This window comes from Cydia splendana, chromosome 4 (assembly GCF_910591565.1).
Source record: "Cydia splendana chromosome 4, ilCydSple1.2, whole genome shotgun sequence".
NCBI lineage: Eukaryota > Metazoa > Arthropoda > Insecta > Lepidoptera > Tortricidae > Cydia > Cydia splendana.
Window position 1 is genome coordinate 19,897,194 of NC_085963.1, and position 72,089 is coordinate 19,969,282.

The following is a 72,089-nucleotide window of genomic DNA, read 5'->3' on the forward strand; positions in this document are numbered from 1 at the left end:
TGTTTGTTTTGTTATGTGTGTTGTTGCAAATTTTATAATTTTGCTTTTATATTTTGAAATTAGTTTCCTTAAATAATTCCGAACGGAAGCAAAACGTCTACAAGTTACTCGGACGGACAATAGATGTCGCTAACTGTGCAAACCAAACCATGAAACCCGACGTGGGCGACATGATGGCCACGTGTAACTCGAAAAATATAACAGATGGCGCTGTTAACCACGATTCAATTTTAGTTTTAAAAGTTAATCTTGTTTGCAAGCGTAACCACCAACCAATAAATTATTTTAAATATAAACCAATTCTGAACACACAAATGAAATGTTTATCATTGATGATGATGATGATGATGATGATGCTCTCCTGACCGATTTCGGCCACAGCGACCGTGTGCTCTGGTAGTAGGAGTAGGCAATTTTTAACTCGTGTTATTAGAGTGTAGCATTAGTAACTAAGTATTTCTGTCGGTAAGTTTAGCTTAGCTTCATTCATTTCAATTAAAATTTATGAAACACACCAAAATGAAGACCCTATTTTTATTATTAATAAACTTGGTACCTACTTTATTCCATTATTTTCAATACTTTAAGGACTAACCCACCGAGAAGCGTAATGGAGTTGTCTTGTAGTAATAATGTGATCTGTCAAGTTTCAAAACTACCGCTCCCCTTTGAAAAATGCTATTTCGTTTAGCGAAATTGGAGACGACAACTTCAAATTGAGTAAGTGAAGCGTTTACTTTGGACGGCACTGGGTTTTAGAGAAAATTCTAGCTACAAAATTAGTTGGGTATCTAGTTAGAAAATTCTAGCTAAACGATAACAGATCAACGGACCTACCTTTTTTCGATGAAAATACATAAGTAGGTTACCTAACTTACCTACACAGCTAGCATACAAAGCTCGTATAGGTAGGTAGAGTTAGACCAAGACAAGTCTGCAACGATTTAGATAGCACACGTAGTGCAAGTGTTATTTCATAAAGGTTGATGTTTAAAATAACACTTGCACTGCGTGTGCTATCAAAAGCAGCAGACTTGTCTCGGTCTAACTCTACATTAGGTACATAGGTTTTTCAAATGAACAATGTATTGCTTCAATCTTTGGTGTAGCTGTAAGCAATAGGTATTAAACATAGGTACAGGCAATAAAACCTACACAACGGGCATATTTTTAATGTACCCACTTTTACGTCTGAAATATCTTACGCTGCCATAAAATCAGATCAAGCTGATAATTTTCTACAACATTTGGCATTCTATCTAAAACAGCAAGACTGCAGTCAGCATAGGGGTTACCGCGAAGTTTGAAAACCGGCTATCTTCGTCTCTATCGCTCCATGATGGTGTGACATAGACACGAATTTAGAATTTCGAAGAATGGAGATGGCCCAAGGGTCATGAAATATTGCCCTGAGGCACGGATGGACATTTTATTGACGTTAGAATATTGCTTGTGTTATTTAGGGGTGGAAAGTGACTACTTTACTGACTAGTAGCGAGATGTTACTGATTATCTTGTAGTTATCTTATGACATTTGGTGAAGTTTTTCTATAGGTAGGTATGAGTAAAAGTAAGGATGACTCACACAAACTACGGGAATAGGTACCTACTGGCACTAAGTACTTGGGGCCTACCGCCAACACCAAAAAACCGCAAAGTTATCTGCCTCTCTATCGCTCTTGCATATTCGAATACGAGCGAAAGACAGTATTTTCCAACACTGACCGGAAACTACAGAAAACCATCTCAACAGCCAACATTTCACATGCAGGGCTGTTACCGCTGTTAAAACACAAATCACGTGCAGATGTATCGAGCCATGCGTCAAGCAGCGAGCACGTCCGACCTTGACGTGGATTTACGTGGCAACCCTAGTTTCCTTCCCAAAACATCCAGTTTAAGCTCTCCACTAGTATAAATTGAACGCTAGGTCTGAATGCAGTAATGTTTTGTTTTATAAATAGTTGCCCAATATTACAGTAGATGGCGTTGTTCGGTAGGCTACTTCGCGCTATTAAGATTTTTCTGCAGCCCCTTATAAGGTAAATTAGATTCCTATCCTTAGAAATTAGGGCCGGATTTGTTCGGCCGACTCTAATAACCATGTTAAAAAAAACTTAAAAATAGGGCCGGATAAGTCCGGCCTACTCTGTTAACTATGTTTAAAAAATATTATATTACTAAGACTGTGGAGTCCGTCTGTCTGTAACCAGGCTGTATCTCATGAACCGTGATAGCTAGACAGTTGAAATTTTCACAGATGATGTAGGTATTTCTGTTGCCGCTATAACAACAAATACTAAAAAGTAACCGGAACCCTCGGTGGGCGAGTCCGACTCGCACTTGTCCGGTTTTTAGGGTTCCGTACCTCAAAAGGAAAAAACGGAACCCTCATAGGATCACTCGTGCGTCTGTCTGTCTGTCCGTCTGTCACAGCCTATTTTCTCGAAAACTACTGGACCAATTAAGTTGAAATTTGGTACACATATGTAAATTAGTAACCCAAAGATGGACATGATTTTTTTTATAATTTTAAAATACATAGGTTCGAAGTTATTTAAGAAAATAGCCAGAAAATGACCTTTCCCCCCCCCCCCCCCCCTTTATCTCCGAAACTACAGGGTCTAAAATTTACAAAATAGTTCTTTACTTATAGATGACAGGAAAACCTATTAGAAATGTGCAGTCAAGCGTGAGTCGGAATTATGTACGGAACCCTAGAAACGCGAACCCGACTCGCACTTGGCCAGGTTTTTTTATATCCAATAATATACAAATTAGAGTCGGCTGGACGACAAATTTTTATGTTAAGTAAAAAAAAGAGTTAGTTCTAGTCTAGCGTGAGTCATCCTTATTCCAGGATCAGGATTTCACTGGTTTAGAGATGAGGCGTTGGGAATAAACCTAGTTTTGTGGGTGAATGGGGCATTTGATTTCCCCTTTATTGATATTGGAGATGTTATGGATTGAGGGTCTTTGTTTGAATGCTTATGTGTGTGATCTGGAAGGAATAGTAGATTTGTGAGGAAAGGACTACGAGTCAAAATGGTCCCAAAACCAACAGAGTTGAGAGTTAGGTCATTAGATAGGTATTTCTCTGTACTTCATTTTGTTCTATGGGCACCAAGCGGAATTCGATTGTAGAACTGAGATATTGGTATTTTAGTCAAAATGTCGTCACTCTTATTACCTAGGCAATAGGGTCCACCGCCGGGCGAGCGCGGCAAATCATTCGGTGTGCTCGCCCGGCGGTGCGCAAACATCTACCCTGCAGCAATTAATTTACTTACTTGGACTCTATTGCCTAGGTGACGACATTTTGGCTAAAATACCAATATCTCAGTTCTGCAATGGAATTCCGCTTGGTGCCCATAGAACAAAATGAAGTGCGTAGAAATAGCTATCTAATGATCTTACTCTCATTTCTGTTGGCGTTGGGTCCAGGCTCCATACAAAGCTGCCCATGGTCCTTTCACTGATGATGGTCATGATTGCAATTTTATCCGAAATCGGTAAAGAAGATTTTACATTTTAGTTCTTCGGAAGTCCGGACGGCATTTCCGGAGGATTGAAGTTTGTTGTATGTATGTTTGTTTTCTTATTAACGTGTCCACAGTAGCGTCAGAGCTGTTGGACCGATTTTGACCAAACCGACTTTGAAATCATAGTGGGACGAGTAGACCAGGTCCAGTCGCCATCAGATGTATCGGAGCGGCCAAGGTGCTCACAAATATCGGAACACGCCTCTATTTTCAAGGTGCTAGAGTGCGTGTTCAGATATTTTTAACCACCTCGGCAGCTCCGAAATATTTGACGGCGACTGTACATAGAGTATCTTGGTATAGTTTGTAGGTTTCTAATAGAGCCCGACGGCTAATCCTATTGTCTATTGTTAAGTAAAACCGCTCGTGCCACGTGCCACAACCACCTGCATAAAAAATACGTACTTCGGTTACTGAGTGCCGGCGAGTCGTTTTTTTTTTCGGACACATTATGAGATCATCAATGCATGATATGGAGAAGTGTATCATCTTGGGGCGAATGAATGGTAAACGCGCTCGGGGTGGGGCTCGTAAGAGATGGTCTGACGCCATGAAGAAGGCGAGTGGCGGCAGCCTGCACCGTGCAGTTCACTTGGCTTATGACCGCAATCAGTGGGGACATGTTGCATGTGGTCGCGATCCTCAGCATTGAGGGAACGAGGAAGAAGAAGAAGAAGCCGGCGAGTCGAACGCTACAGAACCTGTCTAAAATGTGTCATCGATATGTGTAACAAAGGCGCGTTATCGGAGAGCGTACTTACACTGGGTTTTTGAGCGTTGGACTAGCCCGCGCTCAGGTGGCAAATAGAATAATTAAGACCCTTTTTTGCAGGTAAGTAGCACGTGCGGTTTTACTTAACTGCTACATTAAATACAAAAACATTCCTCTATTTTCCGAAATAAATGTCCCATCATCGATTCTCGCCATTTTATACATAAATATTGCAAAATATTTTAAGCCAATTTCATTTTTTTCTATCAAACATTTTCATCCCTCGATAAACAGGACGGGCCGGGCCGGGGCCTAACAAGGTATTTATTGGACTCGAATTGAACACAACATTCTTGTTCGTTTCCCTTCTGACTATGAAAATTCTGTGCGTGGTGTGACTGAAAAACGACGAGCGATAAATATTTATTTAAAAAAAATTACACACGTTAATTTTTGATTATTACAAATACCTTAATTTGCAAAAGTAAATTGTTAATCTTGAAATAAAGTGAAAGGCGTTACTCCTATATACCTCGCCAACTTCGAACCTGTGCCTCTTGTTAAGTACATATGTTAGGATGCTAGAATAAGTTCTGCCTAGATAACCAAGCTTTACTTTAGTTGTAGACCTTCGTAACTAGACGTATAGAAGTGTTTAAACGTTTCTTAAAATTATCGAAATCAATGACATTGATGAAAATATCACAATGATTTAACCTTTGTACGACCAAGTATGTGTGTGGCAGTCAAAATCATGGGGTCAAACCTCGGTAGAGCAGAAAACATCGTTCTAAAATACAAAAATATGCCTAAGAAGTCGGTCAGGATCCTTATCAAATCCTTATCCTTACTACTTATACAAATGAAAGAGGTTAACTTAATATGTAGTCAGTTAGGCTTACGTATATATTAAGTTTGTTATAAATTATGATTAAAAAAATTAAACAGATTTAAATTTTTACTGTCCCGTCTTCTCCTGTAACTTGCGTCCACTACTCCACTCCGCCTCTCCCGTCAACTCAAGTGAAAAGAAATCAAAATACCAACCGATACATACATTTTATCGGCAACTTGCAATCGTTGCACCGGACCCCTCACATATCTAAGCATTTTCTGTTCTCCATGTAATACTGGCTTAAACGTTCGGGTGTCATAGTGACTTGTGACGTTTTTCTGGCGTGTTTTTTAGGGCTCCCTAAAAGGGCGGTGTTATCTGTCACGTTATTGGTTTTCTTTTATTTCTTGTAGTGAAAAGTTGGAGCGATATGTGTACACCCGTACGTATAACATGGTATGTTTTATGATGAGGGAAGGCCGTATAACATGGTATGTTTTATGATAAGTAAGGCAAGGCCTCGTGATCAGTGACAACAGTCACAATGTGTCCTTGCGAAGAAACCTGAAGACTACAAACTTTCCACCGATATATAATAAGCTACCAGTTATATGCACCTATGCATTATGTCGCTGCTTATTTTTTCTCTTCAAATCACTGTGGAATAAAGTTACTGAAGACCTACCGCAGAATATCGAAATACGAAATTAATATAACTGCCTCTCTAAAGCTCTTGGATGTAATATTGCTCGAATATGCATAGATGCAGATAACGAAATTTCGATTTTAGAAACTCGGGTGAGATAAAGAACCAAAAGCATCCATTACGAGGGGCTGGGGAAAAAAACACGTGTGTAACACATTTATTCATGGTATAGGAGGCAAACAAGCAGACGTATCGCATGATACGCTCTTGTCTTGAAGATTTTATCTGTCAGAAAATACCGCGGGTGACAGTAAAACATAATACGTATTAAAACACCACCCTTTTAAAAGTATCAAAAATTGTACATGAATTAATATTGACATAAACACTTCCCTTCACATAATAAGCTAACTTGAAATGCCCAAAACTCTGAAGGTTACCAAACTTGGCACTCGACGCCATTACCGCAACAGGCCTAGTTGCCTTTTAATTAAGCAGTTTCGGAGACGCTTTACACCTGCTTGTCACGCGAGCTGATCCCACAGGCTTCGTGACGTCAGCAGAGTCATAGAGTACAAATACAGACTGTAAATTTATTAGGAACTGCTGAACATGGGTCTAAATGCTCGTTCGCCAACCTTGAGTCCTTGTGACCTTTGCCTCGCCTTGCAAGGAGAGTTTTCCACTAACGCACTAAGTATAGGAACACACAACTCGCTGTGGCCGAAATCGGTCAGGAGAGCATCATCATCATCATCATCATAGGAAGCCAATTCAAACTCTCATATTGACATCAATATGATGTTATGCATTGTCGGCATGGAGCTCTGATACGCCTTGATAGGAGAAAATATTTTTAGTAAGAGTATTTCAATAAAATACTTATGAAATATACAGATGTAGTGCATAATTATTTTCCATCGTACTTTTACGGAAACGTACGAAGGTGTCTTGCTATTTCAGTCAGTCTCGGTACAAAAAGTACTGAGGTTGACTGAAGTAGCATGACAAATACGAACGTTTCCGAGAAAATATGAAGGAAAACAATTACATATGCACTATATTCTGTACCTACTAGTTTTGAAATACTGTAGTTATAAGAGTATTTATGTCAGACGCATCAGTTTATTATCGTAATAGAGCCTGTCAAACAAACAACACCCCATTTTCTGGTCGTTTAGGGAAAGGTCAAGGCGATTTCAGGGAAAATCCCCCGACAAGTAACTCGCCGGATGTGCCGGGGGTTGACTAATGTAATATTTCATACGGATGGGAAAACTCGGAATAAAATTAGCTGATCAATTTTTGTTTATAAGTATTCAATTATTGGTTACTAGTGTTAAGTTACTACAATACATATTTTAATTTAACAAAATATTTGGTTTCTAAATATCGGTGGACCTTATTACAAAAACATAAGGTCCACCGATGTACAGTTAGGAGTGTTGCTGTTTGTAATAGGTGGGCCATACTGAAAGTTTCTGGATTCTGATATATGAGACAACTTATTTTTTCTAAGTGGCCAGTCCAGGAATTTTCAGTATGCCCTAAGTACGTCTTAGGTATGATATACCTAGGTTTTTTTTTTAATCTTCTTAACTTGTCTAGTTATACAGCTTTACTCGAAATCTAGGGGCAGTCGGGGAGTACCTACTCCACCTGGGAAGACTTATTGTATCCGTACTCCAATATCAATAAAAATAGTGATCGATTCCGCACTTTTTTTTTTTGACCGAGGAAAGCGAAGCGTTTCAGGTTGGGCAAAAATTCTTTCGTAAGTCCGGATGTTTCGAATCGGTTGAGAAATTTAGTGAGCAAGTTCGATAGATAAACAATTTTTTTTGTCGATTCATTATTTGGAAAGTTTTCAAAATGGCGAAGCCATGGGAGTTCACGAGGTCTACAGCTCACAGAGCCTTATTGGCTATTAAATGGTTCAAGACTTCGTCTGGACATGTCTTAAGGACTCCCCCTACATCCAAAGATTTCAAAAGAAAACAACAGTGATCGTTTATACATATAATTCCGAGCGAACATGCACATGCACAAACGCGATTTGCGCACCAACAAACTGGCACACACTACGTAGTGCCCTTAGACATCGGTTACACGCTAATTCTGGCGTCAGTTCAGTCCATCAGTCTGGTCAGACTGACGGGAGAATTATCGTGTAACACGCGGACTGATGGACTGATGGTCTGGACTGATGAAAATTTAAATTTTTAGATAATATTCGTCAGTCCATTTTGAATGACAGAAAACTGATAGGACTATCGTGTAACCTGTTCGTGTCATTCTCGCGTCAGTCACCATATTAGATAAGACTAAGCGACTGTGTTGCGTTCTGTGTCCAAACGGCGACTGTGTCGTATTTTTATCAATCTGTTGTCAGTCTGGACTGACCGTGTAACCGTGTCCATTTTCCATCATTCTGGCATCAGTCAAAACTCGAATGGACTGATGGACTGAACTGACGCCAGAATTAGCGTGTAACCGATGTCTTAAAGCCCGTCTTTACGAAGTAATATAGGTCAATGCCTACAACAATTTATTTTGTTATATGCTATCTTATGCAAAAAAAAAAGACTGCAAGCAAAATTTATTGCCTATTTTGTGCCTGAAGCTCTAAAACCAATATCTACTCTTTGTCCCGCCATAATGTACGGCGGATAGAATTTACGGCCCGTTTGCGTGTCGGGCCGCCATTTTTGAAAACATCTGTCATGTGACTTAACCGGCGTATAGGTTAGTGGGTTAACGGCTTTATTTCGGGAAAATCTTGCACCTTGTTGTAGGTTATGCCAGGGCATAGAGAAATACAGGTTTATTCAGGAGACGTGAGCAGGACTAGCACTGCGCATTTCGTAAATTATAAGCAACTGTTTCGTATCAGTATTAGTGAGATTAACGTTAATTTTCTAGTCGTGTTGAAAAAAAAGTTATTAATTTATTTAGGACATGCATGGTCACTCTAAAATTAGAATACTAAACTACAGATATTCTGTGTCAAATTGAATGTCATCACTGTCATCACGGTCTGGTTACTTTTGAAAACCAGTTGAAAACTCATATCTCACTCAAGTTTGACAGTTTATTTTCTTCGTAATCAAAATGCTGTCATTACGGTTAAAGAGTATTTATGTTTTATTAATTAGGTCTTGTAGGGTGACCATGATTGTAGAGAATTAAATTTGGCCTCACCAAAAAATTAAAAAATAGGAAAAAGTGTGGTTGTCTCACCTAAATACGACGGTGATCGATCAATGATCAGTTACTGAGTGTGCAGGATTAGTCCTGCTCACGTCTCATTAATCACCCTGTATAGTAAGAATAGAGTGCTCACTCCATACATCAGTTTTGGTACCAGAACAACTATTATTTTCATAGTCGACATCATCTAGAGTCAGTCCATGAAAAGTCTGCAGCAGATTTGATAGCCCACGCAGTGCACATGTTATTTTAAACGTCAAACTTCTATGAAATTATGACGCATAAATTACACTTGCACTGCATAGGCTATCAAATCCGCTGCAGACTTTTCTTGGTCCGACTCTAGCATCGAGTAGCGGAATTATCAGTACCGCTACTCGATACTAGAATTCTCTAGTGTCGCGACTCACGAAAATTGTACTGAACAACAATTTATAACTAATATTAAAAGCAGAAGTCGAGTTCCGGTTAATCCGGTTATAATATTAGCTGAAAATTGTTGAGCATTATTAGACTTTTCGGTCGGTGCTACATCTATTGTCAAGTAGCAGTAAGTACTAATACCTAATTCCGCTACTCGATGCTAAATAGATGTCGACTACGAAAATAATAGTCTTTTTGGTACTAAAACTGAAGTATGGTGAAGTAAATAATGTTTTGAAAAGATGTGTCCCGCCGAGTTTGTTGCCGGTCCCATATTGGGATACCCTCCTCCAATTGAGGGGGGATTTAAATCTTCTCGGGGCAGAGGTGTACGGTTGGAGCCGGTAAAGATTTATTTGACGTTCATAAGCGCATTGTAATATGCCTACTTGAATAAACTATTTTTTATCTTTTATCTTATCTTTTATGGAGTGAGCACTCTATGTATTTTTTTCTCTGTGGTCAGGGTGCCTTATCCCTTTTTCAGCAGTCTTAGCGATATAAAATACCCATGATAAATGTCTGCACAAGCAAGTTGATGTTTTTTTTTAACGATAATATCCTGAAGACCCTGTATATTCGCCACCTACCTACAGTAGGCAAAGAGAATTGAGTATAGAGGCGTATTGTCAAAGTAAATTTACTGCCATCTTTCGACACAGAATTAAAACTTTTAGAACGCCATTTGCCTTTGATCCTTGTTCTTTCACTGATATGCTAAATGTCAAAAGGTGTCGCCATCTACACGAGTATAGGTCAAAGGTATGGTGCTATAATATCGCTCGAAAAGATGGCAAGACAATACGCCTCTATACTAAATTCTCTTTACTGAAGAAAAGGTTATACCTACTCGTAATACTCTAGTCTCCGTGAGCCCTGTGAATACAACATAACTTTTGTCGACTTCAAGAAGCGGAGGTCTGTATCTTTAGGTAGGAATTTAAAAAAGAGTAAACAAAATCTACCCTCAACTGGCTTAAGAAGCCATTTGAGGGTAGATGAAAACATTACATGATCAAATAATGTAGGTTAAAGTCAGGTTGTTCAGTGACAGATACAGGTGGTTTTGTATTTGGTTGGTTAATCAATAAATGTTATAACTACCCGAAAATCTACAAATTATTTGTTTACTTTTATTTAAGTAGGTACTTACCTAAAGATACAGAGTATAAATAGAAAATCTCGACAATCCTGAATAAATTTGCACACGCCTATATAAATAATCTAACATTACAGAAAGCAATTATAATTTCTCGAAACGAAGACCACGTACGAGAATTTCCAGAGCTAAATATTGACGCATCTATGCGTCAAGGTTATTTCAAAGTTAAATGTAGCATGAAAAAATAAACAGCTCAGCGCTGGTCCGCGACAGGCCCAAACTGGCTCTAACGTGGACCTTAATGTGAGTGTTTTAGTGTTTATTTTGGCTTGTTTTAAAGTTAAGTAGGAGTCGGTTATTGAATATCCGTTTGCAGAGAGCGATCCCTTCCGGTTGGCTAGATTTTCCATATTGTGCCTTCTACCGGACCCCGATTGGGTTGCTAATTTGAAATTTGTTTGTGTTCCCGCCTGATTGACTTGTGTATTGTTTTGAACTTTTGGGATTTACTGGTTTTATGGTTCTGCTTTGTTGACATGAGGCTGATTGCTTTGTTAATATTTGTTTTGAATAGTAATCTGGTCGGAGGGCCTAGCCAAGATGCCATTCGTTTGCGTTACGCCAACGAAACGCTTTGTCTCTACTTTCTCTACCATTCTCACTCTCTATCATTCTTACATATTAGTGTGATCGAGATACAGATAGCGTTGCGTCGCGTTGTCGTAGCGCAAACGATTGGCATCTTGGCTACGCACCCAGATATTGGGTACAGCCAGCATAAAAAGTAACATTATAAAATAAATTATCACTACACCTTATAAAACAAACTCTACGTTTTGATGAAGACATTTTGTATAAATATATCCAAAGTTTTAGACGAGAGTTCTTCGTACTTATTTGACGGCTCCGCTTTTAACATGATAATTATTAATTGGGACGTCAAATCACATTAAAAACGGTAAATATGAGTAATTACGAATGATATCTACACTATGGATCCCTCAGAGTTTATTTATACCCCAGGCAACGAAGACAATGTTCAAATCAAAGAGGTTTTGCTGTTTCTTAATTTTCATATAAAAAATCAATAGAGTAAGACCAAGAAAAGTCTGCAGCAATTTTGATAGCCCACGCAGTGCAAGTGTTATTTATACCTCATAATTTCATAGAAGTTTGACGTTTAAAATAACACTTGCACTGCGTGGGCTGTCAAAATCTGGGCAGACTTTTTTTGGTCTAACTCTACATCTACTTATTGTGTAACCTATTTATTAAGTGTTAACATTTCAGAGGCAAAAGGTGGTTTAGTAGTTGACAAAAAAAAACAATAATTAATAAACAAAATTCAAAGTACCTCAATCAATAAAGTTTAATTCTAGAAATGTTCGAAGCAAAATATAAAATAACATCAACATGTTCGCTGCGTAGGTTAATCGACCAGGAGTTTTTCGCCATAGACAATGAACTTAATTACCTAAAAATAAAATGTATTCTTTAATAAGGAAATATTCTTTATTGCACCAACATCTTACATCAAAAACTAAACTTAGTATCAAAAGTTAAGTAGTAAGTAATATTGAATATGAAGGACATGTCATCATTGTTGATACATAAGAGGCGTCATGTGCGTAAGAAACTAGATTTTCTGCGCTGGCTTCTTATATACTCCATCCACAAATCCCTGTGGCTTTTCAGCATCAAATACAGCACATTAGTAAGAGTTGTTTGGAGCAAGCATAGAAAAAGAGGCAAAGAACTCAATTCTGGCTTCCCCTCTACAAACATTCCTACGAATAAAGGAACGTAATTCGTTATGCCACTTATTATAAAAATTATTGTCGCGATGCGTATTCTGTAGCAAAAAGTACTACTAGCATTGCTCCGGATTTTCTTAGATGAAACTATAACGCGAAGAACTCTCAAGTATAACAGTAAATTTAAAATGCTCGTTACTATATCCACGTATTCAATATAATCTAAATTCTCGTAGCCGTAATAAAGGATTACCACAGTGGCGAAAAGTGGTATGATCCATGCGCAGAAAACGGCATAAAAGTATACACGCGTTGAATGAAAACTAAAGATTTTAACTATATTTACGTAAAAAGAATAAGCAATTACAATTTGCCAAATTGGAATAGATATAGCACACACACTAACTACAAACATCGCTACTGATGAATGCGTGTAACCAAAAAAACTACTATACACTAATGAGTATACTCCAAAAGCCAGGAAAAAGTTTAAAAATGCATAGTTTTTGAACTGTCTCCATTTTGGTAATAAAATCCAAGATATCACTCCGAATAACACTGTCACTGAACACAACACAGCGGCCACATTTACCAAGTAAGTGAACATGTCTAGCATCCTCAGGAACAATGAGATATTAAAATCACTCCATATAACGTCTTCGTCAGATGTAGAATTGTCGAAGTCATAGTCGATCGTCGTGTTGTCATCGTAGATGTTATGACTATCATCAGTCCCATTAACATGTTTGGTTTCCAAAACTTCCGTGATATTGAAGTTAAGTGATGCCATCTTTCGTGTGACTTAGTAAATTAATATACAATTCTTTGTTCTACGTCTATAATTCCGCAAGCGGTAGTAAATCTTCGTTTATTTATTTTTAAATCCGATTTTTATTCAACCACTAACACTGGCTTTTTACGTCGAATCATGTAGTTTAATTTTTAATTAAGTTTATAGGTATATATATTGTTTAATTAAATTTATATATCGGACTGAAGTTTTTATGAATAATTGTAGTAGTAATCAGTACTAAATAATAATTTCCAATTTGTTATACTTATTTAGTGTCAATCTAATCAAACAATATCATTACTCTCGTGCAATTAATATTATCATAATTAAGTACCTATTTTGTTAACACCTCCATATAAATAACACCATGTTCCATATACATATAGGTACCTATACTTTTATATCACAACCATTTCAACTGTATAATACGTTAAAAACAAAATAATTTCTGATGGTGTGGCTGTCTAAGTGATGTGGACATTTAAATATAGATTTCTAAACATTTTTATTAGGTAAAAAAATTTATACCTACACACGCCGGTAGACTAGTAAAACCTTAGTTTGGTTTGAAATAGGCCACAGATAAACTAAACATAAAACGAATTAAAAACTGAACTTAAATACAAATATAAACTAAGTAATTATAAAATAAATTGCCTATTGAAACCCGTCCCAGGCTGCTCCTGACGCAAAGGTGCCTATCACGCTCGCTGCGTTGCAACAGATTATTATTATTTATTTCATACCATCCGTCGTTGACTAGACTTTTTTATATAAAAACATTACCTGCGAGTATTTATACGAGTAGGGCGTGAATTAATGCCGTGGCCCAAAACGCAGACGGTTTTAATGCAATTAGCTGCCAGCCGAGCTCCAAAGCGTATGTCTAATAATTCGATCAAATTAGGATATCTATAGAATTGTACTGGAAGAGACACAGAGCGTTTTAACCTTTTAACCGCCGCAGACTGATATATAAGACATACAAAATCGGGCTCATTTCGCCGTAGTCTGATAAATAAGACAAAGCTTCGTGTAACTTCGTACCTCCAGCGACACGAGCACGCTCGATGCAGAACTATGGCGGTTAAAAGGTAAAACAAATGCATTTGATTTGAAAATTTTCTTAGTAATTCTCTCTAGAACTATTTTTTAAATTAACATTAAAAGAAAAATTAAATTAAAATTAAATTGAATTTAATATCATTTATTTTCAGGGAATTAAGGCCCATAGACACATACTTTACAAACTAACATACCTACACACAATTATATTTTTAAAGCTAAATGAAAACGTCCATATCTTGAAGTTTTTAAACCTTAGCACTCGTTTTCCAAGAAAATTTCGCCATCACCATCGCCACTATTATATTATGCTGTAGCTAGAGCACAACCTTCCCTTTTCTTCGGCCCAACTCCTTTTTTTCCTCTTCTCCAAAAATTTGTTATGTGCACGGTAAAACAAGAATGAATAAATTCAAAATAGCATTCATTTTCAAAGTAGCATTTCTAGCAAATTGTATTTCTATGGTCTTTAATTTTTCATCGTGAGCAGCAAAATAAAATGAAATGTTTTAATAAGAAGTACGTATTTCATGTTTTCGTAACAATCAGTGGTAGCAGTCCTTTAATATTTTTACATCCTTAATTTTTAGGGTTCCGTACCCAAAGGGTAAAAACGGGACCCTATTACTAAGACTCCGCTGTCCGTCCGTCCGTCTGTCCATCTGTCACCAGGCTGTATCTCGTGATCTGTGATAGCTAGACAGCTGAAATTTTCACAGATGATGTATTTCTGTTGCCGCTATAACAACAAATACTAAAAACACAATAAAATAAAGATTTAAGTGGGGTTCCCATACAACAAACGTGATTTTTGACCGAAGTTAAGCAACGTCGGGCGGGGTCAGTACTTGGATGGGTGACCGTTTTTATAGATAATGGTACGGAACCCTTCGTTTGCGAGTCCGACTCGCACTTGGCCGGTTTTTAATGGATGGTTTACTTTAGCCCATATATGCCCAAAATTTGTTTAAGCTCCTACTACTTTTAATGAGTAGGAGCGAGTTTTATTCAATGGGTCGAAAAATTCCTAATGTTGCTAATGATTTCAACCCATCGGCTACATAGGCAGGGTCACTACCGACTCGGCCAGATACGTCATCAAAATACTTAACCACTAAACTAAGATACCTACCGCCAATGTCCAGTCGCCATCAGATATATCGGAGCGGCCAAGGTGCTCACAAATATCGGAACACGCCTCTATTGTCAGGGCGTTAGAGCGCGTGTTCAGATATTGTGAACACCTTGGCCGCTCCGATATATCTGATGGCGACTGTCCAAAACACTAGCTAAGGTACAGACGGATTTAAAACAACAGACAGTGGCGAGGATTTATAAGACATCGTAAAGTTAATGGCGGTACAGGGAAAAACTTTTGGCACGTCCATCACTGATGTTTACCTCGTAACTTAGTTTTAACCACGGGACTGTATATTGTGTACGGATTCCGTAAAACAAACTATAGTCCAGGCCGCGTAGCCAAGATGCCAATCGCTTACGCTCCGTAGCGATCGAAACGCAACTGTCACTGTCGCACTAATATGGAAGAGTGATAGAGAGGCATAAAGCTTTTCGTTGTCGAAGCGATAGCGATTGTAACCTTGGCTAGGCCGGCTGTACCTACTACGACTATTGTTCAAAAATTCAATAAGTAATTAAGTATACATTCTAATGTTCTTTTTCGGTTTGTCTTAAATATTCTCTTTCATTTATAAATATAGGCCTTTATAGTTTGTCAAAGGACTGTCTCATTTCAAACATAGACAGAGAGAATCATAATATCTTTGTCTTACAATAGTACTAGCACCCAAAAGAAAAGGATGAGTATTGATTTTTTGTTCTTAAATAAGAACAAAAAATAAAAATTAAGAAAAAAATAATTAATTAAGAATTTGTCAGTAAATACTGACAAATTTGGTTTGACCAACTATATAAACTCCTTCAATCCGTGCGGTCGGAGTGATACGACGTTGCGTCGCGTTGCTGGCCTTTAAGATGGGAGTATCTACCTACCTACTCCTTCTCCCATCTTAAAGGCCAACAACGCACTTGCAACCCCTCTAGCGTTGCAGGTGTCCATGGGCAACGGTGATTGCTTATCATCAGGCGATTCGTCCACTCGTTTGTCTCATATATAATTTTATTTATCATTTTGCCTCATACACCGTGTTTTTTTTGATTTCCGTTAATTTCAAGGGTGCATTTCTGACCTTAAATCAAGTAACTTTCTCAAAGACACCGATATTCTAATTAACTCCATTTCGGAGATAATCAATAATTTATTTATTTTTCCTATAAGGCCTCTACAAGCGTGTACACTTGCCTTAGGGCCGGTTTACATATTGATTAGTGTTTAGAATGAGTTCATAGATTTGCTACTAAACTTAAGTACAATCTCGGTCGATCGATGTTCGAAATGACATTGATATGTCACAGATTTCAATTGTTTGGTTGAGTTAAATGTAATGTCCGTGTTACAACAACGCTACATGGTACATTTAATTACTTTTAAACTTAAATATTTTTTTTAAAAAAAGCAAAAAAATATTTTTTTTTTTGAAAATTAACTATGCCATTTAGTTCTCTTAAACGTACTTAACCATACCCCGAAATTAACGGAATTCAATAAAAACACGGTGTATATTTATCATTTTGATGAATCGGCCTATGAATAAGCCGATGGTCCCGGGTTCGAATCCTGGTAAGGGCATTTATTTGTATGATGATACAGATATTCCTGAGTCATGGTTGTTTTCTATGTATTTAAGTATTTATATATTATATATATCGTTGTCTGAGTACCCACAACACAAGCCTTCTTGAGCTTGCCGTGGGGCTTAGTCAAGTTGTGTAAAAAAATGTCCTCTAATATTTATTATTACTTTATTATATCATTCAAAAAAATGTTGTATGTCTTTACGCACATGTCGAATAGAACCGTCTGTTTAACTAACAGGTTGCTAAAGGGGCCCACTGATTAACAGTCCGCCTGACGGTATCGGCCTGTCAGTTAGAACAAAATTTTTACAGTTCCGAACAACTTTCGACGACCGGTCTGGCCTAGTGGGTAGTGACCCTGCCTATGAAGCCGATGGTCCCGGGTTCGAATCCTGGTAAGGGCATTTATTTGTATGATGATACAGATATTTGTTCCCGAGTCATGGTTGTTTTCTGTGTATTTAAGTATTTATATATGATATATATCGTTGTCTGAGTACCCACTATACAAGCCTTCTTGAGCTTACCGTGGGGCTTAGTCAATTTGTGTAAAAAGTCCTATAAAAAAAAAAATACTGACAGGCCGATACCGTCCGGCGGACTGTTAATTAGTGGGCCCCTTAAAAGCAGTTTAAAGTCTAAAAATTGTTGTTCATATGTCTTTACGCACATGTCGAATAGAACCGTCTGTTTAACTAACAGGTTGCTAAAAGCTGTTTAAAATGTCCATAAACAAATCCACCCGAGTGTAATATAATCAGGGTGGTCCCCGGCTAAAAGCCCCGTAACTACATTACTTTCGTTTTCGAGCATGGTATAAACCAATTACTCAGTTTCACGTAGTTTTCATATTTCAGGCTATATTTCAAAGGGCCAGTGTAGAGTAGATAGTGTAAATTGATGAAGTTTAAAGTCGCGGTAAAAATTATAGTCAGCGTTTGATTTTTACTCTGTATTTTGGTAAATCTGCTTCCGTGTTTGACGAAAATAAAAACTTACCGGCGTCTGAATGGTGGCCGGTTTTCCGTGGTTTAAGGTGGATAATATCTTAAAATTCTTTTTATTTATGAACAGTTTTAAAGAGAAGATACCTACGTAATATGTATTTATGAACACACTTTCTCACAAGATCGTACTGTGATAGAACTAAAATAGATGGCATCGTAAGAACAAGATCACTACACCTTATAAAATAAAGTCCCCCGCCTGTCTTTCTGTATATGTTCACGACAAACTCAAAAACTACTGAACGGATTTTCGTGCTGTTTCACCTATCAATAGTTTGATTCTTGGGGAAGGTTTAGTTGTCTAATTTGTTAAGGTTTTGTGCACTACCCATGCAAAACCGAGGCGCTAACTGTTAACAAATAAATTTCACAAAAGTGGTCCGTTTTGATTGCTTTTCAGTATACACGGTGTAACATGACGAAACCGAATAATTTCAACAACGTATTCCTGATCATATTTAGAGACAAAAATGTCCTATAAACTTTTTTAAAATTCGCGTAGTTTCAGAGTTAATACCAATTTAAAAAAAAACATGTTTTTATTGCTACATAGTTCAAAACGCCTTCTTGATGGCAATGTTGCTGCTATGGGACGTAGTCTAAATATCCTTATTGATAGATGTCAAAAAGTGACAAGTAACACTTTGCAAAAAGTAGGTTTTACGAAAAATAAAAAGTAAAAATCAATTTTAAGTAACAAGTTTACCAATAACATTTATTTTTTATGTACAAATACATTCAAAAAATGAAAACAAGAACAAAACAAAAAAAAAAAGTTTTTGCGAAATTGACCTAAACTCATATTAATTTTTTTTCTTCTTTTGACCTGAGAAATGCGTGGTTAAAATTATTCGGTTTCCTCATGTTACACCGTGTATAACAAACTATTTGCATTTGCTTTCGCAGTTGCTTTTCGGTGAAGGGAAATATCGTGAGGAAACCGGACTAATCCCAATAAGGCCTAGTTTCCCCTCTCGTTTGGAAGGTCAAATGACAGTTGCTTTCGTAAGAACTAGTGCCTACGTCAAATCATGGGATTAATTGTCAAGCGGACCCCAGGCTTCCATGAGCCGTGGCAAAATGCCGGAATAACGCGAGGAGGAAGAACAAACTATTTGCATTTGTATTTTCAGATTTGTAGATATCAGCTCATGGTTAACAATAACGTAATTTCCAGTCGTACTAAGGTCCCTTTCAGTACCGATTTATATATACCTAAGTATATTCTCTTTCAGCCCTTGTGGGGGTCAATTCCGTATCTCCATGAGCACAGGCTGTTTGCACACGAGGCCTTCACGCTTGTGTGGTTCGGTTAATTAAATGTTGGGTAGTAGATTCGCAACACCCTCCCTGTTGCATCTGAGAAAATATAATATTGTAGTTATAGGTCTTTCACTAGCAGCGTTAGCGCCACTTGCACCATCCCACTAACCCGGGGGGAAACGGTTAAACCGTTAACCCAGCGTCAATGTACTGGTAACCATGGTAACTCCAGGTTTAACCGGTTAACCCGGGCTAGTGGGATGGTGCAAGATGCCTTAGTGTAAAGAAATACCTACTAAGTGCGATTTCTATTTCATAAGGGCTGATTTAGACGGCGCGGGAACTCGCCTGCGATTTTAGTTACATTGCAGACTGTTGGTTACGTCCAATTCAACCAACAGATCAAAAACCCGCAATGTAATGAAACTCGCATGCGAGTTCTCGCATCGTTTAAATTAGGACTCCTAAGCTAAATTACTGAATGTAGTCCTATTTGTATATGGTATTTGGTAAAATAGGTACATTTTGTAAATTCAGTTACCTCTATACTAAACTAACATACCTATTCTGTGAATATGTTTACACATAACATAAGTCACATAACCAAATGGATTTAAAAATATAGGACGATTGAAAGGTTGCCTTTATACTAGAACTGCCAATTATTGGTAGAGTATAACTCTTTTCTAAAATCGCTTTTGTTTCTGTTACTTTTTGCCTATTTCGGATCTTTATACCACCCCACCCGTAACAAGTTAGGTCAACCTTGCACTGAAAGTAGGTAATAATAGGCTTACAAACTATGAACCATAAAAGCACGGCATTAAACTGCCTGACTTGTAAACAATAAGCAATCAGCGTCACAGAGCGCTGAAAACATTAACAAAAGAAGATCAGAACTACATACAATCAAAGCCCTTTTCAGTGTAAAAAAAAATTGTAAAGCTCGTTCTACACTGTCACCTCCAATCCAGTTTCAATTAACGTGTCCAGAGGAGCGTGAATACGCGTTCCATGGGCGGGGTACACATGTGCGAACTGGCAGTTTTGAATCTGTGGTGATGCTGGGACAGCGAATTGAAAATGGAATTTTGATGCAGCGAATAGTCCATCTTGCGCGTACTGAGAGTGTCTAATAGTGTCTCAATCTTATACTGTAAGTAGAAGTGAAGTTTGAGGTTTATAATATATGTTCAACCGTTTTTAGATAAGTATCTGCAACAAATCCAAGAACATAGTGTATTTTTTATGTTTTACTTCCTTTAATTTTGTTTTTACTATTGTTGTTAGTCAGGTAAAAGAAAAATAGGTAAACATTGCGAAAGTTTTCTACTTAATATACCTTAAATAGTCATTAGTAGGAGAGAAGTTTGTTGATAACCATAGATATAAGAAGAAAGATGCTTCGATACATGTTACGAAAGATGAATTTATCAAAAGTTGAAGCAAAGAGGAAAGACCAAGGATGAAAAATTCAAAGTCGTGTCGTATCAGGCTATCAATGAGAAACAGAGTATATGTAGAGGATCGACATGCATAGAAATCACTCCGATAAGAGTTTAACTATATGATGTTCTTTATTTTTTATTCTTTATTCAGGTAAACACTAAGTATAAGTTTACAGCTCCAACCAAGGCACTTATACTGTTAATAGGTACATATGTTGTCAGTATCATAAAATTAGTAGGTACACTTATTGTATTACACACTTATCTTTAGAATTAAACATACATTATGTATTACTACATATTAAGTTACATAGAGATAAAAAAATAATAATCTGATATTAAATAACATAGGTAGAGTTTAAAAAAATCCTGATACTACGTTGTAGGGACGGCCACTTGTCTGCGAATATGTCTGCGTTTTGGACTGTAGCTATGAAGTTATTTAGTAATTCTATTGCTCGGTATGTTGATGATAATGGCACCTTAGTTAAAAAGGTAACAAAATAATCTGCTAATATCAGTAATATCAAATCCAGCATCTCATTCATATTCAATCCATAGACTAGGAATCCTCTAGACGGAGTTTAGAGCAATTATTTCATGAAACCGATGCTGCCAAAAATGCGGGGGTGCGGGGGACGAGGTGAGCGAGGTCCCGTGCCGTGATTGGTCCGTTCACAGACACGGACGTCACACAAAGACACTTTCGACTCGAAAATGGAGTAAAACTACCGTATTTGTGGCAGAGGGGGTAGAGCTACTATGCTCAGCCTGGAGTCTGTGATAATGGTACCTTAGTTAATAAAGGTAACAGAATAATCTTCTAACCCAGTCATATTCATCCCTATTACTCCATCATACGCCCAAGCAGGCAACCAAAGACGCTCTTAATCCAATCAAAACCCGATTGAGTTTTAATCCAATTGAGTTTTAATTCAATTTTAATTCAATTGGCACGTTGTATTCCTGTCTTAACGCACCCTCCCAGACGGGGTAGCTAATTATGCGCCTAGGGTGTCTAGGGCTGAGGCCTACTTGCCGAAACAGGGATTAAGTCTGATTTAGAACTTGGTGAAAGTGGTGAAGACTCTAATTTGTATACAAATTGGCTGCACCTGGAAGGGACGTCAATGTGTGTTATGTGTGTGTGTGAATGTACACACTTATGGGAAATTTAATGGGATCGTCGAAAGTGTAGTGATTTTTCACCGTAAGAGGTAAAACCTGATCTACACACATGCTCGTAAAAGGCGTTATTGTACGAAGGCGATGTGGTCCGTAAATCCTAAATTTCGACCTAGGGCTGTAATGTACGTCCGAAATTCGGTAGAAGTTTTATTATTTTTGCCTTTTTTTTCTCACAAGTGTGACTAAAAACGTCGTGTGTGCCACGGGCGGTACAGGAAATACGAACTCATATTAATTATTTCAATTCACACTCGTTTGTAAATTCTTGTTTACCGGCCTTGTACTATTTATTTGGTAGTACGTAAATTACGCTACATACCCTATAAAAGTTGAACGATTGGGAAACAGGCACAATGAAATAACAAGCAGTTCAGGGCTAAATAATAAGATAACAAAACGTTGCATACAAAAACAAAACAAAGCTAAAACGATAAAGCATTACTAATAAAACTTCATATATTATATCGTAGAAGCAGATAGCAAGGACTCAGTATACACTGCGACATCAAACTACGCAGACCCCTCTCAAAACATGTGGTTATATATAGCACTAGCGTTGTTTGCCCTTGTATATTATGTGTTTACAAGTCTCAAATATGATCATTGGGAGAAAAAAGGAGTGCCCACAGCGTCCGGAAATGAAAGGTTTTTTGGACACTTTAAGCCTATTATACTGGTGAAAAAACATTTGATCGAAGTTTATGAAGCTATGTACAAGTAAGTTTCAATTTAGCATTTACTTCATTCCAATCGTTGAGTTATTATTAGTTATTACTATATAGAGAAGTCATACCAAACAATGAAATTGTCGCAATCGCAACCTGTACCACGCGACCAAAACGTCGTAAGCGCCGTAACGTCACGGCGCTTACGCGTTTAGGTCGCGAGATACACGCTGTGCTTCTATGGTTTGTTGTCAAACAACATCAACTCATGGCGCAAAATACTGATTCTCTGTGCCCGTTCTATACGTTAGTAATAATCTAATAATACAATACCTAGTTCAATTATCCCATGTGACGTTTTCAGGGATAGGTACAATTTTCGGTTGTCAATGCTCTATTCCAGTAAAAACTACCGAAAAAGTTATTCTGAAATCAATGAAATTTTAAACTTAAACAAAAAATAAATATTTATTTATGGTGTTCAGTAATCCAAGCTTGCAATAATAAAGTTTATTTATTTATATATAGAGTATATATATAGGGCATTATCTATGAAAAGGGACCTTATTGTCGATGGCGCTTACGACGCACAGCGTCGCGCGGCATTGAATTTATATCGGAGCATCGTTAATAATGGCGTAAGCGCCATCGACAATAAGGTCCCTTTTCATAGATAACGTCTCATATGAAATTAGAAAGTTTATTGTTTATATTCTGGTTGTATATTACACCTTCCTGCATTACCTGCTCATGTAAAGAATACCTATTAAGTACTGTGTTTATTTATCATTTGTAAACAAACATGGAGGTTAATTCGAACGTATATTTTTTTTAATGAAAATGATGACATCATCTTGCGTGTAATTCGCTCGTAATTGTTTGTAGGTACATGTATTAAACCGTGAGCGATACGCACGGTTGATTAACATCATTTTGACATCAAATTGTAAGATTTGTAAGTTCGAATTGTCACGAGATAAAAGCCGAACGTGGGGCTGTGTACAAATTGCAAGTCTTTTAGATAATGACAGGATACCACGCTCAATTGATATTTGTGGGAGCAATTTTGTAGACCAAATTTAATCTGGAGACCGATTCTAATATGAATATTTGTTATGTTTTTGATCATGCTATGATACGAATTTGATGCGGCTCATAGTGCATGTCACGCGTGCACCAATAAGTGTGAGCGAACTACCGATCCGATATGGGATGTAGGATCCTACATATCCTACAGGGCGCGCCCCGCCCGGGCGCCGTCTTTAGCGGTAACGCACACTACAACAAGCATTATACCTACACATACGCACGCAAACAAATAAGTATTATCGGTCCGACAGCTGATGGGGGGCTCCGATATGACTGAATTTATCGGAAGCGCCTTTCGGATATCGAATGTCGGAAGGCGCCTAAGACAAAAACAGCTGCAGGAGAGTGCCATTGGCATTAAGTCCGCCTTTTTTTGCGTTATTTATCGTTTTCTAGCAAAAATGATTTATTAAATGCATAAATAAATACAGAAAAACACATATCTCACATTTTACTTCCTTCCGACATCCGATTTCGGATCGGACAATGTGAAAACGCTCTAATTCGAGGGCCACGGAACCCGCGCTCCGAGTGTCGACGCGACGCTGCATATTTTTGTATCCAAGGCATAATGCTTGTATTTTTTGCCAGAGAATTTCCTGACGCACCATTGATCGGGTACTATATGATGTGCGTCCCCGCATTGATCGTAAAGGACATGGATATCATCAAAACGATTCTCATATCGGAATTCTCTAGTTTCAACTTCAATGGATTTACGGTAAGCCTCTGATAGCTTTTGGTAAGAAAAAAAAATTGCAATTACATTCTTACACATATTGACCAAGTCCCCCAGTAAGCTCAAGAAGGCTTGTGTTGAAAAATTTAAAAATAAAGCGTGACTTTTGGATTTAAATTTGTAGGGGAATAGATATTTAAGAATTTAGAATAGTACTTATTAGAGTCTGTGCGGAAAGAGGAGAGCCGCGGAAAGTAGGGGGCCCAATACTAGAGATGCAACGGATAGTTGTTTGGTCGGATACCGGATGTTCGGCCTGACCATCGGCCGAATATTCAGTATCCGGCTGCCGGCCGAATATTCAGTATCCGGCCGCCGGCCGAATATTCGGCCGGCGGAACTATACCTACATTTCGGTTTTAGGTGTAGAAAATCTTGATCCGAGCGAGAGCGAAGCGAGTTTTGGAATGATTCGCTTGATCGGGTATCAATATTAGCAATAACTTTGCCCCCTTGTAAAACAAAATAATTATTATGATTCTTTCCTTTGTTTTTATTCTATTACCATAGTTTTTTTTTAAATTATAGATAGACAAAAACGTAGATCCAGTGGCTTCTGTGCACCCGTTCGTTCTCAAAGGCGAGGAATGGAAGTCTGCTCGGGCTCAAGTAACCCCGTCTTTGAGTTTAGCCAAGCTGAAGGGCTATTTGCCAAGTATACTGAAAGTGGGAGACGAAATGGTTAAATATGTGAAGAAAAACTGCGTTGGAACAGCCGAATTCGAAGCTGGCAAAGTAAGATTATTAATTATTAGAGATTTCTTTATTATGTTGTGGTTTTTTGCTTTCGTCAGATTTCAATAAAATTTGGTTGATAGATAGGTTGAATATAAGTGCAATTTTACTGTGTCCTACGAAAATTTCCCCTGAGTACCTAACGAGTTATTCCGCCCAGAATGAGGAGCTAAACTTACCAAATTTTATATTTGTAGGGTTGACACAACTTGAAGTCCCTTTGCGTGCACGACCACAGATAAGAAAATGACTTGAATTTTGACAAACCAAATAGCCGATAAGGGTAGTGCCTTACATTAGAAAGGGACATCATGATTCGTCCCTGAATCGCTGCCAAACTTCGGTTTTGCAGGAAGTGTCCTTTCTGTACGGTAGTAATTAACTTCTTAATTCTTACAATGGGAAGTAACTACTTCCCATTGTAAGAATGAAACGTTAAATATTGCAAAAATGTTCTCAGTTGTTTTTTTCTTTTATTACAGTTATCCATGTTGTACGCCACAGATGTCATAGGAAATGCCTTTTATGGTATTGAAAATAATTCGTTTGAGAATAAGGACTCACTGTTGTCTATGTTAACAAATGAGATACATTTTGAGACCACAGTTTTCGAGAACATTAAACAGTTTTTTCAACGTATGCCGATTATAAATAAGTTTTCCCAACAAGGTAAGTTGCTTTATTATTGCACAAGTTATTATTTGAACCTTTACTTACCATATTTCTACGTAGGTACTTATTCGTCAAAACAATTAAAGCTTCTCATTTCAGCTCAGAATAAATTTAAATGTGGAATAATTACTGTCTTGGGTGAGGCTTGAACTCACGGCATCTGGATCGATACTCCAGCGCTCTGCCATCTGAGCCACCAAGACCTTATCCATAGCCAGCCAATCTTTCCAAGATATGGGCCTAGAGGAGTTCAAGTCTCACCCAAGACAGTATTTTTTCCACTTTTAAATTTATTCTAAGCTTAATAAATAGCTTCGTTCGGAGACGTTTCTGCTTGTTAAAAATTAAATAAAGCTTTTCATGTGTATAAGAAATATTTTCATCTTTGTCGTGCCTACGGGTAGTATTCCACCTGGCTCCAATGTACATTGCGTCTCACTCTCTCATTAAGCAAATTGTGAGACGCAAATACACATTGGACCAAGATATTGGACATATGGAATACCTACCATCCTACAGAATGATTTTGTACCAACCACAGTTAACAGACTGATGACATGACATGACTGTGTCAACGTCACGCAGCAGAGATCTATGAAACTTCCCATACAATAAATATTTAGCGAACGCTTTAACGGTGACAGACGGTTTGGTGCAACCGATCCTAAATATTGTTTTATCTGCAGATTTGCTTCACAAAAACTCACGGACGTGATGGTGGCGATCATGCGCAAGGTAATAAAGGAAAGATCGGCGACTGGTGAAAAGCGAAATGATCTCATTCAACTTCTTCTGGCACAGAAGGAAAACGATACCAAAGGAGGTAAGTACCTATTACAAGTTTACAATAGGGTATTTTACTACTAGTCAAATTAGTTTCTTTTTTTGAACTGTCATAACGATGGAATGTATATGAAGCAATACCAAATGTCGTCACGATCAAGTTACCTACTCTTTATAGTTCTATACGATTTATAAAATAGAAATTGTATCTAAAAATAACTGCTGTCTCCGTTTTAGGGCTTGCAAATATTCGAAACTTTCAGGTATTCGAATATTCGACTTTTTCTGACGACATATTCGAATATTCGAATAATTATTCGAATATTATAAAAAATAAGAAAAAGAACGAGAAATCGGTTTATTATCGTTTTATTCAAAAGCTTTTTTCACATATTGCTAAAACTAATGATATTTTGCAGAAATTAACTAGATTTTATCATCCTACTATGAGATGCCCACATTTATAAAAACAAGTAAAACGCCAAAATAAGACGTATTCAATATTTCTAGATAAAACTTTTATTATAAATGCGTCGTTGCGTGAAATAATATAACTTTAACCATCCAAATACCTAGGTATGTAAGATATTTTTTTTAGTAGGTAATTATTTTTTGATTTAAATTAACTTGTAGTCACTCAGAGGCCTGTAAAAAGGCATGTAAGTACCTAATTCCATTGTATTTTGAATCTTTATTGACTTTGTTTGTTTTGGCAAGTTTTTATTCCTAAAGGTCGACTTAATTATATATTATTGGAATATTTAAGGGAAAAAGTTAGTTGACTACTGGGTGGACTATTCGTTAGCTAAAGGTGCATAGTTAGATTACCTAGTTGGGCAGGTTTGGTATGATCAAATTTGAGAATTGCGATAAGTGCGGGCAAGGTTTAGTCTTCAAAAAATCGCTTAACGCACGCTTGCACTGAATAAACAGAATGACCCTTTAACTTAAAACTTACGCACCGTAAAAATAACATACTTTTTGATTTCGTTTTCTTTCAAATTGAGTTAAGCTTCACTGTATTCACGAAGTCTATCGAGAGGAATACAGTAAAAATATTATTTCCTTCGTATTTTTGGTACCTACCGTTCCTCATTCACTGTAAATACCCGGAAAATACACAGAAACTGTAACTACAGCGGATGAAATAGATTTTTTATACTAATAAAAAATATTCGAATATTCGAAACCTGAGCGGCCGAATATTCGAATATCAAAACAGGTCGAATATTCGACAAATTCGAATATTCGAATATTCGAATTGCAAGCCCTACTCCGTTTCTCTATTAATGTTCTGGTGCTTACACCCCTATTACAAATGCTGATTGTAATTATTACAACCAGCATTATCTAATAACTTTTCCAAATGAGATGTTTCTATTATGTAGAATAATTGTATGAGATGTACTTTTGAATGCGAACTGTGGAGATGAACACGCCTCTATTGTCAAGGCGTTAGAGTGCGTGTTCGGATATTTTTGAGCACCTTGGCCGCTCCGATATATCTGATAGCGACTGTGTACAGAATATTTGTAGTGCAGGACGTATTATTGGAATACAAATGTAGAATTAACATTACGTAAAGAGACCGTGCCAAGGTGTATTAGTGCAAATAATATGCTAATATAAATGATCCGTAATGCTGTGAGCGTTTTACAGAAGGTATACTTAAACGAGTAAATAAATTGTGTAACTACCTAGGTAGGTACCCATAGACCGTGGGCCAGGAGCATAATAATATCGTCAGTCATCGCTTCCCGACTGATACTATGTCAGATGATTGTTTAGGTGCTATTATGAATTAAAAAAATAGTCTGCCGGTTGTATCGCGGTGGAAAGAACGTTCACTGGTCACATGAACATGTGACAAATACGCGCCTTACCATTTATGACCACAAAGTATGCGTAATCAGTTTATTGAAACGCTTGATGAAATGTTACATGCAAAGTTTCATGATTTTGTTATTACTATCATAAAAAGGTAAAGCGCTTATTTTTACATGTTCATGCAACAAGCTGACGTTCTTTCCACCGCGATACAACCGGCTGACGATATTTTTTATTCACAATAGCCTCTACACTATCATCTGACAAAGTATCAAGCGCTCCCGCTGACTAAATTTATTAATTTTTTTACGTGTTTCGGTGGCTGCCATACCTCAACCCACCAACGGAGTGGCAGCTGACGTCCACGAGGCTTCATCATACATAGCCATTAACCACTATACGAGTTTGCGCCCGGGAGGCGATTGGCCATGGAATTCTGTTCCTGGCTCGCGGTCTACTACTTTTATGAAGTTTTTTGTACCTATGGTATAGGAGGCAAACGAGCAAACGAATCGCCTGATGGTAAGCGGCCGTCGCCTATGCATATACAACACTATGTACCATGTACATACGTACATGAAGTATGCATATTTCATGTAGAACTGCAATTAATGAGTATGCTGAACGATATAATTATATGAAGATAAAGAATCCTATTAGGGATTGGGCCGGCCCTATCCCAATATCCGGTGTGATAACAGGCGGGAGCATGCAAAAAGCCGTGACGAGTGGAGAATTTAGGACGCACAAGAATTAAGGACACTATATATAGGCTATGCACTGGTAAGAGGAGCAGAGGGAAGCCAAAAGAACGCTGGATAGATGAAATTCAAAAGAAAGCTGGTAGAGACTGGATCTTGAAAGCGCAAGACAGGAAACAATGGAAACTGATGGAGGAGGCCTTTACCCTAACTGGGGCCATGTGACACTCACTCACAAAAACTATAACTATTTAATTCTTATTATAACTGTTTAATTGTTTAAATTGTATTTATTTCCTGTGTTTAATTATGTAGTTACATGGCAATAAAGGCTTTTTTATTTTATTTTATTATATAGGCTATAAAAAAGGAATACTTATATGTTAATCATAAATATTTTTTTTCATTTTCAGTGTACACAGATGAGTACATGAGCGGACAAATGTTCGTAATGATTGTGGATTTGTATGAGACTGCTAGCAATACTTTGGCGGTTACGTTATATCTAGTAAGATCTATTTTTAAATAACACTTTTGTCTATTTTTACTTATGTTCTCCGTACTTATGTCTTAAACTGGGTATTATTAGTAAGCCCGTGTTATTTTTAGTACATAAAATAAATAAATATTTGATGACAATAATGATACACAGATCGACCTTGTCCCAAACTAAGCAAAGCTTATCCTATGGATACTAGGCGACGAAATACACACTTATGTAGAAAAAATAGAAACGAAAAACCCGAAATTTACGATAAACTTCAGAAATTAACCACAACGCCATCTATTGAAACTTTTTGGGAAGCATAATCATATTATCGGGGTTTGCAAGAAAGAGACAAACTGAACTAAACAAACATTACCGAGCGAGCGAGAACCATATAGTTATCCCAAGACCTATTGAACTAAGCGACACATCATCCTTTACGCCCCGCCCACTCATTAGCACAATACTGCCGTAAAAATAGGCCTACGACTATCTACTAAATAACCGATATTATAATACAAAATGGACTGTAAAGCGTGCGATTTGAAACTTGAGAGAAACGAATTAATAAAATGTGTGACATGCACTCTCAACTACCATTATACGTGTTTGAATATAACATCAGCAACTTTTAGGGAAATGAGACCAGACCAAAAGAAAGTACTGAATTGCCCATACTGCTCGAACATAACAACACGTCGAAAGACGGACGAGACACCTGTACGCAGACCACATAACTACACAGAACTAGACACCACAAACACCACAATAATGTCAGTCGACGAAGATTCACCTCGACAACATTCCCGATTTAGCATAGACCAGACACAACCAAGTATACCGGACACTATGATTGACCAGATAGGTGTGCTTATGGAGTCAAAACTGATAAAAAATAATAAAAGCATTATAGACGACCTAAAAAAACTGATACAGTCGGAAATAGATTCAGCCCTAAACAAATTTAAACAAGACGTACTAGGAAAAAACCGAGATTTGTCACAACAACAACAAGCCCTAGCCCAGCAAATACAAAACACCAACAATAAAATACAAATATTAGAAACAGAAAATGAAAAGATAAAGTTACAACTAGAAAATCTGCAGATGACATACCCCACCAATCAAGAGCACTCAAAAACATCCACCAATCCATCCATCCATCCATGTGATAGCCATAAGAAATTTGTATTGTACGGACTGGACGAGCACTACAAGGAGACTGAGCAGGACTTGTTTCCACGAATAAACTACATGTTCAGAGATATTCTTAACATAGAGATCGATGGATATATAGAATCTATCAAGCGAGTAGGGAGAAAAGGACAACGAAGACCTCTTATCATTGAACTTATTAGCCAAAGAATGAAAAACTACGTTTTGAACAATGCACACTATTTCAAGGGCACCGGTTACTCTGTGGTCGATGTACTTAGTAGCGAAGCCTTGGAAGACAGAAAGAAACTACGACAAATTCTAATCGACGCACGTAGGCATGGAAAATACGCCATAATACGAGACAATAAACTATATATAAACGGTGCAGAGTATAAACCAGCGACAGACTCATATGACCAACGCCTAGGTACTCAAAACCCAACAAAGATATCAATAATTGAACCACTTACCAATAAATCCACCGACGAGAGACACCCAGATGTATCGAGTAACACAGGAGGAACTGCCGAGGAAAACTGTTTAAACACCATTAAAGCGCCGTCCAACACTCAAATCACTCAACACAACACAACCGATAAAAATATTTTTTTTCGTCACTAAAAAAGAAACGTTCCTAGTTATGTTCCAAAACATGCAAAGTATGTACAATAAACTATCTATACTAGAATCATTTGTTGACCAGGGAAACTACGAGTACCATGCCATCTGTATTTCCGAAACCTGGCTCACAGAAAAAAACCTAGAATTAGTGCAAATCAACGGATACGTCATGGCTTCATCTTATTGTCGCACGAACTACACTGGCGGCGGCGTATGCATACTTCTACGGGAAGAACTGGAGTACATCGAACGAAAGGATATAATGGATATGACGGTTGAATACGTTATCGAAATTTGCGCGGTCGAATTAAAAGGCTTAAATATAATTTTAGTAGTAGTATATTGGAATAGCAGACAGACTGACGTGTTTTATAAACAAATGAGACAACTATTAGAACTATTGACTAACAAATATAAAAATAAAAAAATAATCATCGGGGGCGATTTCAATGTAAACATATTACAGAACGACAAACATGCCACTTTTTTTCTAAATTTTATGCTAGAATATAACTTCATGCAAAAAGTCACACTACCAACAAGAGTTACGAAAAACAGCTCGACTTGTCTAGATCTGATATTCATAAATTTTACCGACAAGTTTCTAACAACAGATGTACAGGATCATGGTTTTTCTGACCACAGGTGCACTAGTATATGTATACCTAACATGAGTAAAATTAACACCAATCCCGTTTATATAGTAAAAAAAAGGATATTTAATGACACGAATATAAACAAATTCAAACTACAGTTACAAAAAATAGAATGGACAACTCTCCTCAAAGAAAACAAAAACATACAATTAAACTACAAAATATTTGACACCACTCTAAGAAACATTCTCGATACTTGCATACCCGTTACAGAAATTCGAATTAAATCAAAAATGAGAAAAAAATGGCTTACAAAAGGCATTAAAACTTCGTGCAAAAATAAAAGGCTATTACAAATACTAGTTAGATACTCAAAAGACCCTATTCTAATTAAACATTACAAAATGTACAGTAAAGTTTTAAAACGTATTATAAGGCAGTCAAAAAAACATGCATACATAAGGGAAATAAATAAAGCAGAAAATGTAACAAAATGTATGTGGAATGTTATAAAAGAACGCACTAATAAAAACAATAAACCGACCAAACAAAATATCGAGCTCACGATCCACAATAATCTTACGACGACGGACTCTTATCAAGTAGCAAATCACTTCAATGCATTTTTTGCATCGGTCGGCGCCCCCGCCGGGGGAGCGCCCCCGCGCGGATTACCTGTTCTTGACCCGGTGACCAACTCATTATTCCTACGAGCAGCTGAACCGAGAGAGGTAAACAAAATAATAAAATCTTTAAAAAATAAATATAGTTACGGCAACGACGATTTACCGCCTGCGCTAATTAGGAAATGTGCTGACGAGCTAACAATACCATACTACATTCTTATTAACCAATCTTTTTTGGAAGGAACCTATCCAGATATTTTAAAAACGTCAATTATCAAACCGATATTTAAAAAGGGTAAAAAAACGGAGGCAAATAACTACCGCCCTATATCACTCTTACCAACATCAGCGAAAATATTTTACATGGCAATGTGTGATCGATTATACTCATTTTGCGAGAAATACAACATTTTTCACGAATCCCAAAATGGTTTCAGAAAAAATAGATCCACCACCTTAGCTACCTACAAATACATGCAAGAAATATCAAACATATTAAATGAAAAAAAATACGCAATAGGTATTCTTCTCGATATGTCCAAAGCATACGATAGGGTGCAACATCACATACTCTTGGACAAATTATATGGAATAGGTGTCAGAGGCGAGGCACACAAATGGTTTTCATCATATCTGCAAAACCGCATACAATACGTCGAAATCCAACATATTGACAAAAGATCAGGAAATATTAATAAAATTAAATCCAATTCACTGCCAATGATAAGCTCAATACCACAAGGTGGCGCCCTCTCGTGTCTATTATTCTTAATATACATTAATGACCTGCCTAAAATACTTAATGAAACGTGTGTAATGTTTGCAGATGATATCTCTATTATAACATCTTGTAATGACAATGAAAACCTATGCGCTGACCTAAATAACATACTCACAAAACTCACACAGTGGTTAAAAGAGCACAATTTAGAAATAAACTTCACAAAAACTAAGATGATGCAATTTAGACCCAGACAAAAAGATCCCTTGCAAATAACATTTTCATTTATGGGAACCCAAATCGAGTGTGTCGATACTTTCACGCTCCTCGGACTAGACATCGACTCGCACCTGAATTGGAAGGCACATGTGATAAAAATTAAAAACAAACTGTCAACATTCATATACGCCTTAAGAGAACTAAAGAAATGCACCGACCTAAGAACAGCTCTCAATGCCTATTACGCATATGCCTACTCGTGGTTAAAATACGGTATTATTCATTGGGGTGATGCTACAAACATTGAAGATTTGTTCATACTTCAAAAAAAATGCGTTCGTATTCTTGCCAACATCAAAAGCCCAGAGAGTTGTAAGCCGCTCTTTGTAAAACACAATCTACTAACCTTAACATCAATCTATATCCTAGAAATATGCAAATTTGTTCGGAAATACCCTCAATTTTTCACAAAAGTCGATGAACAACCACGACGATACCCCGCGAGATACAAAAATAATTTGGCAATTACAACAAATACTAATTTAAAACTGTACCAAGCAAGTCCAAACATGATGGCTATTAAGATATATAACAAGCTCCCAGATAAATTAAAAAACGAAACATCTGATAATAAATTTATACATAAACTTAAACAATTTCTATTAAATAACAACTACTATAGCCTTCAACAATTTATTGATGATACCGAAGAAAAATGACAAAATATCGTCGGTCTGCCTCTATTCACATTATTAGCACATTATTACAACCTACACAATAAGAAATGACATCAATAATTTAAAATAATTGCTATTAATAATAAATTGACACATTATTACAAATAACCATTAATCAATATATTGTTGACGTTATATACTTACTTAGACTTAGTTTTAAGCTTTGACGTCATTTATTTTTTAATTTAATTTATTACTAATAAGTAAATGTTATTAATGTTATTATGTTGCCTTATAGACTAGCCTAGAATAGAATAGAATAATAATACTATTGTGTGCCCTAACAGGGTGTCATGATCTGACTATATATAATGTAACACCCAATGTACATGACAATACAATATGAAATAAATGAAATAAATGAAATGAAATAAATACATACATCCTTAGATACATAGACAGCATCCGTAATTCAGGAACAAATGTTCCTGATAAATACAAAAATAAATGCCCTTGCTGGGACTTGAACGTGGAACCTACGGCTTCCTAGGCACGGGTCACTAGTGTCACTACCAACTAGGCTAGGAGGCCATTGACTTTCATAATTTTCCTCGATTTATCTCAAAATTTAATATCTACTAAAAGTACAAATTATGTACAATCATTTTTATTTCAGCTCTCAAAACACCCAGAAATTCAGGAGAGACTCCGATCTGAGGTCAAAGCAATCAAATCAAAAAACAATGGCGAATTCACAATTGAAGATATCGAAGGTGCCAAATACCTCGATATGGTGTATAATGGTAAGGATAAAAAACTTGATAAGTGCGAGTCGGACTCTCCCATCGATGGTTCCGTACTTTTTAGGGTTTTGTAGTCACCTAGAAACCCTTATAGTTTCGCCATGTCTGTCTGTCTGTGTGTCCGAGGCTTTGCTCCGTGATCGTTAGTGCTAGAAAGCTGCAATTTGGCATGGATACATAAATCATGCATTGCGACAGAACTGTAAAATAAAAACTATAAAGAGTAAAACAAAAAAATTTTAGGGTACCTAGTACATACAAAGTTTTTTTTTAATTTTTTTTGTGACAATTTTACCCTGACATATTGCAATTTAATTTTGACTTATTTATATTTGGTCAGTGAATAACTATGCAAATGTGAATATTAAATAGCATTGACATACTAATACTATCATGAATTTATTTTGAAAATAGTAGTAAAGGGCTGTCCATAAATTACGTCATCGATTTTTGACGATTTTTGACCCCCCCCTATAATCATCCAAAAATCATGCTTCAAATGACCCCATTTCCTCCTACTTCATGCTACCGTCATCCGATGTCCAGATCCCCCCCCCCCCTAATTTGAAATGACGTAATTTATGAATAGCCCTTAAGACTCTAAACATACTTACACCATGTAAACTATTAAATCTAAGTAGATCCTTCTAAGTAGAGATTAGTAATTAAGTAATTAACCTCTCTCCAAGGAACGACCCGGAGTGGAGATCTAGGTTTTCCTTGTCTTTTGCCATTATTTCAATCCTAAATCCAAATTTTCGTTTTGCAGAATCATTTCGGATGTTCAGCTTCTTCCTATCTAGAGAATGTACCAGCGACTGCTACGTGCCCATGCCAGGATCTGAACCCTTCAAGATCACCAAGGGTACACCCATAGTTATACCAGCAGGAGCCATCCATAAAGATCCCAAATATTACCCGGACCCGGACAAGTTTGACCCGGAAAGGTTTACAGAAGAGGAGGTGGCTAATAGACCGAGGTTTGCTTTTATGCCTTTTGGAGATGGACCGAAGAAGTGCATAGGTAAGTCAAATATGAAAAATTTTACTTTTTATTCAGTGGCCTTAATTTTATATATTAAGCGGGCTAAGTGTGGCTAGTCCTCACATCGAGGCCTGTTTACATATTGATTTGCTACTTGTTGCTTGCGTTTAGTGGCAAATGTATGAACCCGCAATAAACACTAATCATTGTGTAAACAGCTTCAATGCGAAGGCCAGCCACACTTAGGTACCTTGCAGACACACTTATAGTATGGATCTTCTCAAATGATTTTTACGCCTAAGCAGGCGTGTCTCACTCCGCGATTTCATCGCTTTGCTACAGGTAGCTAAAAGTCCGTCCATATCAATTTTGGTGGCTAGCCATAAGCCGCGCGTGGCGCTGTCGCCTATCGTAACAGACGCGTTTTGTTAGAGAGTCTTCTGTACAAGTATTATTTATTCTGTGGCCTAAGACCCTAATCTTTTACACAAAAGCCATTGTTTCTTTTATGATGAGCCCAAGCTTCCAACTTTGGCGCGTGACAAAGCAACAATGCCGTTTAAAAAGCAACTGTGTCGCGATAGTACTAAAGTTCAGATGTAACAGCTCATTCGAGATAATATGCGTAAAAATCATTTGAGAAAAATCATACTATATCCGTAACCGTATCGACCTTACACAGGGGCGTATTTACCCTAGGGCCAAGGGGGCCATGGCCCGGGGCGGCAGGCGAAGCCGCCCCCTTGCGGCTTTTTCTGGGCGCCTTTTATAATCAAACTTAGCTATATTTTTTATTATATTTTAATTGACATTTAAATTAATAAACAAACGAACGCTTCAAACCCCACCAATTGCTAAAAATATCTACCAACAAGTACCTAAATTAAGCAACATTTTCGTTCAAGAAGTACATATTAGTACGGCGCAGTGCCGGATTTACCACTAGGCTGAGTAGGCTGAAGCCTAGGGCGGCAGATTTTAGGGGGCGGCAAATTTGGGTCAAAAAAATATTTTATTTGCTGTTCAGATAGGGTCGGCCAGAATTTTGTCGCTCCCCTATTTATTTGTAAAATTTAAATAACAAGCCTTGTCGATTTTGCCGCCCTCTGTCATGTCAAGACCCTTTATATTGAGACAGACAGATGGCCGGACGGACACCAAAGTGATCTTATATGGGTTCCGTTTTTTTCCTTTTGAAGTACGGAACCCTAAAAATTTACCTACTATTTTCTCAAAAAAATTTCGCGCTCGCTACGCTCGCGTTTTCACTTACGTACCTAACATTATTTGTGACCCATCTGACTATATACATACGGGCGGTTCTTGTGTCTTCGTGGTATTGAACCTCACTAAATTGTTCCGATCCCATGCCGAAACTCAGTACAGATAGAGTGCTCTCGATATCAGATACAAATACAATACTTTTCATGACTTTCCAGCACCACAGAATGAGGGATAATGGTACGGCCTGTGTAATACGCATCCCTACTACTGTCGTCTGCATAGCAATGATTATCATTGATATGCAGCAATGACAGCACAGAACCTAGTGCAACGCCAGCGGTAATGTCCACACTATCGGAGCAGCTTCCGTCTACTATACGGCTCATGTGCATCTACCGGAAAAAAAGCTAGCGATCCATTTGTATAACATAGTCCCTCGAGCAGACTCGATGCCAGACCCGACCGAACTCCTTAGCTATATCCAGCCTGACTGCCAATGTCTCACCTTGATTCTCAATGGCCAAAACCCAGCAGTACCCACCGGTCACCGATCAGATCAGGCAAATATAACGAGGTCGCATCGTCATTGAGTGACAAAAACGGCCCATATAAATCAGTATCTAGAATAGTGGCATTAGTGACGTCACCTTTCTGCACTCAAAAGAATAAAAAATTATCTACGTTCCACTATCAGCGAAGAGCGCCTGAATAGCTTAGCTCTTCTTAATATAGAAGCTGATGATTTTGTCAACCAATTTGTACATGGGAAAACAATGTAAATGCCTATGTGAGTAAATGGTAAATGTTTAGTTTTTTTTTTATTTCACACCCCAAAGGTACTTGTTGCAGGTTTTTTTTTTCTTAAATAAAATACTTTATCGTCACTGATGAAGGAGGGCGGCAAATCAAAATGGCCCGGGGCGCCAAATTTGTAAATACGCCTCTGACCTTACTTTTGTTTCAGGTGCTCGCCTTGTCACATTGCACATAAAAGCGGCGATTATCAAGATCCTCGACAACTTCAAGTTGACACCTTCTCCAAAAACCAAATACCCCTTCGAGATCGATCAGCACTACATCCTTACTTTCCGGCCTAAAGGTGGCACTTGGGTGAATTTCGAACCGATTACTCAATAATACATATCCTTCTACGTAATAGGTAATAGTCACTTACGATATAAGTGCAAAAATAGGAAATTCAAGTCTCGTGCGAATTACCTATGTATCGTATCGCGTGTATCGTACAACGTTTTACAGTACATTGTGACGTTATCTATGAAAAGGGACCTTATTGTCGATGGCGTTTACGCCATTATTAACGATGCTCCGATGTAGATACAATGCCGCGCGACGCTGTGCGGCGTAAGCGCCATCGACCCTTTTCATAGATAATGCCCCATATTATTATGGCCCTTTAAATTTTCGACGTAGTTACGTAATGTGCTTATTATAACACAGAGTGTTGTAATGGATCACCAGATGTACTGTAAAAGCAAGTATAACATAGATTTGGTACTTGGTACACTCGTGCGCCCGTAAAGGACAATACGACGAAATTAAAAACACTTTTTTAACATTGCTGACAACATACCAAAACAACCTACGTAATTTAGTCGCTTTCATAGTTGCCCGCCAAGCTTTGGTAGGGGAACGTTGTTAATGTTGTTAGTAATATTTATATACTCGTATGATAATTTGTGCATTTTAATATCAATTTTATTTTAAATTAGTATTAAGGAAATTTAAATAAAAAATACAAAATCAGGTATTGTTTATTTTGTATCCCTAGATCACCTAGATGCTCTTAATAAATTACTTAGATGGAACATACAGTCCATGAGAATCTAGGTATTTTAATCATATTCATACAGAGGGGGTTGGCAGATCGAAGTATTTTACAGAGGGCGCTAGCATCGGTTTTACCTGTCAGTCCTACGAATAAGTAGTGTCAAATTATTGTCTCTTTTTTTGGAATTTTATGGCCTGGCCCTTTAAGCCAAATCTCATAGGTAATTACTATGCTAGCGCTATCTATTAAAACCTTTGACAGTGGCCAACCCCATTAGCTGCATTTAATTTCCTCCACTTGCAGTACAGATGGATTGCATAATTATTTTCCATTGTATTTTCACGGAAACGTACGAACGTATCATGCTTTTTCAGTCAGCCTCGGTACAAAAAGTACCGAGGTTGACTAAAGTAGTATGACAAATACGAACGTTTCCGAGAAAATACGATGGAAAACAATTATGCACTACTTAAAAACATCTGTTAATATTGTATCGTTTGTAAGTATAATTATCATAGTTATTAACGTGTTAAAGAAAAAGCTGGTAGAATTGGAAGAAACATGTTTATCACAACTTTTTCCTGCTTCACGGACAACACAAAAACACAATCAGCCTCACAATAACTAAACCAACACTTTATTACGTATCGGTATTACGAAACCCTTTGTCCACAAAAAGGGAAGGGATATCAGTAACCGCTTTCCGTGGCGCTCGTCATTCAATACCCGGTGATATCTCATTTTGACGCGCGAGTGAAGCGAAGAATGGCGATTCGGCCCTTGAGGGCGGGCGCAAGTTACAGGGGAATAGAGTCCAGGGATTGTAAGGGATGTGGTTTTATCGGAACCAAAAACGAAACCAGAGGTTTTAAATTTAGTTTATCGGAACCAGAAACGGAACCGGAACCAGAATTGGAGCCTGAGCAGTGAGAGGTGGACGAGATGTTAAGGGTAGGTCTATTGAAAATAAAATGCACGTGGCACGCGGGTAGGGTTGCCATATGGAAGAATTAAAAGTCCTGATAAAAATCCGGACATCACCCTAAAAATCCGGACATTTCTTGTAGCAGAGATTTGGCGTAACTTGAACGACGCCCCGGCGGCGCGCTGCTCTCTGCGGTGTACTGTATCGTGGATCTACTTTTCCCTTTCCCTTCGCCCGATCCCGTAGCCCCCTCCCCGGGCGCGCATTTTATTTTTATAAGGTCATTCCTAAAAATCCGGACACATATGTCAGGTCCGGCCGCAATCCGGACAAAGGGTCTAAAATCCGGACATGTCCGGACAAATCCGGACGTATGGCAACCCTACACGCGGGGAGATGAGCGAATGACAGATACCTACTGTTTGTTATTGATGTACGCCGCTCAGGTCCCGCCGCCGCGCTAAGTTTTGACATTCGATATTACTTCCGATTCAAAAGTAACGGAACCGGAACCGAAGCGGATGTGTAATACCAATCGGATGTTCAGACTTAACGGAACCGGAACCGGAGCTCCGTAAGATCCCTAATAGAGTTCCACTAATCTAACTTTGCACCGATTTAAACAGAACAAAGTGAGTGTCGTTATAAAAGTCATATTTTGATATAAAATTGTCATTGATGACGATATTACGACACTTTGACACTGCAAATGCCAGCATGCAGAGTTAGCTTGGTCAGACTATAACTAGCCTAGTAGAAAATTCTGTACGGATATGGTTGGACCAGTGATAAATATTCGTCTCTTTTAAATGAGCGGTGTTAGAAAGTGAGGGGTGCTTTATCACGTGAATAGCATGCAGCGTGGTATCCAGTCAGCGGCGGTAGCATGCAGCGTGGTATCCAGTCAACGGCGGTTGCACGGTCGCATTTTTATCGCTTGTCACCATGCCTGTCACGTTGTAACAATAATGTAAGTGCGAAAGTGACGAGCATAGTGACAAGCGATAAAAATTGAAACATGCTGCGTCCGCACATATCTTCTAACTTACTCCACGCTGAATTTATCTCGCCAGAGGCTGCGGCCTCTCGGCACTGAACATTGAATTTTGTGTCGCGTCGCATTTTTCCGAATATCGCCCCCATATAAGAACAAAAATTACTTTGTATTGAGAATTTTACAATACAATCTTATACCCTCGCTTGACTTTTACGGTAAGGAATGGGAATACTCCTTCCGTATACGCTAATTCTCAATTTGCGGCAGCAATTCAGTCGGTTTGCAGAAATTTCGAGCTGCAAACTGCTTTAACAAAACAACTGCTTCATCTCAGGAGGACAATTTATTATCAAACTACACAACGGGACTCCCGGACGTCCCGGGACGGGATTAAGTCCCGTTGTGTAGTTTGATAATGTTTAATAATCGTGAAAGTTTAAATCGGTGGACAATTTATTTTCAAGCAGTTACGTATAAATATAGCCTGATAAGCTATTTCTGTCAGTAGAAAAAAGCGGCAAATTTAAAAAATATAGATAGGCGTGAAGGGTAATCGTCCCATAGAAAATATGAATTTCGCGCCTTTTTCTACTGACAAAGTTGTTTGCCCGGCTATACTTCCAAATTTTTTTGTCGGTTATTTCATTTGCGAAATTTTAATTTGACTCAACTCAACGCGTTTATTTCAAACACCGTCGGATTTTCAAAGAGCCTAAGTTTGAGAGTATAGTTTTTAAAAGTTTTTTTCTTTTTATGAAAAAACCCTTCAGCGAAATAAAAAAAAAATCCAAATAAAAGATCAGACAAAAAAACAAAAAAACATAGGTTAGGTACTTAAACATCATTGTAATGATTTAATTATTGAAGTACAGCTTAATCCTATGAATTTATTACTAAAGTTTACTTAATATTTAAATTACTGGAACACTGGTACCTACATCCTATGTGGTGTACCCACATAAAAAAAAAAACTTACGGACTTTATTTTTGTATTTTTATTTTGCAATGCAATCATATTTCTGCTGTGCTAAATATCAAAACATAACTTATTTCAGACAACAGTTAGTAAACTCGTACTTACTCTAACTTATACCTACGACATTTTTCCACACTTATCGAATATTTGTTGCCAAACGCAAGTAGCGAGCATGCAGTTTTACATCATCAAAAACGATTGCTAATTAATTGGTTCAAAATTAACCCAAGAACCGCCTTTAGGACGAAGGGTAAGCGTAAATCGCGGGTCTATCTCAAATGGATACTTCGTTTTAGGTGATGGTGTCAACCTGAAGTTGTCGAGGATCTTGATAAGCGCTATCTTTATATGTAGTGTAACCATGCGAGCACCTGAAATAAATGTAACAAAATATAATTAGTTAAAATGGGACTGGACTGGTCATGTCTGCCGAATGCCGGACGACTTGTGGGCCAAGTTAACCACAGAGTGGGAGCCCCACGAGTCTAGTCGGCAGGCCTCGTCGGCGATGGCGGGATAACTTGGACTCCTTCGTGAGAGGCTGGCCAGATAAAGCACTAAACAGAGACGAGTGGAAGAAGAGGGGGGAGGCCTTTGCCCAGCAGTGGGATACAGTGGGCTCTGAATAATAATAGGAATGAAAAGAATTACAACTATCATAAAGTACAAAACATTAATATGCCTGTAAATGTTACACTTCGGTTGTGAAAACGTTTAAATCGCAACAGAAATGCGGCAACAACAGCAACTCAATTTAATATTTAAGGTATAAAAAGACTTTTCTCAAACATGCAATGAAATGTCGTCACTCCGGGCGTTATATCAGGCTTCGAAGTATCACGTTTAGGGCGGAGCAACTCCAGAGAACTGTAAAAGAATTTCATACAAAATTTAAGGCCTAGGCCGGGAAGTAATTTTTTTTTTAATTTCCATTTCACAGATATGTGTGACACACCATCGTGGCATTCAGCCATTAAAGTGATAACACACTATCGCACCGCTTTAAAAAAAACTATAGGCAGTTTATGCTTTATGGTTTATGGTACGATTTCTTTTTTTTTTATCTTTATAGGGCTGTATCTCCTAAACCATGCGTCGCAGCGCAAAAATAATAAAATGTTCGTTCCTCTGTAAGAAACCCTTAATTAATATTTAAAAAAAACCACAAAAAAGAAAAAAAAAAGAAAAAAAACTTTATAATGCTGTATCTCCTAAACCGTACGTCGTAGCGCAAAAATAATCAAATTTTCGTTCCCCTTTAGGAAACCCCTTAATAACATTTAAAAAAACACAAGAAAAGAAAAAAAAGAAAAAAAAAAGAGTTTTTTTTTATAGGACTGTATCTCCTAAACCATGCGTCGTAGCGCAAAAATAATAAAATGTTCGTTACTCTGTAAGAAACCCCTAATTCATATTTAAAAAAAAAGTAAAAAAAAAAATACTTTATAATGCTTTTAAACCGTGCGTCGTAGCGCAAAATTAATAAAATTTTCGTTCCCCTTATGAACCCCACGCACTGAATAACCTATCACATTTATTAGGACATGAAACAAAATCATCATCAATTTTTATTATTATTTCATTGCATGTTTAAGAAAAGCACTATACATACTTCGGCGTGAAAAGGGGTTGTCGGCCTCATAACTATCTATATGCATTCGGCCGGCAACCCCTTACTTCCCAGCCTCTGTAGTAATGTACTATTGCTCGATTTCCGCCGCTGCGGTCGCAAATAGAATGTTACATTAATACAGGCTTTAGCCGAACGATGCGATTCGATTTTTAAAATACTTCTATATGTTCTTCGGCCGATGTAGGAATTGTCAATTTTGTATGATCTGCCGCTTTGCTCACCCAATTAACTGAACTAGTCCGGCCATTCCCTATTTTCCGAGCATACTATAACTAGGATAGTTTCTACAACTTAAATTATATAGGACTGGGACTATTCTAAAATTACCTATGCACTTTTTAGGTCCATCTCCAAACGGCATATATGTAAACTTCGGTCTCTTAGCCACCTCTTGTTCAGTAAACCTCTCCGGGTCAAACTTTTCCGGATCCGGGTAGTATTTGGGGTCCTTTTGGATACAGGCTACTGGTATAACGACGGATGTACCCTTGGTGATCTTGAAAGGTTCAGATCCAGGCACAGGCACGAGGCAGTCACTGGTACATTCGCGAGAGAGGAAAAAGTTGAACAGCCGGAACAATTCTGAGGAGAGAAACTAGCTTAAGTAAAGTACTCGTGGAAATTTATTTCTGTACACTTTCGTACTTTCGTACCTTGTTACAGTGACAATATTATGAGGCCCTTACCGTCATTCATATTCATTGTCACGAGGTACAAGTAAGCAAATAAAATAACAACATTTACACAGATCGACCTAGTCCCACAGTAAGCTCAATAAGGCTTGTGTTGTGGGTACTAGACGATGATATACATATAAAATATTTAAGTACCTAATAGTTATTGTATATAAATATTAATATACATTAATAACTATCACTAGATAACATTAATAACTCAGGAACAAATATTTGTGTATAAACACAATATTGTAGTACATAACTATAAATACACAAATAAATGCCCTTAACCCCTTACTGATCCGCGACCTCCTGCTCCGTAGCTCTACCGTCTAGCCGTCAAAATATATGATTTCTCTATTCTACTTTTGTACTGTCTATTTTAGGGTTCCCTAGTCAACAAGGAACCCTTAAAGTTTCGCCATGTCCGTCTGTCTGTTTTACATTACCATTATACACCATTTCAAGATATTTTGCGCCCTCAATATCTTCAGCGGTGAATTCGCCTTTGTTTCTTGCTTTTATATCTTTGATTTCAGATCGGAGTCTTTCCTGGATTTCAGGGTGTATTGAAAGCTGGAATATAAAGTATTATACATTACTTTATATTCGTTTCATAAAACTACACTCGTGTTTTCAGGCCTCTCATTAGAGATCAGTTGCATAAACTACTATTACACAATGAATTGTATATTAACTAATGATTATTATAAGAGTAAGAACGAAAAACAAAGCTCATACAAATAGTGAATTGCTGTCTGTGACTTATCGTGTTTATACAATCGTTTTGTTTACTTTTAAATATTTTTAATTAGTCTGGTACTTTTATAACTGATAAACACTATCTGATGTTTACAAATTTTTGTATAACATCCTACCTATGTATTTACAATTGCATCAACAAAGAAATTGTACAGAAGTTAAAAGGCGTTGTCATCATATAATTATTTAAATAAAAATGTTACGCGAACGAGTTTACCATACAATAAAATAAGTATGACTCGTTTTGTCGTCGCTTTCTCAACGTGCATTTTTTTTATATTGATTTTTATAGTGGCTAATTCCGTCATAGGGAGTATTCCGTCCATTAGCGTTTTTCTCGAACAATGAACAACATTGATAATTTCGTTGACTAAGCAGCGATTGCTTTTAGTTTCAGCAAACAAAAGCAAATGTTTTTTTTATTCCCTATGACGGAATTAGCCACATTGACCTTAAACCTAGTTTTTCATTGTGTCAATAACATACTGAAAAAAACATGGAGAATGGAAAATATTTAGAAGTGGAAAAACGTTTTCTCTTTTTGTATGAACGAGTACTTACGTGTTACATACATATATACTTCCCTCTTAACTTAAAAGGAGGATTCGACACACTTGTATACCCAGTGCATGTTACATGAATAATTTTTTTTTATACTGTTTTAACTATGTAGATTGTAGAACACAACGTACCTTCATCATCATCATCTCAGTCATAAGACGTCCACTGCTGAACATAGGCCTACCCCTTGGACCTCCATACGTACCGGTTGGAAACGACCCGCATCCAGCGTCTTCCGGCGAACTTAACAAGGTCGTCTGTCCATCTTGTGGGTGGACGTCCTACGCTGCGCTTGCTAGTCCGTGGTCTCCGCTCGAGTACTTTTCGACCCCATCGGCCATCTTCTGTGCGTGCAATGTGGCCTGTTCATTGCCACTTCAGCTAATCTGGTGGGCTATGTCGGTACGTACCTTCATTCCATTGGAATTGAAGCTTGAGAACTCCGAAATAAGGATCGTTTTAATGATGTCCAAGTCCCTGACCATCAAAGTCGGGACATTCATCACATAGTAGCCAACCAATGGTGCATCGGGAAACTCTCTAAAGACAACAATTAGTGTTAAAAATATGCAATGCTTAATAACGATGTAAAAATTGTGTTAGGTATAACAGAAGAGAAAACTAAAAGAATAAATATACACTAACAAACATCAACTATTATACGTAAACACAAAAAAACCGGACAAGTGCGAGTCGGACTCGCCCACCTAGAGTTCCGTACTTTTTAGTATTTGTTGTTATAGCTGCAACAGAAATACATCATGTGTGAAAATTTCAACTGTTTAGCTATCACTATCACGGTCCATGAGATATACAGCCTGGTGATAGACAGACGGACAGACGGAAAGTGGAGTCTTAATAATAGGGTCCCGTTTTTACCCTTTGGGTACGGAACCCTAAAAACGAATAATTTGTTTCATCTGAAATATGTAACTAAGAGTTAGGGATGGCTCACGCTAAAATACTATACGCTACATAAATCTATTTTTTATAACTTACTTATAAATGGTTTCAATAACTTCAACCAAATGTTTCTTCAACAGAAAAATCGGCTTGAAGTGTCCAAAGAACCATTCGTTTCCTGATGCCGTCGGCACTCCTCTCTTCTCCCAGTAGTCATATTTGCCACTTTTGAACACAAAATATGCCAATGCAACTAACCCTAGAGCTATATATAGCCACATATTGAACAAGTCCGCGTAGTTTGAGACCCCAGTACGTACTGAGTCCATGCTATCAGGCTCCCATTTGTATATAAGATACAACATAGTATTTAGGTAACTCTTTCTAGATGTAACTCTGGTGTATATTTATGTGACCTTATACTTTTATCTTACCAGTTGTTTTACTTTGACATATATTGTTTTGTCTCGGTGTATGTCGATTTAAGTTCCTAAATAGAAACATCTTGATTCCGGGAGTGATAAATTAAATATTAAGAACCATCTAGCGGTTATTTAATTAGCACGTAAGTACATCGTTCTGACATTTTGATGTGAAAAGATACGGCTAAAGAGATGTTTTTTTATTATGAATTAAGTTTTAAAAACCTGGATGTAATTGCGAATGTTAGAAACCTTTAAGCCATCTCTGTAATCTTATGATAGTCGCTCTAGCAAAGTTACAAGTCTCCATAATTGTGCATATTCGCAAGTCTGATTGTATAAAATACTATTTGGTTTTACTACCAAAATATACTACTCCATACGAAAAATTGTAGGTAATTTAACTGGGCATTGGTATGTTAATAAATAAATAAATACAACGATAACTGGATGAGAAACATTTAATTTAATTTATGTAGGATATAAAAAAAATAAAAATACTCAATCAATAATTAAATAAATACAACGATAATTGGTTGAGAAAAATTTAATTTAATTTATGTACTTATGTAAAAAAATTAATGTACCTACATGGTACATGAGATAACCTGATATCAATGTATAGGGTCGAAGGTCACCCACACATCACCTTTAGGGCGAATAGTAAATGTATGGCGCGGATCAATATCGAAGGGATATTTTGTTTTTGATGAAGATGTTAGCTTGAAATTGTCGAGGATCTTGATAATCGCCGCTTTTATATGCAACGTCACGATGCGATTACCTGAAATAATTTATTTAATTAAAGTATATATAAAAAATAATCCTATTTCCCTTGGTCACAGCATCACGCGTGAAAGGCTGGACCAATTTTGCTGATTCTTTATGTTTTGTGTTTCTTATTGTCAGGAGAAGGTACTTATAAAAGAAAAAAATAAGATAGTGCAAAAAAAAAAATGATTGATATAGGTAGGTGAAACGAAGTTCGCTGGGTCATCTAGTTATCAGATAAGTAATAGGTAGAGTTGCTTGAGAGCACTATTAAATAGTCTAAATATGAATACGTAGGTAGACATCAAACATTTGATATTCATCCCTAAAAATGTTATCGACACATAACCTTTAGACTTTAGATACAAAATTCGATTTATTTACAAATAAGTGACGGTAACCAATCATCGTCTTCCATGGTCATTAGCAACACCAAAAATAACCAATACGCCAAATCTTCAAACTCCTAAAAACAACTAGATAATTGATGGCTTAAATGGGAACCCTTATTTGTAAATTATAGTTATGTTGATTGCGCTTTAATATGATACTATTATGACAAATAAATTGTGTTTGCTTCTTCATCAATATCATCATCATATCAGCCAGAGGACGTCCACTGCTGGACATAAGCCTCCCCCAAAGAGTGCCACAATGACCGGTCTTGCGCCACCCGCATCCAGCGGACTCCCGCGACCTTTACCAGGTCATCCAGTCGATCTTTTGGGGGGTCTTCCCACGCTGCGCCTCCCAGTACGTGTTCGCCACTCGAGAACCTGCTTTGAGAGTTTTCTTCTTAGTAATCGACGAGGTATTCAGATTTTTTAACTCACCTATACATTTCTTAGGTCCCTCACCAAACGGCATATAAGTGAACTTTGGTCTCTTAGCTACTTCTTCTTGACTGAACCTCTCCGGGTCAAACTTCTCCGGATCCGGGTAGTATTTGGGGTCTTTATGAATGCTGCATGCAGGTATAGCGATTTGTGTACCCTTAGTGATCCTAATAGGCTCAGACCCTGGGACTGGTATAGTACAGTCACTGTTACATTGTCTAGGTATGAAAAAGCTGAACAGTCGGAAGGTTTCTGAGGAGGGAAATAGAACAGGTTTTATTTAGCCTTTATTAAAACCCAAAAAATGAAGAAGCAATCGTGTGCTTGTATTGACTAGTAAATATTAAGATATTGATCTTTGGTGCAGTATTATATCAATTAACTCTAGGGATTTGTACGAGTCAAGTACCGTTAAATTCGTGCCAGATGTAGAATTTACAAAGGTATCGTTTGAATTGAGACTGCACCCGCATTACAGATACTGCTGCTGTTGTAATGCTGCCGACTGCTATCAATCAATCATTCAATCAAAGCATTTATTTTCAGGCAACTAAGGCCCATAGATACATACCTTACAAACTAACATATATACAATAATAAAAATCTTAAATACTGAAAAATCATTTTCGTGACGCAGTTTTCTGTTACGGCGTCACCTGCTCTGGTGTTGGATTCGTTGCTATACTGTAGGAATCGTCATATTTAATATTTGTAGGTATACATCTCGGTAAATTGACCTTTTTGACATTTTGTGCAATAATGAAGTGTGACTAAAGCAGTATCTGAGATACCTTTATGAATATTTTTTTATGCTTTTTAGTGCGCAATTAAATGATTTGCTTGGAATTAGAGAACAACCCGATTAGCCCAAGTATGTACCTACCCGTAAGTATATTTAACGATAATAATGTATTTTCTGATGTTTATATGTAAATACCTAATATTTTAAGAATATTGTCAATTAATGAGTCTGAGTATAAAACCTAATCTTACCATTGAAAACCATCTCAAGATATTTTGCGCCTTCAATATCTTCTACGGTGAAATTGCCATCATTCCTTGATTTTACTTCTTTTATCTCACTGCGTAATTTTTCCTGAATTTCGGGATGTCTAGAAAGCTGGAAATATAAACACAAATAGCATTGATTTGTGTTTGTTCATTAATTATTAGTATGCGAATATCAAAAGAAGTGAAAAGTTACTTACCTACACAAAGTTATGTCTAAACTTAAATGCATGTGTACGTATGTATACATATATATATATGTATATAAAACCGGCCAAGTGCGAGTCGCAATCGCGCACGAAGGGTTCAGTACCGTTACGCAAAAAACACGTTTGTTGTATGGGAGCCCCATCTATTTTGTGTTTAGTATTTGTTGTTATAGCGGCAACAGAAATATTTACATCATCTGTGAAAATGTCAACTGTCTAGCTATTACGGTTAATGGAATACAGCCTGGTGACAGAGAGATGGACGGACAGACGGACAGTGGAGTCTTAGTGATAGGGTCCTGTTTTTACCCATTGGGTACGGAACCCTAAAAAAGAAACACGAAAAACATAGTTACAGACGAACCCGAACCAGTAAAAATAAAAGTAATGAAATGTAAATAAATAGGTACTCACAATAGTTAAAATGATTGAAATAAAGTTGCTTGCTGAGTCGTATAAGTCCCCAATGATTGTGAAGACCTGTGCGCTAATATACTCATCTGTAAAAACTAACAACAATTTTCCTTGAAGGCTAGTTCGAACTTAGGTACAAACAAACTGATGTTTATTTGATATCATAGTGTACGGACAAGTGGTGGCATTTTGAACAGAGCGGGAAATGGAGTCGCCTGGGTGCATTTTATGATTGATGAATAACGATTAAATGATTTTTCGAAAACATATTTAATACACTTTTTAATTCTTATTCAAGTAGTGCCAAAGTTTATTTATTCAAGTATCTGCTGCGATGTTTACCTAACACAATTATTTCACATGATATACAGTACACGCTATTGTTATCGTTATATACAAGATTATCGTATGGTTCAATCCACTTCAAAATTGACGATTCTGGTGGGTCATTCATATTGTTTCATTTACATTTCTGCTGTCGTGCTGTTTTCAATTATTAGCCTAGCGTATTACAACAACAAATATAGCAAACAGTTGTCTAAATCGACAACATCAAATTATTTTGTCGTATCTACAGCTTATAAAGTTTTTGGCCAGTAATTAATTAAGGTTGTTGTATATGGTTAAAAAGTATACTGATTGAATGTGAGAGAGCAAGAGAAATAGATTTTATAAGTAAAGTAAATATCATATAAAATTTGAATTTATTCATTCAATCATAAAAAGTTAGTAGATAATAACGACTCCATTTCCCGCTCTGTTCAAAATGCCACCACTTGTCCGTACACTAGATATCACTTATGGCCTTATGGGTTGTAATTTGAGAAAGTATTTCTTCTAAATAATATATATATTCATATATAAATACAAACAATCTTCATATACATTGTTGTAGTTATTATTTTGAGTTAGTTTTTGACCACGATTGATTTTAGTTGGGTGGTTTTACGGCACATCAAAAATTGTGAGAAAATGTTTCAAAAAATGTTCTTATAACTATTGGGTACGGGAAGAAATGTAAATTACCCTTAACCAATTTAACCATTAGTTTCAACTTCAATTTATTTAATAGGTATATAATTGGTTAATATATAAAAATTAGTAACTAACTCAATGAGAAACAAAACTAAATATCTACCTCCTTGTGTATCGCTTTCCTTCTGCGTCAAAAGCAGTTGTATGAGATCATTTCGCTTCTCACCACTTGCAATCCGTTCCTTTATTACCTTACGTGTTACGGTTACTACCACATCTTGTAATTTTGGAGAAGTAAATCTGTAAATAATAATAATTTTAAATTATATCAGCATCTTCCTTACGTTATCCCGGCTTTTTGCGACGGCTTCATGGGAGCCTGGGTTCCGATTGGCAACTAATTTCAAAAATTGGAGTTGACACTAGTTTTTACGAAAGTGAACAACCTTCTGACCTTCCAATCCAGAAGGGAAACTAGGCCTTATAGGGATTCGTCCAGTTATTCACGATGTTTTCATTCCTGAAATGCGGTTGATAAATTTCGAATGATACATCGTAGGTTCCGAAGAACTCATTGGTAGAAGACGGGGTTTGTATCCGCGACCACCGGTTTGAAAGTGGCAAGATTTTACCGCTAGATTAGCAGCACTTCAAATGAGGAAATTAAATGTTAGGTACCTAGAATATAGTGTTTTTTTATTTTTTTTTTAATGTAAGTATAAAACGTGATAGCATTGTGTGAAATTACGCGCATAGTTTGATATATTGTCTGTTTCATTTCTATCTGTGAGTACCTGTAATTTGCTTTGTATTTACCTAAATCTGTATAATGTTTTTGTAGCTGTTGGTATTCCATAAAAAATAAAATAAATAAATAATATCACGAGCTAAATAAATTATCGTGACAGCAACTGAACTGCAGCGACATTACTGCTGGAGCATTGGCGCGAGCGCTCTCACTGTTAGGAAATTATCCCTACTTACCTCTACTCTACCTAACAAGATATGCTGTTTTATTTCAATTTATGAATGCAATAAAATACTCACCTTGCCGGATAAAATGAACGTATAACAGGACACCGTTGAAAAAAGAGTAAGATATTATCCGAAACATCTCTTTCAAAACGAATTTCTCTTGTTATACAGGAGACTAATGAGTCCCCATTCTCAAACGTATTGTTTTCTATTCCATAAATTGCATTCCCTACTACATCGGTGCAATACATCCTAGCTAGCTGTAAGTTAAACAGAAATTAATTATTAGAAATATTATTATAAAAAAATTAATTGTATAATTATTTGTAAAATAAACAGCTTTCACCACATGTCTAGATGTAGAACGCTACGAGAATGCGAATTGGAAAAGGTTCGCTAAATAAATTTTCGCGTACTTTACCAAATACTTATAAGTACCTAAGCTGACATTATGATTGCAACTGAATTGATAGAATGAGTGACGGATTGAATGTTTTAATCGCAGGCAGTAATGCGGCAAACACATCAACGCATTTTTTAAGGAAACTAACTGACATTGCCCAAGATAGTGATTAAAGAATGTTACGGTGAGGTGAAAAAGGTATTCTTCCCTGGGCAGCAAAAGTTGTTTTGCCCAGTCGTAGGCTATAAAAACCTTCGACCTTCTTCTTCCTCGCGTTATCCCGGCATTTTGCTACGGGGCATGGGAGCCTGGGGTCCGATTGACAACTAATCCCAAGAATTGACGTAGGCACTAGTTTTTACGAAAGCGACTGCCATCTGACCTTCCAACCCAGAGGGAAAACTAGGCCTTAGTCCGGTTACCTCACGACGTTTTCCTTCAACGTAAAGCAACTGGTAAATATCGAATTATGTGTCGTACATAAGTTTCGAAAAACTCATTGGCACGAGACATTATGGGGTTTTCATTTTTTAAACCATAAATGCAGTCGGAGGTTTATAATTTCAAAATACCAAATACTTACGTCTTGAACATCCACCTCGGTTGCTCCAATGCAGTTCTTCTTGACGTATTTTACCATTTCGTCGCCCACTTTGAGTACGCTGGGCAAATAGCCTTTCAGTTTGACGAGACTCAGGGATGGGGTCACTTGAGCTCGGGCAGACTTCCATTCGTCACCTTTGAGAACGAATGGATGCGCGGAGGCGAGACGATCGGCTTTCTTATCAATCTGTAATTATAATTTATCATTGCAACTATTTTAAAATCAGCAATATTTACTCATAATAAATTACTTACATAATACTTACAAATAACATATTTAAATTAATATATAAAATGTGCCTAGATCACTGTCCACGGGCGTGTTTACTAAAACTAGTAATACAGAATAAAAGTAATGTTTACAAAAAAAAATTTTAGGATTTCAAATGATTTCTATTATACATACAAACGTCGTAAATTGTTAAATATTTAAGTAGTTAAGTCTTGTTTGTAAAGTCCTCTATTACAACTATCTCAATATATTTTTCAATTAGCAAATACTTATACAAAACAAAAAAATAATTTCGTGAAAATCAAAGCCTTTTTCCCGTTGCATATTTACCCATTGACCGTTTTGCCCTGTATTCCCCTACCTCAAATCCATTGGAATTGAAACTGGAGAATTCAGAGACGAGAATCGTTTTTATCATGTCCAAATCTCTCACCAACAACCCTGGTTGGCCCATAACGTAGTAGCCAACCAACGGCGCATTGGGAAATTCTCTGTAAAATACAGAAAAAGTACAGAAAATGCAAGCAACAAAGCTGTCTATATCTATTCACGACAAATTGTCATATTTTCCAAATTGGATAATAAAAAACTGGTGCTTACTAAAAACATATGCGTAAATAATAAGGTCAACACAGATAAGTGTGGCTGGCCTGCACATCGGGGCCTGTTTACAATTAGGTAGTGTTTATTGCCAGTTCATACATTTACCACTTGTGATTAGTGACAAATGTATGAACTAGCAATAAACACTAATATAGACCATATAGCAATCCAGCGCGGGAACGCTGCCTGCGTGATGGGCACCCTACCCAGAGCACAACATTTTGATAGGTATTTTTAATTTTTTGCTTTAGTTATTTTAATTGTAGGTAGGTAGTTTTATATTCGTTTTATAACACTTATTATATAATAAATGAGTTCTATATTTTACATGTCAATAATCAATGTGTAAACAGGCCCCAATGTGAAGGCCGTCTACACTTATCCCGTAGCCACACTTATCCGTATTGACGTGACGTTTACATTTTTGTTTAATCGTTTTGAAACTAGTCGTTCTATTATTTATCATACTATTTATTTATTAACCTTCATTGAAGAACATTCAGTAACAATATAATGTGGCAATAAAAGTAATAAATGTATACTTACTTATAAATATCGTCAATTACTTCGTTCATGTGTTTCTTCACCAGTATAAGAGGCTTGAAGTGTCCAAAAAACCATTCGTTTCCCGACGCTGTGGGTATTCCTTTTTTCTCCCAATAATCATATTTGCAACTTTGAAACACATATAATGCAAGGGCGACCAATCCTAGTGCTATATAAAGCCACATGGTTGGGAATGTTGGTATATATATTTTTTAATATTTATTATAGTCGGGCCGGCGTGTGGTCACTATCGCAGTATATGTTGTTACTAAATGCTATCGCATACTATAAATTTTTGTTCATTGTAACTAGTGTTAAGCTGTTATCAGATGTATTATCGACATGAAGTCTAACTTTGATTTTAATGTCTTGTTTTGAAACTGTTATGATTTATGAACTGTTATCTGTCTACTGTCAGCTGTCTGTCAGATCAAATCAACAAAAATGACCAAAAAATTCAAATCAGAATCAAGCTCAAGACGATAACCTATGAGTAATATTGCGCATACTATCAATTTCCGTACGTTGTAACTAGTGTTGCGCAGATACCCGGTGTATTATCGACAAACAGAAAAAAAATGCACTCCGGGAGTGCCGGCAGAAGTGAAAACTCAATGACATTGTAACAGTTTTTCGATCAGGTCACGTGTCCGTCTTACGTCTTACGAATCTTATGGTCACGTGACCTGTCGCGAGTTTAACATTTTTTCCCCATCACAAAAAGTGCACAGCGCCGCTAAAGAAGTTTTCACTTCAAAAAACTGTAAGTACGCCGCGAGGGCTCTTTTACTGCCTTTGTGCCTTATAGCCTGATTATTGACTTAAATTTATTGTTCTGAAACTGTTATGTTATGTTATGCTGTCTATTAAATCCTTATGGAAACTGTTATCAGTTTCAGAATAAAAACATACACTAGAATCGGGCTCAAGAAGACAAGTGCATATTATTGATATTGGAAGTTATTAAATTTATATAGTATACATTAAAAATGTCACATATACCGTACTGCGTTATTTTTATTAGCACGCTTATATTAACTTCACTTGTAACAATGTAATATAATCTTGCAAGTCGATTTCAGACTCATAATAGCCGTATCGTTTAGAAACTTCGCAAGAATAAGATATAGAAGGCAATTCAATAATTTGATAGGTACCAAATGCAGTCAGCGATGGTTATGTTATAAATGTGTTTTAAAAATGAACTGTTTACACCCTAATTCTAAGCAACCCACGGGTTAGAAGGCTACAAAAAATAGAGGATAGTATAAAGGATAACTCACGCTAGACCGGGCCGTGCCCGGGCCGAGGCATCCGACATGTCATTTTTTATGACGGGTGATCGGTGATCACGCGGTGCTTTCCTTTCCATAGAGAGAAGCGCTTCCAAGAGAGAGTCATCCTTAATGTAGTACGTATTTAAAGGAATATTAAAAATCCTAAATAAATAAACGTTTTAGAGTGTAGGTATTAGAAATTATGTAAACGAATTAAATCGCGTACTCGTATAATGAATTAAAAAATCCCGACGGACGATTCGAACTTTCTAACCTTACAGCGTTCGTGGTCAATGGGGGTCTGAGGAAAAAATATTCACCTGTGACAAAATTACAGTGTACAAATGAATTAATCCGTTTTTATAAGTTATATGGTTCACCTAGTATTCAAAAGAATGACCAAGAATAAAACAAAACCGATATTTTGTTGTTTAGAACAGCACAACACTAATAATTGCTACGCAACCGAATCTTGATGTCTAAATTCGCTTACCCTTGAATTGTTAAAATGTCCGTAGCGGCAACATACTTGCTATCATACTTAAAACAAAAACGCATATCTACATTAAGAATTACGGTTCGAAATTGAATGATTAGAAAGGAATCTCAAATGGTTAAAGGGTTTGCAAGTATGAAGTGTCGCATTGACCGAACGAAAACATCGGACTCCGTTTCAGTTTGGACAAAAATGCTTTCGTATGTCCGACTCTATCTATCCGGCTCATCATCATCATTCTCTTGCCCTTTTCCCATTCACTTGGGGTCGGCGCAGCATGTCTTTCTCTTCCACACCTCTCTGTCGCCCGTCATTTCATCATTCACTTGCGTTCTTTTCATATCATCTCTCACACAGTCCATCCACCTTTTCGTGGTACTTCCCTCCACATTCATTCGTAATACCTTTCTCGTCACATGATTTTCATCCCTCCGCATCACATGCCCGGTGCAAGGCTATGATCAAAAATTCATCCTCATTATCATAAATTTAAAGCCTGCGCTCTTGTCGGTGAAGCAATCTCTAAGTTTTTCTTTCCTTAGCTTTTTCCTTGACAGCCTGTTACGACACTAATGACGACCGGTCAGTCTGGCCTAGTGGGTAACCCTGACTGTGAAGCCGATGGTCCTGGGTTCTAATCCCTGTAAGGGCATGTATTTGTGTGATGAACACAAATATTTGTTTCTGAGTCATGGGTGTTTTCTATATATATAAGTATGTATATTGTCCCCTAGCACCCATAGTATTACAAGCTTTGCTTAGTTTGGGGCTAGGTTGATCTGTGTAAGATGTCCCCTAATATTTATTTTATTTACTATGTTCACTTTCTTCTTCATTGAATCCATATATTGTCGCTAGAAACCAATAATGCTGTAACTCGCAATACAATTATAGTGCGAGTTACAGCATTATTGCTTTCCAGCAACGAATAATGCACTTCTTGGCATCCCTCTCTCCTGAAAAAATTAGAAGCCTTATTTACAAAAAGCGTTGAAAACCTCTAACATGCAAGACCAGTCAAACACATCCATTTAAATTTCCCGACTATCCTCAAGCTCTACCTGTACGGTTACCATCAGTTTGTCACTGACGTAAACGCCGTCGAGAACGTAATTTACTTTTTTTACATCTCGCTCGCACTCGCATATTAGTGCAAACGGGATGTATAGAAAGTAAATTACGTTCTCGACGGCGTTTATGTCAGTGAGAAACTGATGGTAACCGTACTGTACTGTATTCAACCCGTCAAAACCATTCTCAATTGACGAGGGTGACCCATTACAATACCTGCTTGACCCTATTCTTGATCGAGGGTAATTTGAGCGATTAATAAAGGAATCCTCCCAGTTTGTGTGTAAACCATCAAACTTCATTTTGAATATGACACAGTTCACTTCATAACCAAATAATTTATATTTAGGTATAGTTGAACAGTACTCATTAAAAATGTATGATTCGCATAGGCCCTAATTCTCTTAGAGTGCGGAAACAGAAGAGTCACAGAATGTATTGGTTTCCTTATTTCCGCATAGACTCTAGAGTCAGACCAAGAAAAGTCTGCAGCGATTTTGATACCCTACGCGGTACAAGTGTTAGTTATACATGACGTTTAAAATAACACTTGCACATAGTGGGCTATCAAAATCGCTGCAGACTTTTCTTGGTCTAACTCTATAATAATGTTGTGTGCTCCGATACCTACATAGGTACTAGCTACCGAACAGTAAAGGGGTAAAAAAGACTATATGGTGTAAAATTTCACAATGATGATGATGATGATATCCTGTTATCCCTCATCAGGGACATAGGGCTCTCAGAAGGGATTTCCATTCTTCGCGGTCCAGCGCGGCCTCTTCCAGCTCCGCCCAGCCGAGGCCAACTGATGCCGCCTCTTTTTCCACTGTGCGCCTCCAGGGGCCTATTGCATAACAAACTACAACTAATAATACAAGCGGAACTCCTTATTTAATAAGTGAAATTAGAAAAGGAGTTCCGCTTGTAATATTAGTTGTAGTTTGTTATGCAATAGGCCCCTGGTGGTACGTGGGCGACCTTGTCCTCTTTTTCCGGGAATTTTCCAGGTCAGCCCTTGCTTGGATAGGTGATTGTTTGGCCTTCGTAAAACATGTCCTATCCAGCGCCATTTCCGCAGAAGTATCTCCTTAGCTAAAGGGTTTTGGCCAGTCAGTTCCCATAGTTTAACATTGGAGATGGTCCGTGGCCAGTAGACTCCTACGATTCGCCGCAAACACTTGTTTACAAACACCTGGAGTCTACTGGTTATGTCTTGCTTGACGGGCCATGTCTCGCATCCATACAGGAGGACCGACTTTACGTTCGAGTTGAAAACCCTTAGCTTGGTGCGGCGAGTGATGACTGTGGAAGTCCATACGGGTTTCAACTGCGCATATGCGGCGCTGGCTTTATTGATGCGAGCTTCAACATCCGCTTCTGCACCTCCCAGGGGGTTCATAACACTTCCCAGATATGTAAATTTTGTTACTTCTATGTAAATTTCACAATAGAGAAGGAAATTAATATTTTATTTATAGGGGGCAAAACTTTAACTTTTTATTAAGAATGATAATATTTAACTAGGTAGGTAGAGCTTTTTTTAAGCAGCCTAAACATTTCAGAAGATTTGGATGTATCTACCTATAGGTAACAAAAATTGGTAAAAATACAGTCCAAACAATTCCTACACAAAATATACTTATAACTAAAATGCGAGTAGTATCTTTAAATTCTCAGTATAAGATACGAGTACATTTTGCAATTTTGTAGACTGCGCTGTCAACAGCTGAAAGTGAAGCTGACAGCAATATCTGCATACTTTTTAATAACACGCTGTATAAGAAGTAAGAAGTTCGGTAAGACTTTAAAAGAATGTTAAGTACTTTATTACAAGGTAGAAATAACTCAAAACTGCTCGCCTTTTCAAAAGTATAGTAAGTATACGATTTTGTTACGCGCGTTTACTAATGCTATCAAAAAAAGAAACGTTTCTAAAGATAAAGCAAATAAAATAATAATGTTTTTATACCTTATCTTGCCTCTTCCCGCGACTTCGTCCACAAATATGTAAGTCTTTGAAATGTTGTTGTCGAAGAAAAATTGCACCATTAAACGTCCTTAAGGGGATGATTTCCGGAATATTATGCATCCTTTGTCCTTTCTCATGTTAAAAAATATTCGTGTGCTAATAATATATATATAATGTGATAATATATAATAAATCGAAATATGTTAAGCGGTTTTAGTGTGCGGAGGAACAAATATCCAAACATACAAACTTTCACATTAACAATATTAGAAAATACAATTAAGACATAAATAAATAAGACAATCTCAATAAGTAACTAACTTGTTGACAAGCATTCGACCGTTCACTTCAAAACAATTGGAAAGGAAAACATAAATAAAAGGCTGTTACTTTAAAACCAAAAAGGGTATTTGAAAACGGACGCAGAAACCGGAAACAGCAGTCTGCTGCAGGGGCTGCCGTCGAGATATTCAGCACTTCCGGTGTGCGAGGGAGACGGAGAGAGGAAATGAATGCTCCGATTCCAAGATTCCATTGAATGGTCTTGGAATATTGAGGAAGTCTTAGTTTTGCCGGCGTGACTTGGGTTTTACGTTTCGCTTTGCTTTAGATCTACTGAATAAAATAGAATTTCGAAATAAAAATTTCAAAATTTGAAGAATTACTTACCCTTGTTAATACACCCTTCATAATAAATATATAGACCATGCGAGCCTTGCTTCGTTAGGTACTTATCGAATAAAAGAAACTTAAGTTGTCAGTTAGGAAATAAAATAAATCTTAAAATACTTACCTAAAAAATCTCAGTAGGTATGCATCTAATCAAATAATTATCATACTATAAGTCACCTTACAAATTGTCAATTAACTATCCGATATACCTTTGTTCTATGTAGACACCTACATTCAATATATTTTTACATAACTTTACCAGTATTCAAAAGTATATCAATCGATCTTTAAAAAATATGATACCCCTGAAAAGGGATGATATTGAATTTATTTGATACTTTTGTCTTCCAAAGTTCCTTTTTTCTGGATCAACCGCGAATCGGTAACTAGATCAGCCTGTAACGCGATTATTATGGAATTCTAGAACTAAACGTCGTAAGCGACATGGATTTGATACAAAGATAAGACGTTTTGCAGATGAGTGAAGTTTATGGGTTTCGACAACTACAGGACGCTTTTATCCGTAGGAGAATGTAATATTGTGTGCCTCGCCAATATCTACCACGCCATGCCACGTTTAAAGAAAATTTTAAATAATGCAATTTGATGATGTGAGAGTGCATTGTGATGGTAAAAGTGAAAAATGTAGGTAGATTATTTATTACAAGGTCGACTTTTTGTATTAATTTTCAGTGTAAATGCAGTTTTAGTTTTAACAGTTAAATTTGAACCTTATCACAATCATACAGAGCTTTTAGCTCAAAAAAATATTTTTTCTCTAACACATTTACGAATCATTACCTCAAAATTGGTGTAACTTTATTAAATTTTAATTTTATCGAGTTTTCTTTTCACATACTTACTTAATTGAACAAAACAAACGCCTGTGTTCTCTTACGGGCAATTCAAACAAAACTAACGTTTGTCGAACAACTCGATACAATTATGGTGAATTTACACACCTTCTTAAGATACTTAGGAACGACGAAATATAAATTACCATCAAAATTCCGTCACTTAGAAATGAGTTAGGTTGTAATTCGACAATATCAACTTTTAGTCCTCAACGCAAAAACTACTACAACGTTTGCTGATGTTTTTGTGTATACTTTCAAATTACTCCTTTCGCTTTGAAAGTTCCGTAATATCATTTATAATTACATCAAAATCTTTACTTTTTCATCATCCCGATAATTCTATCATTTTCCGTCAGGCCGGCTACCGAACCCTTTAAAATTAAATTATCTACGATGCATTTCACAGGGAGGTAACGAGATTACGAAATTCCCGGCCCCCATCGGCTCATATTTGAGAAGTTAGAGGATTTGTCATCGGAGGCGTTCGACCGGCAGACATTGAGTACCTACGCCTAGACACTCCCTTGATGCAAGGAGTGTTATTCCAGTAGTTAACGTGCGCAGGGAAGATGGTCGTTCATGTGAACCAGTATTAATTGGCCCAGCCACGATTTTTGGCAATAAGTGGTAAAGATTTCACTGGAAGATAACGGGATTATGAAATTCCCGGCCCCCATCGGCTCATATTTGAGAAGTTAGAGGATTTGTCATCGGAGGCGTTCGACCGGCAGACATTAGGTACGCCTAGACACTCCCTTGATGCTGGGGTGTTATTCCAGTACCTATGTATTGGACAAGTTGATTGTTCGTATAAAACTGTAAACCAGAGGTCCTACCGCGAAAAACGAAAATCGGAATATCGTTATCTGCCTCTCTATTGCCCTTGCATACTCGAGCGATAGAGAGCCTAATTTAGACATTTTTATTTTCGTTTTTGGCGGTTAGTCATCAGTATTTACTTAATGACATAATGACCCATCATGTGAGCTACCATCCTAAACCCTTGGTGAGAAACATCACTAAGCATGCTCGATGTGAATCGTAAAACGCGTGTTCTCCCATAATGCATAATTATGAGTATTTTGGATCTCATGGTCTTACTTATAGATCTAGAGAAGAAAACCTTTCTCACTGGCCAAGTGAAATTAAACCTTATACCAATGTCAGAAAGAATATCAAGAGTTTTTTTTATCGGTACACTGGATTATTGAGCGCTTGACTCGCCTCCTGTGCAATTTAAATACTAACAACGCGACCAGGGGTATTGATGTACAAGGGTTGTTTATTGGTAGGCGTTTCTGAGGGAGGCTGATACGTCGCTGGCAGTTTTTTTTTTTACATTTTGCACAGTAAAATCAAGTAAGCATAACATCATAGTTTATAGTTATATTCTTAAATAAGACTTGATGTTAACAATTCTAAACAAATTTGACATCAAAATGATATCTTAATAATGTCATTTAGTTTAGGTTTTATGTATTGGCGCGAGCGAGACGCACGGGCGAATAGACATCATTTTAATGTCAATATGTATGTTTGAATTGGCCTCTCGGTCAAACTTGGTTTAATTTTCAGGCAGTTCGAGGTATCGGGAAATGACATAAATATAATAAAATTAAATTTAAATTTTTATTAAAAATACTTTGATTATTTGCAATAATGTCCTTTTGATTCGGTCAAATTGTGTTTTTTTTTAAACTAATTATAGCCAGCCTTTTATGAATGTAGTATGATACCTTTGGGTATGGTGCTTTACGCACGCTAGCGTCCCCTTCCCTCCCCCTGCCGCAACCCCCCCTTTTTGCATGAAATATGTCCCGGTTCACAGTTTTTTTCATTTTTTGGGGAAAAATTAATATAACCTTTTTTGTTAAGAATTTATGAAGGATTATTTCTTACCTTGACACTTTATTCCTAATTCTAATACTTTTCTCAAAAATTAATAAAAACCGTCAACCGGGACATATTTCATGCAAAAAGGGGGGGTTGCGGCAGGGGGAGCGAAGGGGACGCTAGCGTGGGTAAAGCACCACACCCAAAGGTATCATACTACATTAATAAAAGGCTGGCTATAATTTGTTTGTCTTCCCCATATATTAGAACACAACTTAACCGAATGATTTGAATAAGAAAATATAACAATTTACTCTATACCAAACTCATGCATGGCGGTTTTTGATGGGACATCTTTAAAAGTCGAATATAGGTATATCCGTACTGTATGTACGACATGTACGTACTTCCAAAATTGGCCAAAGCCTCGGTTATGATTATGACTAATAACGTCAACGCTATTGTGTATCAAAAACGAAATCAAGTAAAGATCAACATTAATGCTCCTATGAAAAAAAGCCATGAACCACAAAAATGCGCCATGAAACGTTTATAAAGCTCTTTTATGATTACTACTCATGCAGTCATTAATTTGATGACAGCTAACGAACAGAAATAACTATACACGGAATTAAGTACTATTTTTATGATGGAAGTTAAAATTGTACTGAAGAAAATAGATGAAGATGGCTCATGAAAGTCATAAAATAGTGATGACTAGCTTTTACGTAATTCACGATTCTACTGATACGATCGGAGGATCAATACATCCCTTATGCTTGAGTATATGCGAGAAATGGTTCAATGGATCAGGATAAGAATATGAGAAGATAATTTTCATTGAATGCTGATAAGTTTTAGATGAGTAAAATTAATAACTGTCTTTTTGGAAGAAATGACAAAACCGAGTCTTTTTTTAAATAATCAAAACATTGTTACATAATTCACTAATCACTGTTTAAGTCCTTATTTTTTCTAGGATATATCTATCTCTACAATAAAGTAGATTGGGATTTTTTATTTTATTGCTATCAACATTACAATACTTTTATTTTAAGCACGTGACTCTTTAGTACTAATTTAAAAGCGTATTTCTTGTAAATTAAAGTTTAATTAATTTAATAAAATAGCAGCTGAGCGCTGGTGGCGTAGCGGTAGGTGCGTGCGACTTTCAATCCGGAGGTCGCGGGTTCAAACCTCGGCTCGTACCAGTGAGTTTTTCGGAACTTATGTACGAAATATCATTTGATATTTGCCAGTCGTTTTTCGGTGGAGGAAAACATCGCGAGGAACCGGAATAATCCCAATAAGGCCTAGTTTCCCCTCTGGGTTGAGAGGTCAGATGGCAGTCGCTTTCGCAAAAACTATTAGTTGTCAAGCGGACTCCAGGCTTCATAAGCCGTGGCAAAATGTCGGGATAACGCGAGGAAATAGAAGAAGAAAATACCTATATTTATATTAAGCCTGGTAACAAGCAATAATAAAGCGAAAGTTCATACACACAAGCAAACAGGCAGTAACTCCGCAGACAGAATGCAAGCAAATAATGAAAGTTCGTCACCGTTTGTTCGACGCCCTTAAGGGGGAGGCGTTTGATGGTGTTGCCTCTGACAGTACCTGTACTGTACCTTATATGTACTGAGTTTGTACTTTATCAAAGTCTAGATTTTCTACACATTAATGTGTTTACGGCACATAACCATTATTGCCTCTTAAATATAAACTAAAACATAGAAAGGGGATTTAAAATAATAATATAAATATCATATATGGTTTATAGACATGTAATATGGTGCTCGACATGCCCAATAGATGACACCTTGCTGTCACCTCTATTGACAATGACTTAATATTATGTTTCGAGTCCTCGACTCTCCTCTTCAATCCGTCTGAGCCTCAGCAAGTGATCGGTTCCTCCGACTGCCAACCACAGGCGTTGACCATCCGCGCCGTCAAGGGCCTGTCCTTGGCACCAATACTATTTACCTTACATGACATTTTTGTGTCTGGAAAACAAAAAAAAAGTTCTTGAGAGTGTTTGATAAGCCTATTCTTCCTAGATACCAAGAATTGTTAAAAATAACGCTAAAGTGGGATTAGCCCGGTACTGAGAGCTAAGTCAAGATGACATTCGTTGATAAAAAATGCCAATCGAAACGAAATGTATCAATTAGTCACGTTAATTTTCGTAACATCTGTCATCCCGATAAAATAAATATTTCTTTTTGTTTGACGTTTGTCGTTGTATGATTGTATCTCTCTTCTTCCTCGTTCCCTCAATGCTGAGGATCGCGACCACATGCAACACGTCTCCATTGATTGCGGTCATAAGCCAAGTGGACCGCACGGTGCAGGCTGCCGCCACTCGTCTTCTTCATGGCGTCAGACCATCTCTTACGAGCCCCACCTTGAGCGCGTTTGCCATTCATTCGCCCCAAGATGATACACTTCTCCATATCATGCAGTGTATCTACGATGACGAGAAACATTACCCTTAAGTTCGCCATGACGGCGTCCTAATTAAACCGTGTTACAGGCGTCACAGGCTTGTACGGCCGCCATTGAAACAACTCGGCAACGCAGGTAGCTTCCGTAATTAGCTTTAGTGACAACAGACGCTTATTTACACTTGAATGTAGACATGACTCTTCTTTGATACATCGCTGTTCTTATCTTTAAAAAAAAAAAAACATTTTCACTTCTTATGCTCAAAAAGTGCACCTTTATGGCGTGCGTAGACGACATAAAATCGCATTTTATGCTCTAGACCTCTAGAGCATAAAAGTAAAATTTTCTTCTAAGACTAAGGTAATCAGTCTCAACAGCCAAAGAGTTAAAACATATTGCACAATTTTACTGAGCAATAAAATTGTGTAGATGACAAAACTTGTTATATTATTTTATTTTTGCTACAATTTATTAGAAATCCGTATTTTCTGTCATTAAATTTAGTAAATCACATAAAATAGGAGTCGATTATCGTTCAAAAATGCTCCGAAATGTTTGACTTGGCAGAAAACCAAGCGTCTGAAACTCTTATCACATGTTGAACATTTAAAAAAAAATTTAAAACTTAGTTGGCGGGAATTGGTTATGATTATGTTCTTTTTTTTTTTTTTTTATTTATTCAGAACACATACAGTCATATAAGATACATATGTTAGAGGTGCGTAATACGCACATAAATCTTAATACTAAAAGGACCTGGAGGTTCATAAAATATACATGTAACTGAAAATTGGTATACAATAGGTACAAGCATAAGCCCAAAGTAGGATACATACAACAAGAAGCAAGAATAACTCAATAATACTTACAGCAAAAAGTCGGAATAATAATAATAATTACAGCGAGGGTCAAGAAAAGAAATATAGAAATTCTGAAAATAGGAAGCGTAGTACAGAAAAATAGATAAAAATCAAGGAACAATAGCTATCAAAATAAAATCTCAGAGAGTAGGTAGTTACAGCAATAATATTTTTTCCTTTAACATGATTTTAAGTGTAGTAAGTGATTTGTGAAAGGGATCAATCCTGCCTAGATGTCTATTACAATAGTTGGGCACTCGTCTGAAAAACGTATGCTGTGCATATTTCTTGCGAGCAAAAGTAACGTGAAAAAGGGGCCTAGAACGTAAGGGGCGGTGCGGAACACTAAAAAGCACTTTTTGTAAAAGATTAGGGCATTGGATTGCATTTTTACAAATTTTGTAGAAAAACATAACATCCAAATACATCCTACGATTACTGAGGGAAGGGATATTGAAGTACTTCGCAGCCGTCGAGGTGTCATTGAAGTGAAAACCTGTCCTATAACTAAGAGATTTTATAAAAATGTTTTGAATCCGCTCCAGTCGATCAATATGTACCTGATACTGCGGTGACCATATAACACTACCGAACTCGAGGACGCTACGGACAAAACAGAAAAACAATAACTTATAAGTTCTAGGTCGCTTAAAAGGCTGCCCTACCCGAAGCAACATGCCCAAATTTTTATATGCCCGCTTACAAATGTTATCTATGTGGGTATTAAAATTTAATTGCGAGTCTAATGTAACTCCTAAATCTCTAATGAAGGAAACTCTTGAAATATTTGAATGGGATAATTTATAATTATATATTATAGGGTCTTGCTTACGATTGAAGCTGATAACAAAACATTTGTCGGGGTTAAGGAAAAGATTATTATTTGAACAATATTGGGAAAAACGATCTAGGTCTTCTTGCAATGCATGGCAATCCGCTTCCGAAGTAACAGATTTGTATATTTTCGTGTCATCAGCATAAATTAGGTGATCAGAGTTTAGAAAACAATTAGCTATGTCGTTGACATACAAGACAAAAAGAAGCGGGTTCTTTCGCTTTACGACAATTTCGTGGTGTAAATTGCCGTGAAAAATATAATTTATTTTCCTCGCAATCAAAGTGAAAAGCAGAGTGTACAACAAGAGCATAAATGTCCATTTTTGCCCTCGTCTACTATTTTGGTCTTCGCTTCGCTCAGACCAAAAAATTGCCTCGGGTAAAAATGGGTCACTTTATGCCCTTGTTGTACAATCTACTATTATTCATCATCATCAAAATTTAAGAGCATGGCTCTTGTCGGTGGAGTATGCGCCAGTTTTCGCGGTCCTCGGCCAGGTTTTTTAGGTCCCTGTAAGACACGACATTTGCTTTTGCTTTTAATTGTTGTGTATAGCTTACTCGTGGTTTTCCTCTAACTCTCCTAGCTTCAATCTTGCCTTCTAATATAGTTTTAAAGAATGTGTCGTATCCTATCAAGTGACCTATCATTTTGCCTCGTCTAATCTCTATGGTCCTCAGTAGGTTTCTCTTCTCTCCAACAATTTGCAAACTTCCTCGTTCGTTTTTTCTCCGTCCAACTTATTCTCTCCATTCTTCTCCACAACCACATCTCAAAAGCCTCTAATCGTTTCCTATCTTTCTGCCGCATTGTCCACGTCTCACACCCATATAAAGCGATGCTCTAGATGTGTATCTTAATTAGGCGTTTTTTTTGTACTCTTGGAGATCCTACCCTTAATTTATTCATGGAAACAGCATATTTTTACATACTAGGTACAACCACTAAACTGTATAACGCATCTTCCCCGCGGTCGCCTTCTAAGGTGGCCGAGATACAATCTTTTTGACAAGTGCTGAGGTACAAGTAGGGCCATCTCTAAATTCGCCGAACCCGGACAAAGACTAAAAAACCCGGACATTTGGCGTAAATTGCATTTTTTTCCTGGATGTGTAGGTATTTATACGGTTTTTACCTACTTTGTACACAATAATAATTAAATGATAAAACAAAGATAACCGGTAAATAGGTAATTCAATTCAATAAGGTGTTCCTCACATAATAAGTGTCCGGGTTTTGGGTCACTTATTGAAAACCTCCCGGACGGCCCCCGGACTGCCTCCAAACTAGAACAAATCCGGGGAAACTCGGACGGATGGCAGCCCTAGTATTTAATGGCTTGTAAATGGGTAAAAATTTTGCACATGGCAATGAGAAATCTCATCTGTAAGTACACGATTTTACCTTCTACCCAAATAAACACAGAATTATCCAGTATTTTTATAAATCCCATACCCGATTCAAAAATTTAATACGCGTTTGTATTTAAACCTCTTACAGCCCTCAGATCTTTCTGGAGTGGTTCACACCCCCGCATCAGCCGTTCAAGGACACTTTAGAGCAGATAATAAAACAAAATATAACTTGAATATTTTCAAATCCAAAAAGTCACTCTATTACAATAATTTTAAGGTTCACAATTCTATAATAGGAAATGAAATTGTGGTCTTTTAAAATGAACAGTTTTGTTGTGCAAGCGTTTAGGCTGAGGGTAGTTTTTGCTTGATTTCTAGGGGATGTTATTTGTTAAAAATCAAAATGTGTAAACGGCGGCGTATTGAATTAATATAAATAAAGTACCTACACGTTGCACATAGGACCCCTAAAGCTTTAGATTCTTTCATGTAAATGTGAAGGTAAAGTAGTATATAATATAGGTAGAGTTAGACCAAGAAAAGTCTGCAGCGGATTTGATAGGCACGTGTTATTTTAGACGTCAAACTTCTATGAAATTATGACGTATAGATAACACTGACACTGCGTGTGCTATCAAATCCGCTGCAAACGTATCTTGGGCCGACTCTACCTATATTCATACTAATAATTTTGATGCAAAGATATTTATTTGTTGTGTTTTATCAACATCAAAATAAAATTGAGACGCTCAAAATAACGGGAGGCACTTACAATAATCTTTTAGAAATGTTTTGTACCTACCTTTGCACCGTTTTTTCCGCCAGGTATTGTATAATTTATCCCGCAGTTAGTTGGAATGAGAAACTTATTGTACCTAGAATCTCTTAAAGAATCTTATAGAATTCTATAAAGTCCTTCATAAAATATCATCAAAAGTGGCATTTATTTATAATAAGATATTGAAAATACAGCTCGTAGCATCTGGCCAATTCTCCGATATCAGGAACACATCAGCAATAAAATCACATCGTAAAATTCTGAAACTTTCGCAACACCATTGAATATATCACTCCGGTCGGTGTCGTGGAAAATTCTCTTCAAATACTAACAAAAACGAAACAAGAGGACCGTGTGCCAAGTTTCATCTTCATATTTTCCCGAAGAAATCTCTGCAGATGATCAGAGACTAACCAACTTGGTTCTCCCGATCGCGAACAATCGCCTTTATTTCTTTCTAATAAAGTCTAAAGTTGCAAAAGCGAGGGGTCAAGGTAATTTTGGGGTAGTAACGCTAAGTGAAATCGAATATTTTTTGCCGTAAACTCCGACCTCTGGTGGTGGCAGGGTTTCTTGCGATGCTATTTTGTTTTTAACACGTAGGCAATAACTATATTACACGGTGTTGTGAATTGATCTCGGTTCGTTTCAATACAGTGAAAAGACTTCACAAAAGTTTTAAATGTGCTAACTTTTTACGTTACGGGTTAAAACATCTCTTATTTTTATAATATTGAAAGAAATATATTTAGATAAAAAAATCGTATGACTATGGACGACTGCTTGTTTTTTTTTCAGAATGAAAGTAAAGAAGATACCTACTCAAATATTAAAGTAGCTTATTAAATCTTGCGTGTTTACAGTTTTAAAGTATGTGTAAATAAGTATAAGTATGAGAAGGCGGCAAATTTCTTAGGGCCACTTGCACCATACCACTAACCCGGGGTTAACCGGTTAAACCTGGAGTTACCATGGTTACTAGATGAATTTGACACTTTGTTAACCGTTTGGTGTATTCCGTTATTGAAACATTATAAATACTATCTACAAGAGAAAAATTTAACATTTTTACCACATCGATTCTTAAAATATGACGCGCATATTTCGCAGTCTATAATGTGGGAATGACGTCACCTGAAGACGGAACTTCTAGAGTTCATAAAGAGCTCTCTCCGTTTTAATAAATTCCACGTACATTTTCATAAATTTGCAAGCAACATTAACATTTTAGTTGAACATGTTTGCATAGTGATGAAAAGACCGTACCGAAGCTTTGGATATTAATTTCGTATACCTATTTTATAAAATTTAATACATGTTTGTAGCTTAGTTTCTTTTGTCTATGAAAATGTAACCCGTACCAACGTACATGGATATGTGTAGATACGTTGATGACATTTATAACGATTACGACGATGAAACATATACAAACTTTGATTTGGTTGTTTAAAAAAAAAAATTAACATTATAAGTAAATCTAAAAATAAAACTAATCGGAACTAGATTAGTACCTATCTAATCAAACAAGAAATAAAACTAAGGAAATAATATAAAACTAAACTTAGGTACCCCAATCATATGAAGAGCACCACGTCCAACCGGTCGGCCTGCGGCATGGATCCCATAACAGTGGCGGCGTTACCCCTCTGTAGGTACCGCTAACTGAAAATATCAAAATACAATAAAATTTTTGAAACTTTGAAAAAAAAAATATCTTAGAAGTTGCAAGTAAGGAAATTAGAACAAACACAATCCAAGTGAATTGCAATAAATAAATAAAATTATAAAATGCATTAGTAAGTAGAATTTAAATTCAGACTCCGCGTCCACTTACGCCGCTGATTGTATTTTTACTGCTACATGAATATGAATTTCTATTTGCAATGAAAAAAAAAATATTCCAATTCAGTTGAGCTCAAGCCCACTTAACCCTCTCTAGAATGTACACAAATATCGTAATTTTCTCCAGAAGATTGAAGTAGAACTCCATTAAAATGTACTCATTCGAATTTATTCGGAAAATCTCTATTTAGCCGATTACTGATCGTATTAAAACCTTTAAGAAATATTTTCAAATATAGAAAAAATGTTAATTAAACTGGCATAATTTGCACAAAAATTATATTATAATTATATCTAGGTTTTCTTTACCACTAATTATACAGTATCAGAGGTAAAAAATTTACATCATGACTGCAGTCATCATTATTGGCCTATGTTATGGCAGGTGAAAAACTGTAATGCCTAATTTAATGAAATTTTGATTAAAGACACTTCGTAAGGTGCTGTACAAGCCAATAAGGGAATAGAGTTAGACCAAGAAAAGTCTGCAAAGATTTTGATATCATACGCAGTGCAAGTGTTATTTTAAACGTCAATCTTCTATGTAATAATGACGTATAAATAACACTTCCACTGCGTATGCTATCAAAATCGTTGCAGACTTCTCTTGGTCGAACTCTAGCAAGCGTGGCCACATTTTGTACAGGAATATGTTGTGACTTTATGACCTGGGGACGCAACCGAGCCGTTTCGCTCGTGTATCGGCTAATTTTTTGAACCAGACCCCATCGTTCAGTTTCTGACCTTCCTTGATCCTTCTTCCTTCTTTCAATCGCCTAATATTATAAGTTCAAACCTCGCTTAACGAACATGAACTACATGCAGTAAGCTAGCGCCCTAGGTACACCTTGCGTCTATAAGCAATGGCCAACGATCACACTACAAAAACCCTAGCACACCCCATGCCTTATCCAAAAGTAACACGCGTGGCGTTGCTTAAGCCTTCACCCATCTTCCAATTCAAAAAGTACTCTCACCGTTACAGTATCAAACGAACTTACTACCTTCCATCCTCAGTCGTATAACACCGACTACATTAATATTCATCGAAGTTACACGTCTATTGACATATCAAACCTGATCAGTCTCCCATGTAAAGGGCCATAATTCACTCTGTCAAAAATATGGATCAGGAAATATTATTCGTAAGATGACGAAATACAATTTTCTACATGCTGGATTGGGAAAGAATACGTTTGTACAGAACGGTTCATAGAAAAGATAAGGTAACTTAACTATAGCTGGTTATCATTGAAACCGGGTCTGTTTTGGGTCTGGGTATATGGGTTTGTTCTCCAATCATGCATTGTACTCGTTATTATATCGGTCTACACTAAATAGTAGATGATTAATTAATGTAAGGCGGGGGAAGAGCAACATAGTTTAATTTGAGCGGGCCAAAAGAAACCGTACGAGGAAAATCCTTCTAAGTAATTATATAAAATTTTTGAAGTGAAAACTTTTTTAGCGGCGCTGTGCACTTTTTGAGGTGGGGAAAAAATGGTAAACTCGAGACAGCGTAAGGCGTAACGCGTA

The 72,089-nt window shown here is 37.0% G+C and overlaps 3 protein-coding genes across 4 annotated transcripts; 1 reads left to right on the forward strand and 2 right to left on the reverse strand.

The window, feature by feature from the left end:
- Positions 1–22,215: 22,215 nt before the first annotated feature.
- Positions 22,216–38,190, forward strand: LOC134790230 (cytochrome P450 6j1-like). Its single transcript, XM_063761063.1, has 9 exons — positions 22,216–22,423; positions 24,052–24,181; positions 24,728–24,934; positions 25,417–25,607; positions 26,293–26,429; positions 29,331–29,425; positions 34,699–34,825; positions 35,595–35,849; positions 37,999–38,190. The coding sequence occupies exons 1-9, from the start codon at positions 22,239–22,241 to the stop codon at positions 38,169–38,171; spliced, it is 1,500 nt and encodes a 499-aa protein (XP_063617133.1). The 5' UTR covers positions 22,216–22,238; the 3' UTR covers positions 38,172–38,190.
- Positions 38,191–41,870: 3,680 nt separating this feature from the next.
- Positions 41,871–44,622, reverse strand: LOC134790095 (cytochrome P450 6j1-like; the record flags this gene model as incomplete). The annotated part of the gene is made up of 3 exons (XM_063760866.1): positions 41,871–42,092; positions 43,682–43,936; positions 44,481–44,622. Coding segments are annotated over 3 exons (567 nt in total), but the record flags the coding sequence as incomplete, so codon positions are not given.
- Positions 44,623–47,153: 2,531 nt separating this feature from the next.
- LOC134790093 (cytochrome P450 6j1-like) lies at positions 47,154–54,517 on the reverse strand. 2 transcript variants are annotated; one of them, XM_063760865.1, is made up of 9 exons: positions 54,255–54,517; positions 53,539–53,596; positions 52,854–53,060; positions 51,940–52,127; positions 51,056–51,192; positions 49,918–50,012; positions 49,280–49,406; positions 48,284–48,538; positions 47,154–47,463 (listed from the first exon to the last, which is right to left on the reverse strand). In XM_063760865.1, exons 1-9 carry the CDS (start codon positions 54,437–54,439, stop codon positions 47,294–47,296), a joined length of 1,422 nt encoding a protein of 473 aa, XP_063616935.1. In that variant the 5' UTR covers positions 54,440–54,517; the 3' UTR covers positions 47,154–47,293. The 2 variants fall into 2 exon arrangements, with proteins under 2 accessions (XP_063616935.1, XP_063616934.1); XM_063760864.1 differs by having other exon boundaries at positions 53,467–53,596.
- Between the last annotated feature and the right edge of the window lie 17,572 nt (positions 54,518–72,089).

Bases quoted from the DNA above. Each gene is read 5' to 3' on its own strand.
- LOC134790230 (XM_063761063.1), top strand. From the start codon at position 22,239: ATGTGGTTATATATAGCACTAGCGTTGTTTGCCCTTGTATATTATGTG. The intron at 24,935-25,416 runs GTAAGATTATTA...CTTTTATTACAG, and splicing joins CCGAATTCGAAGCTGGCAAA to TTATCCATGTTGTACGCCAC. The intron at 26,430-29,330 runs GTAAGTACCTAT...TTTCATTTTCAG, and splicing joins GGAAAACGATACCAAAGGAG to TGTACACAGATGAGTACATG.
- LOC134790093 (XM_063760864.1), bottom strand. From the start codon at position 54,439: ATGTGGCTTTATATAGCACTAGGATTGGTCGCCCTTGCATTATATGTG. The intron at 53,597-54,254 runs GTAAGTATACAT...TGTATTTTACAG, and splicing joins GTAATTGACGATATTTATAA to AGAATTTCCCAATGCGCCGT. The intron at 50,013-51,055 runs GTAGATATTTAG...AATTGTTGTTAG, and splicing joins GGAAAGCGATACACAAGGAG to TTTTTACAGATGAGTATATT.